Source organism: Adelges cooleyi, unplaced genomic scaffold, assembly GCF_023614345.1.
Source record: "Adelges cooleyi isolate 19-005CV unplaced genomic scaffold, UGA_ACOO_1.1 ACOO_flye_CR_arks_rails_tigmint_CR_PRNA_1, whole genome shotgun sequence".
Taxonomy (NCBI): domain Eukaryota; kingdom Metazoa; phylum Arthropoda; class Insecta; order Hemiptera; family Adelgidae; genus Adelges; species Adelges cooleyi.
Window position 1 is genome coordinate 3,646,915 of NW_026095751.1, and position 63,414 is coordinate 3,710,328.

At 30.8% G+C, this 63,414-nt stretch overlaps 3 protein-coding genes across 4 annotated transcripts; 2 read left to right on the forward strand and 1 right to left on the reverse strand.

The window, feature by feature from the left end:
* The first annotated feature begins 17,447 nt into the window (after nt 1-17,447).
* On the forward strand, nt 17,448-20,630 carry LOC126835730 (uncharacterized). The gene is made up of 7 exons (XM_050568500.1): nt 17,448-17,472; nt 17,561-17,587; nt 17,750-17,800; nt 17,975-18,007; nt 19,138-19,212; nt 19,410-19,490; nt 20,383-20,630. The coding sequence occupies exons 1-7, from the start codon at nt 17,457-17,459 to the stop codon at nt 20,628-20,630; spliced, it is 531 nt and encodes a 176-aa protein (XP_050424457.1). The 5' UTR covers nt 17,448-17,456.
* Nucleotides 20,631-22,876: 2,246 nt separating this feature from the next.
* Nucleotides 22,877-29,940, forward strand: LOC126835735 (uncharacterized). The gene is made up of 12 exons (XM_050568515.1): nt 22,877-23,041; nt 23,736-23,807; nt 23,881-23,910; nt 24,000-24,029; nt 24,404-24,457; nt 24,844-24,873; nt 24,963-24,989; nt 25,140-25,190; nt 25,522-25,554; nt 26,067-26,150; nt 28,537-28,617; nt 29,666-29,940. The coding sequence occupies exons 2-12, from the start codon at nt 23,741-23,743 to the stop codon at nt 29,938-29,940; spliced, it is 762 nt and encodes a 253-aa protein (XP_050424472.1). The 5' UTR covers nt 22,877-23,041; nt 23,736-23,740.
* Nucleotides 29,941-33,436: 3,496 nt separating this feature from the next.
* LOC126833826 (uncharacterized) lies at nt 33,437-43,118 on the reverse strand. 2 transcript variants are annotated; one of them, XM_050565396.1, is made up of 17 exons: nt 42,942-43,118; nt 42,001-42,067; nt 41,885-41,914; nt 41,767-41,793; nt 41,313-41,363; nt 41,106-41,135; nt 41,005-41,028; nt 40,544-40,594; nt 40,161-40,190; nt 40,051-40,077; nt 39,832-39,882; nt 39,565-39,594; nt 38,966-38,995; nt 38,667-38,705; nt 36,424-36,516; nt 35,604-35,660; nt 33,437-33,789 (listed from the first exon to the last, which is right to left on the reverse strand). In XM_050565396.1, exons 2-17 carry the CDS (start codon nt 42,059-42,061, stop codon nt 33,605-33,607), a joined length of 816 nt encoding a protein of 271 aa, XP_050421353.1. In that variant the 5' UTR covers nt 42,062-42,067; nt 42,942-43,118; the 3' UTR covers nt 33,437-33,604. The 2 variants fall into 2 exon arrangements, with proteins under 2 accessions (XP_050421353.1, XP_050421344.1); XM_050565387.1 differs by having other exon boundaries at nt 35,604-35,675.
* Nucleotides 43,119-63,414: the final 20,296 nt, after the last annotated feature.

Genomic DNA, 63,414 nt, shown 5'->3' on the forward strand with positions numbered 1-63,414 from the left:
ACGTACACCTTCTAACTAAGTAAGTAAATTGAATAACAAAAAATGTATTAATTATTCATACCATTATATCCAAAGAGAGATACCACTAACAAATTGTTTTAAAGTAGAAAGAAATCTGGGCAAATCTTTTGATTAGTAAATAATTAATTTCCAACAAAAAAAAATTGAGAATGATGAACTTGTTTTCGTCCAATGTTTTTAATACTTTAGAACTCTGCCAAAAATCCTAAGGCCCATAACTAGAATTGCAAAATTTTGCGTAACATATATTTCTATTGACGTTTTATTTGTTGTGTATACACATAGATGCCCCAAAAAAACATCTCTACATTTTACCGTTTCTATCGACACGTTAGGCTATTGACAAGTCGCATGATATTTATTTTCGAGCAGTCAGGTTCTAACGAGCCGGTTGAATTAGTCTTCGTTGTATGACCTCTATTAATTCTATCGTTAAAAGAAGTATTTTTAACAAAATACAAACAACAATTTTTTCACTCTTCCATATACTCGAAATAAGACGATGAAGGATTTTTAAAAAGTCTTTTCCTGCAATTTTGAGCAGTTCCGAGTTGATATTATTTTCCCTGGCGCTTTGTTATTTTTTAGGGATTTTACTATATGTTCAATTTCGTCCATACTGGGCTCGGGTAATTCTAGTTCGGCCGTTTGGTACACTAGTTTTTCATATGGACTATAACTGGTATTTTGTTCTGCGCTGTCGTTAAGTACATTGTCAAAGTACTCTTTGAAGTTTTCTACAATCATCTTGGGATCAGAAACTAGATTGCCGTTTCCATCTTTCATAATAGTCGTCCGTGCTTTAAATCCTTCCTTAACGGATTTGCACTTTTCAAAAAATAATTTCGGGTCTTTTGTATATTTCTATTTCTTCTAACTTCCTGTTCTCAGCGATTCTTTTCTGTAATTTTATTTGCTACATTACGTAATCGTATATAGTTTTGCACGTTATCATTGGTAGGGTCTTGTGTGATGATTGTTCTTGCTTCCTGGCATTTTTTAATCGCTTCTTGGCATTCATCGTTGAACCAGTAGTTTTTCCTTTTTGTTTTTCCTACCCTTAGGCTTTCCGCTGCTTTTGTTAGCGAGTCTTTGATTTTTTCACAAGTTGTGGTTGAGGTTTTTTCAGCTTCAAATTGTGTTGTATTATGTTTAGCGAATTCCATAGTTACTTTCCGTTTAAATGTTTAAATTCCAGCATCACTTTTGATCTTGTCTCTGTGTAATTTAGTATTTTTACTTTTTTGTTGGTGTCTTTCCATTTAGCTGAGAGCTTGAGGGAGAATTTCGCTACCACCAGATAGTGGTCCGAGTCTCCACCCGCACCTCTGTATGTTCTCACATCGCATTTGCAATGCTTGACTGATGACATTTATCTATAATGACATGATCAATCTGAGATTTTGTTCTTCCATCCGGGGCTGACCACGTATGCTTGTGTATGTTTTTCCTTGGGAAATATGTGCTACTTATGACTAGCTCTCTGGAGATTGCAAAATTAATAAATTTGCTTCCATTATCATTGGATGTATCATGCAGGCTTTCTTTTCCAATGATCGGTCTAAACATCAACTCTTTCCCTACTTGAGCATTAAAATCTCCAACTGTCACTTTGATACAATGTCTTGGTAAGGAGTCATTTTCATCTTTGTCCTCAGTTAGTGCGTAGCAGTTAATTAAAATTAAGTCAAATTTGCGTCCTGCTACATGGATGTAACATATACGCTCATTAACAGCTTCAAATTTTTTAATACAGGCCATAATTGTGTTATTTACTACGAATTCTACTCCTTTTTCGTGCCTATTAGATGTTGTGCCATTATAGATTACTGTTGCACTTTCTGCTTGCACATTTCCGTTTCCGAGCCAACGTATTTCTTGTAGAGCTACAATGTGTAGTTTATAGCTTATAATATTTTGCACACGACCGTCTCGCTTTTTTTTAAGTTAACTAGTTATTATATTCACTTTTATTTATAATAATTCGTGTAGACCTTTGACCTCTTTGTCCCCTCGTTGTTTTGATTCCATTATGCCTATACTCTACTGTACTAGTCCTCTCGGATAAAATCACTTTCAAATTAACGCTTTGATGCTTATTTGTAATAAAGCAATCAAGCCAATCAAGGGCCCAACGGCATCGCCGCGCCGCCGTCAGACCGGTTCGTAACAATAACAAAACTCATGTGGTCAATGCGACCAAACAAGCTCAAACAGATAATATTAGTCATAATACTGATAAAGTAGTTTTTAATGATGGTTCTGAATAGATAAGGCACAGTGATCAGATATGGCCACACGGTCCAAAAAGAAAATGGGTTATTTCCCGCTTCTGATTATTCAGACACGCCTAGTGTTGACCAAACAAACTCCGATTCCTTTGAAACTACTGTACCAATAAACACCACAGCACAAAAATCTCCTAGACCCGTTAGGATTTAAATACCTATTTAGCGTTTTACTCTTTGTGATTATTTATGTTAGTGTATTATTTTTGCATATTATAAAACATATGTGCTACACATAATTATTATTTTTGCATGAAATGTTGTTATTGTAATTTGATATTGTTTTTGTAATAATTTGTATTATCTGTCTATATAATATTATAAATGTAACTATGGTTAAGTATATTATTTTAAATATAAAAAAAAGGAAAGAGGTGTTACGTATCAGCAGTTAATATAAATATATGTAGTGGGGATTGTTCACCATACGCGAGTGCTATACCGGCACAAATTGTCGTTCGTGTAATTTGGGTTTCATAATGAACATCGGCGAATATTATTATTTACATTAATCTAATTGTGTTTTACTTTCATACTAAGGTATAACAACTTTTATCACGTAATCACCATAAAGTTATGACACCACACAACCTTCCATCTACTTAGCCATATCAAGCCAAATTTAACCCCTTTTATCTTAATTGACCTTATTCATTAAATGTATTCAATTACAGTATTTAAGAGTGTCTGTGGAGAGTGTTTAGTGAAACAAAAGTCTGGTAGTAAACCTGGTTAAGGAAGTTTGGTTGAGAGCAATGAAAAAAAAAAGCGTTAGGACAAGAACTGAAGGAGTACCAATGGAAGTGTAGAAAATTACTGGGAATGTTAGTATAGGCTGGTTAAAAGATTTTTTTAAAAAGCTAGTTGAAGGGAAAATAACAGAAAAATGGTAGAAGAGTTTTGTAGTATTTATATTTTAGGACAATATAATATATGTGTATATTTAAGGGGAACTACAACAATGTAGAAACTCTACAGTAAATTTATAAAATAAGAAGAATACAATTTACGATCCACGGTATAAAGATGTTGAAAATATTATAGTAAAGAGAATTAAAAGTAAGACATCAATATCTACTTCATAAGATCAAAGACAAATGGAAATTACATCCAAACAAATATTTTTAAACATGAAATAACAGCCAGATATAACTTTTTGGAAAATAATTGAATTTCTACCCAACTTGAGTGGGATATTCTTTCTATAAAAAACTATCGATGTACATCAAAACCTGAAAAAAATATCATCACATATTTTCCTAGAAGAAGCGGTCAATTTTTCTTTTGATTATAAATTGTTAACAGCATATGTGTTAGCATTGTATTTACAAAAAAAAAAAATTTACAAGTTTCAAAATGATTTGCTAGGTATATTACACGATAACTATACTTACCGTCTTTGAAGTTTTATTGTGGTACTTAAACAATTTATACGACAAAAAAACAACTGATCAGTTTGTTAAACTGTTTTTAAGTGCTTTTCTTGCGACTTGTCAATGGGCTTATAATAATGCAACAATATAATCTAAATATGTATATATTTTGCAATGTGCTTATTTTAATATAATAAAATGTTGTATTGACCAGTCAAATTTTGGTTTTATTAAATGTATATTATAATTAATAGCCAAATCAAATAATTGACCATACTACTCTAATGTCGGCGGTAAAACAATATTTTTATAAAAAAAAATTTTAAATGATTTCGTATCGATGTTAAAAACAAACGCGTTTAGAACTACTATTTGAGCAGCTATGGTATTAAAAAAAAACCGGCATAGCATAAAAATCGCGTAACCTAATATTTTAAAACGTACAGGCCTTTCAAACTATTCAAATAAACTAAAATACAAAAAAAAAAAAAGTGACGATGTAATGTCAATATATTTTTACTTTCGTGTTTAGGCCTGCTATACCTTTCTAACCACTAGTCCGATTTCATTGCACAGCAAGTCTATTAGTAAGTAATACTATAGAAATTCAAAAGTGGTAAGTACACTTATAAGAATTATAATGTCTATTTCGTTTTATAAATGTCTTATAAGTCCAGTTTTTTTTATAATATGTTTTGTTTTAAAAATAAATAACAATTCTGAAATATCAATCAGAAAATTTAGTAAGGTTAGGTTAAACCACATGATTGAAAAACTAAAAACTTATCAGCTACTCGACGGAGTTAATCACTAAGTGACGCCCGTGTCTAAAATAAAAGGTGTTTAACTGTATTATATTTTACAGTTAAAATGAAAATTCACTGCTTCATAATATCGTTTGCCGTTGTAAAAGTTTTGGCCTTCGGTTTGGGTAGTTATTTAATTTTTACATGTACCTATTCAAAATAGTTCACCGAATGACTAAATTAAATATTTTATGTTACCTTACAGACGAATATAAGAGGGCAGTTTTCTATGCAAGTTAGTGACATTGTTTCATAAAAAATAACCTTTATGTTATTAAATTTTACAATTATATATATGATTTAAATAATTTATTACAGACAGACACTTGGAGAAGGCTATTTCTAACGGTAAGATATACTTAATATGAACAAACCGATATAAAATTGTTTTGTTATGTTCAGCTGATTTTCAGACTTATAAATCGAAAATTATAGTTTCTAAAATCTATCTAGATTAAGAGTGCATGATGGATGTGTAATATTTGTAATCCAAACATACATTATTTTGAAAATCAAATAATTTATATTTTTACTCGAAACATCTGTTTCTGTAATTTACGTAGAGCATTACAAAGCTATTGTTATGAATCACTGCATGAGCCATGTTAGTGCTGACCCAGCACATGGTAAACGACACGGCCCGTGCAGACGGTACCAGTACATATTAATCAATTAATCAATCGTGTTTCCGGCGTCTATTAATTACAACGACCTATGTTTAATAATATTACGCACTAACCTAAACCTATATAATTATTGTAAGATTATCTTTCGGGTAAACATGTGTAATGTAGATATGTTTAATGAACAAACAAATCGATCTTAATACAATAAATATTGTGTCAGTCACATTATTTATATCACCGATACCTGAGGTCTCTAATACTATATTGAACACGACATCCATGGACAGACTGCCAATAACTCAATCCCAGGTAAGACTACTCAAAGAAACTGAGACCACCGGAATCAACCGCGGTCACAACAATTTAGTCAACGACTATAAAACCTAACATGGTGCTTAGTGTAGATCAATAGTTCTCACTTAAAGCCTAGTGTAATCTTTTTCTGATCTATATCTACGAGTATTAGAGTTTAAAATATTATTTGTTTTTTTCTAGATATTGGACTGAGAGAAGTGGTTTCAGACATTATTTTTGGATTGACATTGAAGACAACAATGGGTAGCTATAGCAATAAAATAAATTAAAAAAAAACAAATAAATAAGATATGGTTTGCTAGTAGAAAAACAAACTTGAAAATTACATTAAAAATGTAACAACGATTTAAAGTCGTTTCCGCCGTTGTCAAGAGCGCGTTATTTGTTAGCTTTTTGTGCTATTGCGCAAGTAATTTGTGTTCGTTTTTTGTGAAATTCACATATCTCGTTTTAAAATAAATGCATGTGAGGATTGGTGTCGAATTCGAGTCGATCCTCCCTAAACTTACTAAGTTAGAGAGATTTTAGTTTTAACTCCGCGGCAAATGGTCGCAGAGTCCTATTTCGCACGCTGACATTTTGGTTTTAAGTACCCCAACAGGTACGTCTCCACTCTAGGGACCTACCATCCCTATCATGGGCCCACCCCAATTTTGGCTCGAGAGGTCCTATACTCAGCACATGCCTTAGGGCAGCCAAAAGAGGTCCACCTACCAGATTTGGAAATTCTAACATTATTTTACGCTGGTAATCAGCAGTTATGTTTAGTGTATTTTGTGATATACAGCGAATACATTTGGATCGCGGCAACTCGTTTACAAGCAAGTAGTGGAAGTGCTGTACCCGCCACCGTCATGTCTGCTGAAGAGGAAATGGATACTACCGGATATTGTACCTCAAAGGGGCCGCGATAAGCTTTAGGCAACCTGCCACTAAAAAGGGTGCCGATGATGATGGAACATTGAGCCAGATTTTAAACATAGGCTGGTATAGGATTCCCTTCTCCACAGAAAAGGGCAGAAGAGTATCTCACAGATTACTTACAATGCCATGGTAGCTAAAACTAACGAGCTACATAACTAAATCTTCGAGCTACATCATAAAGGTTCGTCCAAAAAAAGGGCCGATGCATCCACAGGCAGCCCGGAATTAAAATATGGGCCGATTGTGAACGAGTTTTCAAAGGGTATTTGCGATAAACAAATATAGATTAAGACACTTAAATTTGAAATGGCACACTTGGAATCTACCCAAACTGCGCACCGGGCGATGGCCCTGAGAGAAGAAAAAGCAATAAAAATAAATCTAAAAATAGAAATCGCAGTGCCTCTCGAAAATCTAATAGGTCGAAATCTAGGACCGCTGCCCGTAACGAAAAGTTGGTAACCAATAGAGAAAAGCCCCCTCCGCCCCCGTATACTGTACAATCGACAGCCCGGATGTCCTTTTACGCGGTTTGGGTCCGATTATTCGCGTGGTTCAATAAGTAATATACTAACGGATTGTGAAGATAAAGACGGATAAAGTGGACTGTATAGGTGATAAGGATGATACTTACAATAAATTGAAAGCGAACGTGAAATTGTAACAAATAAAATATGTATTAAAACATAAAACATAAAAACGAACATAAAATTAGTAATCAATGGGGACAGGGGGGAATACTTATAAAACTTATGCCACACGGCGCAATAACCTAACAAAAAGAATTACTATATTTAAGTTAACATTAAAGTACTTATCGACTATCAGCATATTGGTATTGTATCTGATGTTCAAACCCAATGGCCACTAGGATGGCGGATATGTAGTTGATGAGATGTTCCACACGATGATGCCACCAGGATGATATATACACACACGCTAAAGTGAAGGCGAATCGCAAAGCGATTAAACTTTAGGCATGAGGGTGCAGGCGAGATATGCACTGGGGTGCAAGCGATTTATATGCACAAGAGTGCAGGCGAACTATAGACACAAGAGTGCAGGCGAATTGCAGGGCGATTTAAAACGATCCGGAAATGACCATGTGCTAAAATGGGACCATCAAGCAAGGCCAAGATGGCGTGATGTACATCGGCAAACGAGTATACGTCCGGTAGGTACAACGGTCAATGAAAACATGGGTTGCTGACAAGGACGAGCTGCATTACATCAGCGTCCGCTCCAGCCGGTGGTGGTGGCACAAGCAGTGTTGCCAGTTCACCACATGATATTAAAAAAGGGGCGCATGTGTGCATAACTGGATCGAACATATACCATCTGTGTAAGCGACCCACTCCGCAAAAGCGCAGTAAAGGACATGCTTTGGACGGAGATGATAAAAAATCGCGGAAGGTAGAACTGAATCTCATTGAGACTAAGCTGGGCAAGTTAAATCCGACGTATCTGGTACTAGAGATCTACTTCGGGACATCGCTAAGAGCAATTCCTTATTGCTCAAAGAAGAAGCAGCGAGGTGGCCAAGAATTAGGGTATGGAACGTTGATTCAAGCTTTTTAACTGATTCAATCCCGGAGAGAATTGTAGTGCAAAATTCGGAACCGGGCCTTTCTACGGAGAGGGCAAACGCCCTCCTTAAACCTGTTTTTTAATAAGGACCTCGTGAGGCCTCGACGTGCAGCTGGGATATAGAAATTCATCCAGAGCATTTTGATCATTTTGTGTCAAGAAAAGATTTTTACTTGGGCCTCTAAATTGATGTATTACAAGGACGTTATGAAAGAAGTCCACTGCAATTTGTCTTAGAGGAACGCTTAACATAGGCTTCACCATTAAATTTTAAGAAGGCAGGATAAGGACTGTAGGCCACGCCAAAGTTGCGACTGATCTCTCATAAACCCAGCACTTGGCTGATATCAAGAGCAAAAACCAGGATCTCTTTACCAGACTCAGAGTGACATACAGTGGCAAATGGGGCACTTGCAGGAGCAATGTGACGCTCCTCTATAACTGTGTATTCCAGCCCAGAATCCTATACGGGATATCTGATACCCTGCTGCCGAGTCCAGTCTAAAGGCATGATACCAATCCGAAAGTAAGGTATTACGAGGACGTGATCCTGCTGACAAGGACAGGGTTCTACAGGAACTATGGTTCGCTCTCTGTGACGGATGGAAAGTGAGATGGGACATCTGGGCAACTGGTAGATGGACATATAGACTTTTCCACAACTTTGCCCAAAGATTATCTGTTCCTCTCTACCTAAGGCATTTTGTCATACAATTCTCACTGGTCACGGAGACTTCAAGGTCAAACTCCATTCACTGGGGCTTGCAGACGATCCGGGTTGCATATGTGGTGCACCCGATAAAACTGCGGAGTATATCCTGCCGTATGTACTTGTCTCCTCCCGGCAAATCTACCGTGCCTTTGCACGATTTTCCAAGGAAACCCTTGAAAATTGAAGAACCAAATGAAGATGATAAGGTGTGGAACACCAGGAAAGGAGACGAGCCTCTACTCTGGCCCAACTTTTGTCGTCGTGGAACAGGATCTACGATCGACAGGGCTGCGAAAGGCACGAGGGCCTCGTTGAGTCACTCATCGATCGTGGCGCGAGGCTCTGGTAGCCGGGCTACTCGCCGTGACTTACCAGTTGATAGGGAATCAGAATACTTCCAAGGAGCCTGCCTGCCTACCGTAAAAGGCGACTAATAGGCTGATTTACATAGAATCACTTCATCTTGTGTCCAACTTTCCTCGGCCCAAAACTAGTGCCCACCGCTACTAGTCAGTCCGTGGTCGAAGGCGATCCCTCTGGGGTGAATAACAAAAAGCCAGGGAACACCTGTTACAAAGATTTTTTTTTTTGCAAATTTATCAGCGTTTAAATCAAATATTTTACTATAAAAACCTAAATGGAATATTTCTGATATACAAAACTGATTTTACCTCTTACAACCTTATCCAATCATTATACCCGTATTTTATACTAGTCGTCAAATCTTAAATTTAGACATTATTTTTAGTATCGTTCAATCGGTGTAATAGGTATATAGGTATATCGATGTATACAGGTTGTCCCAAAAAGACCTGACCAATAAAAAAAATTATGTTCTAGTGAATACATTTTTATTCAATTAATTTATACTCAATTGCGATATAAACATCACGTTTTTTGGCACTTAACTGTTTATTTTTTAAATTACTGTTATTATTATTTTTTTTTTCAATTCAAAATTTTATTGAGAATTTTGACTTGAAGTAAAACAGTTATAAGTAATTAAAACTGCGGTGTTTATAGCAAAAATTAGTGTAAATTAACGTAAAAAAATATATATATGCAAAATATAGAGCAAAAGTTATTTCATTATCAGGTCTTAGTGGGACACCCTGTATAATTGAACCATTCACATTTGTTTAGCTTAATATTATTTATACTTTTTCTACTCATTTTAGCAGAAATTTCTTTGTTGTTGTCTGTGCCGGGTAATATGATTTTTATTGTTTTTTGGTCGAGTTTCTCAGTGGCTTAATAATTTTTAATTATATATAATTTTCGTTTTAATTTCAGAGTTAGCAAACCATTCATACTTACTCGGTAACCATGTTTATATATTGCATATTTGTAATATTTTAATAAATTAATCAGTGTCGTTTATACAATTATAATAGAAATAAAGATTATTCATAAACTTATATATTAAATTCTATCATAAGAAAATATGTACATTAAAATGTATTTAATTTTTTAATTTTAGGAGACAAATGTAATCAAGATTTATTGCGAACTCTAATAATCCATTATACATGTAATTATAAATTAGAACAGTTTCTAAAATTAATAATTGCTCAATTCTAAACAATAAGTTTTACAATATTTTGCATTGAAATATTGGTCCAAGGAATCTTAGTTTGAGAATGACTAATATAGATAAAATATAAAAACTGATTTTTTTTTAATTTATGATAAATTGATTTCTTATATTTTTGTTATAGCTCAGCCTGTGCCAACTGCAGGTGTTAGCGAAAGTAAAAACGCATTTATTTAATATTCGTAAATAGACCTTATTGCTTAATTTATTAGTCGAAATTTATGTTAAAAGAGTAAATTGACATTTTTCGATTGATTTCTGAAATAAAACTCATTTTCTCAAATAACATTATTTAAATAGTCGATCAGTATGGCGGCTATCGAGTTGAAAATTTGGCAAAAGCTTTCTTAGGTCACGTGCCTTCGAATAGTTGATAAGAAATTTAATTTCGTGGAGGGGGTAATTTTTTACATAGAAACTCGGCTATGCCCATTGCAATTATTTTATGAGTAAATTAACGTAGAGCGTTAAAATAATCATCCGATATAGTAAAAAAGTTATGAGATACCTGCCAATTGTTACTTCATTGCATATTAGTTACCTAGAAATGTAATTTTCCCTTCTTTTGGGGTTTTCAGATTTTTTAGATAATCATATTATGTGTATTTATAATATGAGCTATGAGCACATTATTCATCTAGCTTTTGCCTAATTTTCAACATTAATGCCCTAAAAATTCAAAGAAAGGAGTTATAATAAAAAATAAATTTCTCTACTATTAATTACATTGTCGCCATTACAATTGTCTTATAGATGTTTGGAGTTCTACCTATAAAAACTCGCGTCGAATAGTCTGTTTGAAATTAATTTTATCACTTTCAGTTAAACTTATAAATATTGTCGAATTTAGACCTCACCGCCCCAATAATCTTCGTCCCACTATGCCTCGACTCCTTTGTGCTGTTTTTTTTTAGTTACCAAATAATTTTTGCAGCGTTTGAAGATCAGGTATTTTCATATTTTGCACTTGATAAAACGTCGATGACTAGAGAAGAGAGAGCAAGCTTCCTCCGCGCAGGTAAATATTAATAAATGCATGTAATAATCAAGCAATATTTTAATGAAAAAAAAAAAAATATCACAGATGTATTCTTATCACAGTAGTAAAATAAATAAGTTGTATGTAATTAGAAAATGCGCATAACAGTATTTTTACCTTAACAAACAATTAGTGGTAACATTATTTATTTTTATTAACACCTTCCTGTCCTTAAATAGCTTTTGACTTTTTTTGTCTGTCTATTTAGGTAATACATTTTCAAATTTAGGTTTCTTTTCTTTTTTTGGGTTTTCCAGATATTTTAAATAATTGTTTATTGTTCGATTTTTGGTTTTATGTTGAATATTAATAATAAATATATATAAATACAAGTATAAAAGTTATTATAAATCGATGTATTTCATTTGGATCGTTAAAATATCAAAACTTAAATCAAAAACTTTGATTAAACATTTTCTTTTTTATGATGAAATTTCGAATTTTTTTATATTTTTGGCTTAATAAATTACGTTTTATGGGCTATTTATGCTCTACAATCTGAACGCTTTGTTATGAACCACATATCAAAATTGGTTAAGTGGTTTAAGAGATATTGTGTTAAAATGGTTTTCAAAAACTTTTGTAGTCAAATATTTTCACGCTTTTACCTTTGATAAATTCCAAGCAAATACGTTAGTCTAAATCATTAGACAACAGGAACCTGCTAAACTGTTTTAATACTTAAGCAGTTAATGACGATTCATGGAAAACAACGACGACAAATGATTTTAGACAGACGATCAACGTCGTCTACATCCTTTAATGAAAATACCATTTTAATAACATTATTGTTATTTTAACGATTTTATCGAAAGTTGTACTTCTATCATTACGGACTCGTATCGAAGCATTCATTTACAAGTGTATTTATCACTCTTTGTTATAATAATTCATATAGACCTATTAGCTCACAGCTCCAATAAACTCCACCTCCCCCGACCTCACTAGGCTGGCTTTTTTGTTCTTATATTTTGTTCATTATTTTTTGCAGAAAATTTATTGCCACTTCTTGGACGCAATAGAAGATATATTATGAAAATTGTTACAATACAATTACTCTCTGCAGTATTACGTAAATGTTTATATACACTTATAATGGTTTTATTCATAATTAAAATTATACCATTTCATATACTATTAAAATTAAGAATTTATGAACATTTATTTTTATAATTATCATAATTCGTAATGACAGTAATACGAGAAGTATTCAATTTCAATTCATAAACAATACATAATGTTATAGAATCATTTTAATTACAGTAGTATTCAAATTAATTTTTTTGTAAGTATAGAACTCTCATAACACTCATATTATGCCAAGACTTTTATCCTAACATATAGTTAATATTTGTTTAATTTGTTTTATACAACGCATTATCTGTTGTTTCTTGCACATCGAAGATTAGTAGTAAGAATTATCAATTTAAATTTAGCAAATTTTTGAAGTGAAATGATTTTGTTTTTAAGGTTGGGAAGCACCAGAATACGACAGTTTGGACAAGATATGTAGTTTAACAGGTTTATACAGAAGTATAAGATACCCAGCTAGAATTACAATATTTGCTCAGGTTAACGATAAAAATACTTGTGAAATCGGGGATGGAAACACAACCCCTATCAAATACAAATTCATCGACAACGATTATTATGAAGTATATAATGAACTCTATAAAGAAGTTGCTATACCAAAAGCATTACTTCTTGACGAGGTGCTCGAATGGGCAGCAGAAGAATATGTATAATAATGTCTAATATAGAATACACTAAATTAAATATTGACAATTTGGATATAAGTGCGATTGTGCTTATATCCAAATGTCAATTAATTGTCAATGTGTTTTAAAATAAACAGTTTTGAACTCGATTATAAACATATTTGTTGCTTATTGATTGACTTACCTATAATGGTGTTTATAACTTTTTAGTGTAAACATATTCCATTCAAAATGCCAGAGCTAATATAATAATGTTCGCCTTAAAAAGGATTTGAGTAAAAAAAAAAAAAAAAATGTATTAAATATTCATTAAATTTAAACCTAACAAAAAGAAATGCCTAAGCACTGTCGTACACGATATGGGCTACAAAAATGTTCATTGGTTTTTGTACCGTCGCTCCGCTCAACAATTAGATCAGCGCCTAAGTAATATAACATTAGATAGAGTAAAGTAATTTGTTTTTCTTTATGCGCAATCATAATCTGACGGCGAACGAAGTGTAAAGATATGAATGTATTTTGTAACTTAAGTACATAATCTTATTATCCAAATGAAACATGTTTTTTTTATACTAGCTACCCGTGCTCTCAAAGTTATTTGCATAGTAGGCACGGGGAGGTCACAGGTTTACAGGAATTATAACAACTGAAAGTGATAAAATCACTTTCGAATAAATGCTTTGATATGAATCAGTTGTTAGTATTTTCAAACCAGTAAAGTCCAAACCAAGCACAATATAATCCAGCAAAGTTACAAAGTATTAAATTGAGGTGCTGTATTTACAAATCAGCTTCAAAGCGTTCATTTATAAGTGATTTTATGACAAGGTGTACAGGAATTATTATTAATAAAAGTGATGAAATTACTTTCAAATAAACGCTTTGATGATAATTTGTAAGCACTGCACCTCACTTAAGTTCTTTCTTAATATGCTGGGTTATGCTGTGCTTGGTTTGGACTTAACTTAACTTTGAAAAATACTAACTACTGATTCACATCGAATCGTTTATTCGAAAGTAATTTTATCACTTTCAGTTGTAATAATTCCTGTAAACCTGTGACCACCCCGTCCCTACTGTGCCCCGACCACACCATGTCCCGTCCCCACTGTACTGGCTTTTTTTGTATTTTAAATGATATTTATTAATATGTACTAGTAATCAGAATTCATAATATCTAGTTTCGAAAAAGTATTTTGCATGCTAAGTGCTGATTAACTGAAGTGTAAGTCTAGCTATCTGTCAGATCAGAAACGTTCTACTACTAATAAAGCGAGTGTGCTACTTTCTTGAAGTATAATTTTTTTTTTTTTTTTATAATTTCAAATTTATATAATATGTTGAAAATCAAGTATCTGGTGTTGCTTACTTCACGGGCTTAGTAAGCAAGGGTCAAAAACAGAAAGAAATGTTTAGAAGTCAGTCAGCTAAATGGTGAACAAAATTGACAGATGTATAAAAAAAATAATCATTAGTGAAACCTTTTTAATTCTGATTATTTATAATAATTATAAGTATGCGTTATCAACAAATCAATTCCTGTTTTTAGGCTACCTCAACACTTGTTAAATTGTAAACGTACCATTATAATAATTATTGTTAGTTATCCAATATAATATACTCGTATATTATCATACAGAGAATAAATATCATCGAGTGATATCATAATTTTTAATTTACAGTCACTTGTAATATAAAAATACTGAGAATATTGAACAACAAAATTAATCAAACGTTTCCATTTCCATCAGGCGTATAAAAAAAAACGCAGGAAAGAGTGGAAACATAATTAAAAAATAATATTTTTCTTATACGAATGAAACAACGGAAACTGTTATCAGTATGTACGGATGACGGCGCCGTCACTTCTTCACGCTTAAATATAATAGATATCAAACACCGTACAACTGTTATAATATTTCACTAGATTGTGCAATATATCCTACCACCATTATCCACTCACCGCTTCAAATACAAAAAAAAAAAAAAGATTTATAAAATAAAAAAAAGAAGCAGGGAGTTGCTCGTTGTCATAGCGACACAACATACTGCTACAAAAATAGAACTAATTAATAAAAGATGATATAAAAATAAAGAATTATAACAATGAAAATGTTCAGAATATAAGTGCGTACATTGGAGTACTATCTTGGCATAGGTTAACACTAATAGGTGATATGGATGATCTTAGAGCGATTCCACCTTTTATCTTGAATGGCACAACGTAGACAACCATCGACAAGGAAAGCATTGACGTGTATCCCCCCGCATTTCTAATGTAAATCCCCGTTGTAAATCTGTGCATTGTATGTTAAATCCAAGCACATTATAAAGTAGGGAAGTATTAAAGTGAGGTGCATCTACAAATTTGCACCAGGGAGTTTAGTAAAAAGTGATTTTATCATTTTTAGTTGTAATAATTCCTGTAAATCTGTGACCTTCCCGTCACCACTATGCCCCAACCCAACTGTACTGGTTTTTTAGTGTTTTATGTTTTTACAATTAAAAATATGTGAGTTCGTCGTATTGTAAAAAGTAGTAAAATAGTACTCGAGGTAGCAAACTACCGTCTACCAATGAGCACTCAATTATTTTATATTGATTATACATCACTTTGGGCTGTTTGCAAAAAAAAAAACGCTGAACATAAGTAGGTAAAATCAATTTTAGAAATTAGCGTCAAGTATAGAGTAATACATAATATGAATAAAGAAATGCAAATAAAAATAAATTTTTTTCCTATTTTAAAAAAAAAAAACACTAATCACTGTTTTTTTCAACAAAGTACACTTTTTTTGTGATGTTCAATGGTTTGTACATGTATTGCGAATGACCGAGCAATACGCCACACCACCACTGCGTCGGTTTCGGTTTTAATATGTTATGAAACATTATAAACAAGTAAAACATACAAAATAGGTACGGGTTCTTACCGCAAAAATGGCATACAAAAAAAAAACATTTTAAATTCTATAATGTAAGCATATGTTGCACAAATTTTTACAAAACCAATAACTGAGTAGTAAATAGTTTAGATTGTGTTTTTAGAGTATTATGAATATTTGTGTGAGTCATAATGAAAAACGGCTAATGTTGCTTGTGTTAATAAATCCACATAAGCAACTACTGCAGTAATTTTATTGTTCCGGTCGCCAAATAAGCCCATCGACAAGTCTTATTATTAGTTGTCTTAATAGTTAAATTATTCCAAAAAGTCAGTAAGTCACGCTGTCAAACTTCAAATCTCGTAAGTACAATTCGAATTTATTTTTATTAGGTTTTTCTATTTTTCAATATTGTATTATGTTCGTGTGTAGGTCTCCTACACCTTTTACTGATTTCATTGTATAGCGAGTCCATAAGTAAGTTATACTATCAAAATTTCAAGGTTGTAAGCACACTTTTAGTCAGAGATGGGGGAATTTCAAACAAATAATTAGGATAAAAATTGGGTTCTCTATTTCATATCATACCTTACAAGTCCAGTTTCTTTGTAATAGGTTTTATTGTAAATACATTTTAAAATAAATACCAATCTTGAAAAAATTAATCAAAAAAGTGTAGTAAGGTATAGTTGATCCAGAAACAAAAACAGATTAACAGTAAAATAAAAGGCGTTTAATCTTATTTTTTTTCACAGTTAAAATGAAACTTCACTGCTTATTAATATCGACTGCCATTGTACAAGTTTTGGCCTCCTCAATTATAGGTAATTATTTAATTTTTACACATTTCTATACAATGAAGTTCATAAAAAAAAATTCAATTATTCATTTTTATTTACAGAAGAATATAAAATGACAGTTTTCCATGCAAGTCAGTAACATTTTTTCATAAAAAATAACTTTTAGGCTATTAAATTTCAATATTTGTATACGAATGATTTCAGACATACACTTGGAGCGGGCTTCTACTAACAGTAAGATATACTTAATATGAACTCTCACCGATATAAAACTGTTTTGTTATGTTACTTGTTTTTTCTAGATATTGGATTGTTGCATGTAATTAAGAATATTGTTATTGGAAATTCAACAATGGGTAGTCTTAGTATTAAAATAAATTAAAAAAAATAAAATATGCGTAACTAGAAAACAACATAATTAAATGATAAAAATTGTGTTTATTTATGCACATTTGTTAGTGTTTTAAATCAAATATTTTACTATAAAAACTAAGTGGAATATTACTTACAGACAAAACTGATTTTACCTTTTTAAAACTAATCCAATCTTAGTACTAGTATTTTATACAACTCTGCACATTATTACTTTTAAACATATTTGTCTATAATGTTCACTTAATGTAATAGGTAAACAATAAAACCATTTATATTTTTTCAAACCATGCATATAATTATTCTACTTAAATCTCCTTCTTCTATTTTTTAAAAGTTATTCTAATGAACAAAACCTAATATCATCAATTGATCATTTTAGAAGAAATTGCTTTCATGTTGGCTGTACCAGGTAATCATTTTTAAAACTTATATTGAACAAAGTTTCTAAAAGCTGTTTCATAATTGTTCAATTTATAATATTTTTGTTTTAATTTAAGAATTAGCTACCCCTGGATACTTAGAAGGTAACCGTGTGTCTATATTCCATATTGTATTGCTTAAATAGTTTAATCAGAATGGTGTTTATATTTATAATACAAAATATATTATTCATAAAGTTATAGTACAATATATTTCTATCATAAGAAAATATTTACATTATACTTATATATTTTTTTTAATTTTAGGAGACAAATGGGACCAGGTTTTTTTACAAACAGAAATAATTCGTTCCACATGTAATTATAAAATTGTTTATCAATTTTCTCGAACAATTTTCAAAGTTTTTAATTACTAACTTGACAACAATTTTAATAATTCAATTACAATTCAAGAGTGTTATACTAAAAATATAAAAAAAAACGAATTTTTATTTATTGTTTGATTTATTTATTTCTTATATTTTGTTACAGATCAGCCTGTACCAACTATAGATGACAACGAAGGTGAGAACACATTTATTCATTGGTTCTAAATAGATCTTAAAAAATAATTTATTATGCGAAATTTATATAAGTTAACTGACATTTATTTTTCGATTTATTTTTGAAATAAAAAACAGTTTAGTAGTGAAAAGAAATGATCATTAAAAACATTTATCATTTGAATAATCGAATAATGTTATTCGAAAAAATTATTTCAAATTATTTGTTTGTATTTTTATACATATTATAGTTTTTTTTTAAATTATATTATTTATAATTGAAAATTTTGAATCAATAGTTTTCAATTTATTAAAAATTAAATTTAGATGGGAGTAACGGTGGAGTGTACAGATTATCTACATGAATTACTAAATCACACTTCATTTTCCATACTAAATTTTAAACTTTAATGAGATTAAAACTGTTTACTTAAAACTAGTTATCGGTCTGTCAAAAGTTTCAACAAATTATTTAAATATAAAAAGTTAATGAAATGTATACATTACCATTTAAGTTTCATAAGCTGATAAAGCGCTAGAAAATACTAAAAAAAGGTAAAAAAAAATGAGTACATATTATCAAATGTTCTAATATAACATAATTATGTTTTCAAAAAAAAAAAACATAACAAAATTAGAATTATTTTGAGAGTAATCTAGTGTACAGTGTTAAAATAATAATCCGGTTTACTTAAATTGTCATCAGATACCTACTCATTGTTTATTCATTCAAACTTGTACTTGGTTACCTGGAAAACTATTATATTGCAAATGTGATTTTTCCTTTTTTTGGAGTTTTCCATATTTATAAATTAATTTTTTAATTATTTTATATTGTCAGCTATATCTCACACTGTAGACCTATTTTTGCCTCGTTTTTACACTCATGTCATAAAACTACGCCCAAAAGAGTAAAAATTAAAAAAAAATTTTCCCTACCATAAAACACATAGTTGTCATTACAATTCTTTTATCAATATTTGTACTTTTACAAACTCGTATCGAAAGGTGTCTGTTCGAAAGTATTTTATCACTTTCAGCTATAATTAATACTGTCGAATTATGACTTCAACGACCCAATAACCTCCGTCTCCATTGTATTGCCCATTTTGTTTTGCTTTTTTTTTTTTTGTTAACAACTTAATATTGCAGGTTTTGAAGATCTTGTATCGTCTCATTATAACATTGATAAGACAGTTGAAAATATCGTTAGCCTCGCAGACTATGGTAAATATTAATATATGCGTGTAATGGTTCTCTTTATATTTGTAATTATATTTGAATGTTAATTTATCACACTCAATTAAAATAAACCTACCCTCACCGCCCTAAAAAATTGAGTCTCCTCTTTGCCCCAACAAACTGGGCTGGCTTTTTTGATCTTTTATTTTATCGACGAAAATGTAATTCATTAATTTTTGCAGGTTTTATAATGGGAATTCTCGGAAGTGACAGAAGATTTATTTTAAAAGATGCTACAAAAGATTTAATCTTTGCATTATATTGTAAGTATTTATAATTGCTTTGTAATACACAAATTTATACTATTAAGTATATAAATTTATAAATTTTGTAACACTATACAGTTTGTATGTATAGTAAAATAGTAATAGGAATGGAAGTTCGGTATTTGAATAAAACAACCCAAGTAAATAAACTGATTAACACACGACTATCGATAAACACATATAATTATTACAATAATAGATTACAATATTATTACATAGAGTATAATAACAGTGTGATATACTACATAGTATTCAATTACAATTCATAAGTAATACATAATAATTAATATCATAGGACCATTTTTATTACAGTACCACACAAATTAAGTTTTTTGTGAGCATAGAACTCTCATAACACAAAGGATACATATTATGCCAAGACACGCCTTATCCTAACATACAGTTATTGGTAACATTATGATAACACCTTTTTTTGTCAATTTATTTCCCAAAGCCCTTTTATGTCCATCACTTAGGCGATGAGTTTTTACTTAATTTATTACAAAAGATAATTTAAGAAAAACCGTTCACAACATTATAACAATAATATAACCAACATAATTTCTAAACAATTAAACTAGTATTAATGGTTCTAAATTTCGAATAAAAACAATTCTGAAACAGACTACTGTTCCTTTTTTTATATACATTTTATTTAATGAATTACAGGTTATAAATTACAAGGTGTTAGATCATGTTCGCTCATTTCAAAATGATTGACTGAGAGTAACATGGCTGTACAATACATTTTCCTGTGTATTTCAAATGCATTGCTATAAATTGTTTCATACACATGTATTAGCTGTTATGTCATGAATAATAAATACTATAAGTAATTGGGTATCTAATTGTAATAAAGTTTTGAAAAGATATTTTTTATTTTTTTAAGATGGAGCTGTACCAGAAATTGACACTTTTGCCAAGTTTTGCCGTATATTAGGTTTATTCAAAAATATAAATTTCCCAACTTCAATTATATTAACTGCCGATGTGGACGATAATGATACTTGCACTATAACAGACTCAAAAGGAGGAATTAGCAAATACAGATTGGTCGATGACATACTTTGTGAAGTACAAGTCGATCAAGTTGATAATGTAATAGAATCATTTACTTTTCAGTTCATCAATTGGTAAGATCAGAATGCTAGACCAACAGTCGAAGTTAAAACACAATAAATAATGTATAATATTAATTGCGTTAAAAAATTAAACAACTTGGATATTACTACAGTTTCTATTTTATTTCAGTTATATTTTATTACTGCACTAAAATCCAAATAACTTGAATGTGTGTTATAATAAATGGTTTTGTTCTCTATTATAATCAAATTTCATATTTTTTGATTGACCTACCTATATTAAATATGAATCTAAACACTTTTTAACTAAACTAAAAAATGGCCAAACACAATCGAAAAATGATGAAATTACAAAAACATTTAATTGGTTTCTGCACCATTGGTTAACCTAATAATTAGGCAAGTACCTAAGTATGGTATTTATCATCTTGAACTTGATGTCATAATAAAATATATCAATGACGCCTTCAGTTTTACTACTAATGGTAGTCTTTTAGTAATTTTTTTAGTTTTATCGTAAACATACCAAAAAGTTATAAAATCACACACGAGTTGAAACTATTTTTTTATTGGAGCACATTATTCAGTAAGTATAATTAAGGCTTCCTCGGTGAGTGCTTAGACACACCAACTAAGATATACAAATGAGAACTCTTCTGTAAATTTTTAATAAAATATATCAAAACTTACTTAATTTACTTATATATGTATACTAGTACTTTTGACAAGGAATCTTGTAGGGATATACATTTATTCCAAGTAGGGAATTTCATTCTGAAAATAATAGATACTCTAGACCATGTGGGCAGTTACAACCAACATGACATTCTACACCTGGGAAAAAATAAAATGTTGGTATAAATATAATTGTTATTGCAAAACGTTTCCTTGACTCCTATGAAGTATTTTATACCATAAGGAAAAACAACATTTATTATTATTGTGGGTACACAATACACCCACTTACACGAATTATTAATTGTTATTAATCCGATATAGTTTTGTCTTTAGTAGATACTTATAATATTAATTGCTTATATTTTTCTTTGACACGAGGAAAATAAGTTTGCGGCCTTTCTTTAAAACTTTATTTTAATGAGATGAGCGTGTAAAAATGTAATAGAAAGAGTAGCTCCAAAATGTTGTTGCAATTAGTTCACTAAATAAAATGAGTAAAATAACCACGGTGTAAATAATTTGTGTAACATTTTTATAGACACCATTTAAAAAAAAATAAGGTAAAATTTATAAAATATTTTGTTAAACCTATGATTTGGCGCCTAGAGAATATGAGGACTTGACGGCTTTGGGTCCTAATGTGGAGTTGTTTTTAGGTTTTATAAGAAATAAATAGGCTAGAGCGTGACAGCTATTTGTAATAATAATATTATGACAAGTAGGAGTCTGAGTATTTAATGAAATAACAAAAATCTATTGATTTTTATACTGTAACTAATGAAAAATAGAATAATGTACATTTTAATATTATAGAATATTGCATATTTTTGGAAAATGGCTTGGATTTAAAATAACAGGATATCACAAGTCGGTTGCATATTGGTTGGACGATACATGAGGAAAACTTATGTGCTAAGTGTTAGTAAACCCCAATTTTGACATGTGCTGTTATCATTATAACAGACCTCTGCACTTGTATCCACAAACGCGGATTATTTATTAGATTCGTTTCGTGAAATAGATAATTAATTACTTTTTAAATACAATTTGAATCATTAAATCATAATACATTTAAGATATTAGATTTTATTCCCGTGACACTTTTGGCACTACGAATGTGTACAATATTTAGTCAATGTGTTATTATGTCTTCGTTATTGGTAAACTCTTGGGTAGTTAAAATATATTTATTTTAAAAACTACAACAAAAATCGATTTTAAGACTTGATTAACCATTATTAATTAATAATTCGATCGGGAATAATAAACAGGCGGACAAAACTGTGGACTAAATGCTCTAAATCTTAACCAATGATAAATAAAATAAATTTTTTATAGTTTTTCACTTATAATTAAATTATTATTAACTTAATTAATTATTGCTTATGGCGTATGCTAAACAAATAGTAAACCATAGTTTACATTTTTTTATTATTATGAAGAAAAATTATTTTTATAAACCATAAATTATGTAGGTACAATATTTTATCGATAAAATGGCACAGGTGCACAAGAAAATTATTAAAATTGTGTAATGCAAACATTATTTTAAAAGCGATTGTAATAATTAATAACACAAAATAAAAATGATTAAATTTCGCTACAGACTAATGCAAATATGTTTTTACAAGAAAATGTGTTTGAATATCTCAAGATAAATTAAAATTTTACCAGGTTTTGGCCACGTTATAGATCTATTGCGAAGCGCAAGAAGAACACTTCAACGTAGATACTTATCTAACTAATATTATAATTCATACTTGTCTTATAAAATCCAACATAAATATTGTAAGTACATACACTTTTTCTTTGGTTTTTCTATTTTTTTCCATTTTTATCTAGGCCTTCAATATCATATTAGCTACTGGGCCACTTTTATTACTTATTAAATATTACATAAATTGTATATAAATAATAATCCGTGAGATGACAAGTTAAATAATGTTAATACGTTTCTTTCAAAACCTTTTAAAGTTTCTCTTCCTTCTAGGGGAACAGATTAATGATAGAAAACTTATGTAAAATTAATCAGCTATATATAGCGGTAGTCATAGGTATAAATTACGATTAGAGAAGTAATGTGCAAGCGAGTTCTCTATGGTAATGTGAATAAATCACGATATAAATTTCAATGGTTGAGAGCGTCTTATTTAGTTTTACACAGCAGGCAAGGAAACCTAGTTGCGCCACTGCTGAGTGCCCCAACTATTATTTTCTTGAAGCTACCATTTTCATTTGCATTCTCCTATCCTATCGTTTGTACCTTTACAACAACTATTTTCGGAGTTCTGGTTATCATTCAAGGGAAAAGGAGTTCAGTAATTAGTAATGTACGATGGATATGAAATAAAACATGATAAACAGTAAAAAATAAAAACACATGAATAGTAAATAAAAAACTATTAGGCTACACAACGAAGCTAATGACTAACTGACGTCTGTGTCTAAAATAAAAAGCGTTTAACTGTATTATTTTTCACAGTCAAAATGATGAAACTCCACTGCTTATTAATATCGACTGCCATCGTACAAGTTTTGGCCTCTCTGAGTTTCAGTAACTATTTAATTTATACACGTACGTACACAAAGTAGTTCATCAAAATGTAATAATTGATTTTTTGCTACAGGAGATTATAAGCGGGCAGTTTTTAACGCAAGTCAGTAAAATTGTTTTTTTTTTTTAAATAACCTTTATGTTATTAAATTTTACAATTTTTATACATATGATTTATTTTATGTATTACAGACAGACACTTGGAGCGGGCTATTACTAACAGTAAGATATACTTAATATGAACACACCGATATCAAATTGTTTTGCCATGTTCGTCTGAATTATAAATCAAAAACTATAATTTCTCAAATCTGTCAACATTAAGTATATACGAGGGATATAATATTAGTATTTCAAATATACGTTATTTATTAAAACCAAATTATTTTTATTTTTACTCGAAACATCAGTTTCTACAATTTACGTAGAGCATTACACGGCTATAGGCGGTGACTATTTAACCTATCATGTTGCTTAGTGTAGATCAATAGAACTCACTTAAAGCATAGCGTAATCTTATTCTGATCTATATCTATGAGTATTACAGTTTAATAGAAACTTTAATTATAGCTCAAACTATTATTTGTTTTTTCTAGATATTGGGTTGATGCAAGTAGTTACAAACATTGTTCTTGGAGATTCAACAATAGGTATTTAAAGTAATAAAATAATTTTGAAAAAACAAGGTATGGATTGCTAATAGAAAACATATATGAAAGTGTTATAAAAATTGTAACAACGGTTTATCTTTTTGCGAATTTATTAGTGTTTTAAATCAAATATTTTACTATAAAACCTAAATGGAATATTTCAAGCAAACAAAACTTATTTTACCAACCGTAATACTCGTATGTTATACTACTCGCCACTTTTAATTTAGACATTATTTACTCGATGTAATAGGTATACAATAAAATCATTTACAAATCTCTTGAATAAATAATACATATGTTTGTTATACTATAATCTTCATCTTCTAGTTTTTTATAGCTCTTCTATTAACATAAAATCTAATATCATCAATTTAAAATTTCAGAAGAAATTGTTTTATTGTTGGCTGTACCGGGTAATAATTTTTTTAAATATTTTTTGGACGATGTTCCTCATAGCTGTTTGATAAAAATTAAATATATAGTATTTTCGTTTCAATTTCAGAATTAGCTACACCTAGATTCTTAGACGGTAATCATGCTCATATATTCCATATGTTTATTGCTTAAATTGTCTAATCAGAGTAGTAAATACATTTATAATACATATTAAGATCATTCATATATCTTGATTTACATCATAAGAAAATGAGTACATTATATTTGTTGTTTTTAAATTTAGGAGACAAATGTGACCAGACTTTTTTACAAGCAAAAATAGCCCATTTCACATGTAATTATAAACTTTATCAATTTTCAAAATTAAATTTTACTCAGTTTTGAATTGGCATTGTCAATAATTTACATATTCCACTTGAAGTGCGAAGATGGTAAACAAGGCGGGGTCTAAGGGGCCGATAATCTCCCTGGTTAGACCCAGAGTGCGGGATTTTATTAAAGACTTGATGATCATTTGAAATATTGTTTAAATTGTTTTGCTATATTTTCCATTTAAATATTGGTCCAAGGAATCTTCGTTTTAGATTGGCTGTTATAGATAAAATGTAAAAAAAAATGATTTTTATTTGATGTATGATAATTTAATTTCTACATTTTTGTTACAGTTCAGCCTGTGCCAATTATAGATAACGAAGCAAGTAATAACGCATTCATTTAATATTCGTAAATATACCTTAGAGCTTAAATTAATATTCGAAATTTATGTTAAAAGTGTTAATTGACATTTTTCAATTGATTTCCGTAGTTAAAAAAACAGACAGGTGTTTCCCTTTTTTGGGGATTTTCTAGATTTTTAAAAACATTTTTTAAGTATTTTATATTGTCAGCTATAGCTCACACTATAGTTCTACGTTTTCATTCAACACTAATGTCATAAAACTACGCCCAAAGGAGTAAAAATAAAAATAAAACATTTTCCCTACCTTAAAGAACATAATTGTTATCATTACAATAATTCTTTTATCGATAATTGTACTTCTACTAATACAAACTCGGACCAAAGCGTTTATTTGAAAGTAGTTTTATCACTTAGCCTAAAATAAATAGTGTCGAATTATGACCTCAACGCCCCATTAAACTCAGTCTCCACTAAGCCCAGACTTCTTTGTTTTGTTTTTCTTTTTAGTTACCAAATAGTTTTTTTTTACAGATTTTGGCGATATGGTATTGGCATATCTTGGAGTTAATAAAAGATCGTTGATTGGAGAACCTAGAAAATTGTTCCTCCGTGCAAGTAAATATTAATATATGCGTATAATGGTTTTCTTCTTATTTGCAGTTATGCCATTTTATTATGTACTATTTAAATGAAAAATGTATAATAAGTTTTTTTAATAACTACCGAATAAACTGTACGCGAGACTATAGAGTAGACCCATAAAAAGTATAATTAAAACTAGAGATTGCAGAATATCGAATACTTACGGTCTGGCACTAAGAACCGTTAAGTTTTAAGTTTAGACCTTCACTCCAAGAGGTTAAGCGATTGAGATTTACTTGTACTTACAGTCAGATATAGAAACAATACACTTCATCAGTCTCGTGTCGTTTGCAAAGACGAGTAATTTGGAATGCAATAACACAGAAGGCACACTATTAACCAATATAGAAAAAAGAAGAGGTGACAAAATAGCGCCATAAATAACACCAGACGACGGTGTTGAGACTACTGCTTTAGTAGCGAGGTACATCATTAATGGGAACCATTGTAAGAGTATCATTATTCAATCGATTATTCCGGGGAAAATTATGAAAAATTTAAAACAGGATTAAAACGATAAAACAGACACGATTAAAACCAGTCTCGACTCTATAAATTTAATTACGTTTAATTACATTTCTTAGATAAGAGATTAGAGGAAAATCGCGGAAGTTAGTAAGATATAAAGAAGTATTAAGATTTGCAAATAAGATAATCTAATGTCAAATGTATTAGAGATAATATTATTACATAGAAAGAATCCACGAAAGCCAAAAACTTTGGGAATAAAAGGGAAACGTATGCTAGTAGTCAAAGATTAAGATAAACCAGAATCATCATTAAACCAGGATGTTTCCGGAGTTAAAATCACCACAACATAAGAAAGACAATTTGTATACTGCACAAAGAATTAACGGACTCGGCATAAGAATGATACTTCATATCAAGAGGACTATTAAAAGAGAGGCAAACACCATTTACATATATTAAATGTAATTTAGTCCAGATCAAATTAAACAAGAACGTGTTGGACATTATTGACATTTGAACTCTTCACGAAAGGCACGCAATAGTACACATTCCCTATGAGTTTTTCCGAATTAGTTTAAGTTCAAGTATAACAATAGGGGTATTTTTCCTTGTAGAATTAAAAGCCAAAAGAACACCATTAACCTCTCTTTTATTATTGAAGATTTATTTCCATAGGTCAAACGATTGATTAATATGTCGAATTACTTTGCAATCGCTGACAGCAAAATAGACGACTTTAATAGTCTAGAGGCTAAATTATTATTCTTGTCGTATGAGATCCTAGAAATTACATCATATAAAGTTGATTTAGGAATACCGCGGATAATTAGGTTTGACCAGTCCAGTTCTCGATCAGGAAATTTATGTAAAGCTGTGATACAGCAGCAGAAGAAGATTAAGTCAAAATTGGATCACGGGAATCAAGATTGACTAATCTATCTTTTAAAGACATACGTTCACTCCGTAATCTAACATTCTCCTTTTGTACGCTATTGATTTGACATAGTAATGAAGTAAGTCTGTTATTAACCTTATCAAATTGTCAAAATTGTGATTGACTCAAATTGTTACATTGGTCAGTCGTTTTATATTGCTCTTTGGACAAGGACGACATTGCACGCATTAGATAAACCAAAGAGGTTGAAGAAGGATCATAGGAACTTTTAACAAAACAAGAAAATCCCCGAACGTGTTTTCATAGGTGAACGCCTAAATGAATTAACAGAACTTACATTAATTTATGAGAAAAAAAACGCAAAAGAGAGCAAAGTATACCTCTGAGAAAAATCACAAAATTATTGTATATTTATTATTTGGTATTTTATCCAAATTTTCATGGTATATACTGTATTTTTTAGAAGTACTATAAACGTTGGCACACCAAAAAAATATCAAAAACTCATACCCCAAGGAGGGGTGGACATTTTTCTTTATTTCAATTGTTTTAGGTCTGAAAATAAGACAGAAGTTTTCTTGTTGATGTTTAAACAACATCTGTAGTAAAAACTTTTCACACTTTTACCGTTGGTAAAGTTCAAGTAGATACGTGAGTGTAAATCTATAGTCAACAGGTATCTGTTAAATAGTTTATTACCTGTGAAGTTCATTGCGATTCATGGAAAACAATGACGACAAATGATTGTAGACAGACCATCAACGTCGTACACATCCCTTAATGGAAATGTAATTTTAGGAAAATTATTGTCATTAAAATAATTTTATCGAAATTTGTACTCCTATCATTACTTTCTCGCGTCGAAATTTTGATTTGATAATTAATTCATCATTTTCAGTTATAACAAATAACTAAATATACCCCGACACCACTGAACTGGTATTTTTATTCTTATATTTTGTTATTAACATTGTATTTCGTTAATTATTGCAGGTAATTTATTGCCATATCTTGGAACCGCTAGAAGATGTACTATGAAACTTGTTACAATACAATTGTTCACTGCAATATTTCGTAAATATTAATATAGAATAATAATGATTTTTTTTCTATAATTATGTCTCTTTGATTACTATTATAATGATGAATTTATATTTCTTTTTCAATAACATTATTTTAATATTAATAAAAAATAGTAATAATGATAAAAATATTCAATTACAATATTATATATAATACATAATATCATAGATTCATTTAAATTACGGTAGTAATGCACGATACTATTTTTTTTTTAATGTATTTCAATAAATGAAGAGTGTTACAGAGTGTTTGATTATATTCCCTCATTTATAAATTTTTGACTAAAAAACATGGCTGTATAATACGATAACCTGTATATTCTAAGTACATCTCACTAATTGATTTTATACATATATATATAGGGTGATTCTTTTATCATGAACCAGACAATATCTCACTAGGTTTAATTGATAATTGAACTTTTTTTTTCATATTGTTTTTATACAATGTGATTTCAGTTTTTCATAATTTTGTTTTTGTTATTACCCCCCTCCCAAGTTAGATTTTTTGATAGCAACTTTTGAAACTTAAACGGTAACGTATATCTTTTATTACCTTTTTAAATAGAGAATAATGTATTACAAATTTTGACTGGTCGATAACCAGTTTTAGATAACTATTTTTGAAGTTATAATAGTTTAAAAGGTAGGATGAGAGGGTAAGTGTGGTTCGCGCAGATAACAATAATACTACACTCCACTTCCCCTCTCATGTTAACTTTTAAAATCTTATAACTTCAAAAATAGTTATCCGGAACTGGTTATCGACCAGTCAAAATTTGTAATACATTATTCTCTATTTAAAAATGTAATAAAAGATATACGTTACCGTTTAAGTTTCAAAAGTTGCTATCAAAAATTCTAAGTTGGAAGGAGGGAAAAACAAAAAAAAATTCAATTATTAATTAAGTGAGATATTGACTGGTTCGTGATAAAAGAATCACCCTGTATTAGCTGTTGTTTATTGTACATTAATGTCTAGTAGTAATTAGTAATCTAAGTTTAGCAAATTTATTAAGTGATATTTTTTTGTTTTTAAGGTGGAGAAGCTCCAGATTACGACAATTTTGGCAAGATATGTTCTCTAATATGTTTATACAGAAGTATAAGACACCCAGTTAGAATTATAAGACATGCCAATGTTGACGATAATGGTGTTTGTAATATCAGAGATAGAACCAGAGTGATTAAACAATACAAATTCGTCAACAATGATTATTATGAAGTACGTACAAACGCTGATCAAGATATTACACTAAAAGCATTACTTCGCGACCAGGTGACTGAATGGGCAGCAGAGGGAATTGTTCCATAAGGTGTAATATTTAATACATAAAATTAATTGACAATTTGGTTATAACTGCGTTTGTACTTATATTTAAATACTCAGTTAATTGTCACTGTATTTTAAAATAAACAGATTTGTTCTAGATTATAAACACATTTGGGACTTATTGATTCATTTGTCTATATTGATGTTTGATAGTTTTCAACGTAAACAGATTTGATTCAGAGCGCCAGAGCTAATATTAAGTACGCCTTAAAAAAGACTTAAATCAAAACAAAAACCACAATCAAAAAATTATTCTGAATTATTTTTTTGTTATTAATTTCTATAGAGAATAAAAAATGTTTTCAGAAAGCTGAGATTATTTTTTGATAAAAAATTGATTTATATTTTTTTTTTATGGCCGAAGATAAAATTAAAATATGATAAAAAGAAGTGTCAAGAAAATAACTAAAACAACTATTTACGACCACGGCCACTTACTATGTTACTAAGCTATTCTTAGGGTCGTAGAAAAATTAATACAAAAAAAAATACAGAATAAATACAAAATAATCGTTATGACTTGTATGTTTAAAAATTAATTTTAGACTAACATTATTTGTAACTTTTATGGTCCGAATCCGATATAATGTAATTATTCAAGCTCTAATAGTATTAAAATGTACAGGATGCTTCGTAATAATGCCGTCTAAAACTCAAGCAAGCGAATGGTTTTGTTTATAATAACTATACAGAATCTGTGCATATTGGTTTGCATATTATTTGTATGTAGTATAACGGTATTTTACAAATTTTACTTACAGTTGTTATATTTAATACTATAGGTTATAAGAAACGTGTAAACATGAAAAAATATTTAATAACAATTGGTTTTTATCTCGCTATTTAGTTTATTTGTATCAACCTTTAGTTACAAATTACTCAGGGGCTTAAGGGTAATAAAGTGTTAGTGTTAAAAAGGACATCAGTCGAAATTGTGGATCAAATGCCATGTATTTTATTTATCACTAAGCAAAGTACATTCCTTTTAGTGTTTTACTTATAAATTGCATTCATAATTCCGTATTATAACGTGTGCTAAAAAAATAGTAAACCATAGTTACTATAATTTACAAGCGATTGTAAGAAATATAATTAAAGAAAAAAAGTTCAAATTTTTCTACAGTCTAATGCAAATATGTTATCACATGACTATTTGTACACCTAAAAAAAAAACTGATTTTACAGTTTTGGTCGACATACACCATTATTGACAAGTTACAAGGACAACATTTTAACACAGATAGTTACACGATTTGATAGAATTCATACTTGTATTATAAATTCTATATTTGTATGTATTTGGGAAAAAAATACTATCTAACAAAAATATTGTAAGTACACTTTTCATTATTTTTTTAACTTTTTTATTTTTGTATCTAGACCGGCAGAAACATATGAACACAAGGCTACTTTTATTAGTTATTTACAAAAATGTTATAACAAAGGTATGTCATTGAGTCAAAAATTTAAAAATGTTAGCCCGGTCCCGATCAAGAAGAATGACTTGAACATTAAAACCATATTTTTCTACCCAATACAACGACATGCTATAACTTCTCGACATATAGTCGAATAATTTTTAAAATTGTGTAGAATTTTATTTTGTTAAAACACTTGCAGATACACACTAATAAACTAAGAATAGGTGTTCGGGCATTATCTCGACCACAGCCACTCCACACCACCGTAGTGCCCATCAACACCCACTGCACCGTACTACTTTCACTAATAATTTTGTTGATACCGCGCCACCGTACCGTGCTGCATTTTGGCTAACGCTTTACCGTTTTTTTTTGTTGTTTCTTTTGGCCATTCTTAAACTGGACCGTTTATTAACACCGTATTTTATTAATATTGTTTTTACGTTGTTATTTCACCGTCGTCTGAAATCAACCGTCTGAATAGTAGTTTGTTATAATAATTAATTTCCGTGTTGGATTTTTTTAAAACCCTCTATACAGTCCTTCAAAATACCGAACATTATTTGGTCCTTCAGAACCTAGGATCTGCAAATCTTAAGTGATTGAGACTAGTAAAGAGCAGTTATAATTAATATAAGTTAGAGACACAATTATGTTTCTTCTCGGTTATGTACAGCTTTTTTTAATATTATAAAGTGATTGTCTCAATTTTGTTTGTTCAGCATTGAAAGAAAATTATTTATCGAGTTAAATTATACAAATTTATTAAGTGATTCTAAATAATTGGTTTGTTCATCGCTGCTTGTGAGTTATAATTATTTTAATTGTTACCGTTTATTTTTTAATAATAAGTACTGCGCCGTTCGGTTTTTTTATTAAGTTGTACTTTGGATCGTGAAGAGTTGTATTGGTTTTAAAAGTTTGAGTTTATTATTCACCGGCTGTACTTACTCCGTCCCGCGAAGGCAACGTGCATCCGCACTTTCCTTTCGATAATACACGCCAATTCTATAGATTATATAAATTATTATTGTTATAGTAAAATATTGTTTGCCTTGAGAATACCCTGATTTTCAAAATAAAAATAAATAGAAAAAGAGTGTTTTTCCGACTCGTTATAAACTTTATTACAAGAACCATTGAAGCTCATAAGTAATTTAATGTTAACGGACGAAAACTATGAGTTGGCTTTATTACAATTTACCGCGCGATATTCCAACCGTCGGGTGATAGCCGAAAGTTATCTAGATCAACTATTTAGTGCGCCAAAAGCATTATTTGGGGACGGCGGTTCCATCAGGAGATTACTGAATGTGGTGATCATATCAACTGGAGCATTACAAAATCTATCCTATGCTGTCGATCAATAGGACCCAATCATTTTACATTTGTTACAAAAAAAAGTTGGATCAACAGCTTAGGTCGCAATGGGAGTTGTTAGTGGATCCAACGGTATCAGAGTTCTTCCTTTAAGTTATCACAGAGAGGTGTGTCACGCTTTTAGGGTTAAAGGGCGAAAAATGCTCAGATACTGTGCAGGCGTTGTCTGGAACTGAAGTTTCGGCGGTGAGAGGCAGAGTGAATGTGGAGATACGTCCAGTCGACCAACAGTATCCTACGTTCAGTGTGGAAGTTTTGGTTTTAACACATATTACGAGCTCAGTCCTTAGAGAGCTGGCCAGTAGGTAAGACCTTATTTGTTTATAGTTATTTTTTGTCTAAATAATAGTTAAATAGGATAATATAATAAAATAGTAGTATAATAAGTAATTTCCGTGTTGAATTTGTTAAAATCCTCTATAAAGTCCTTCAAAATACTGAACACTCTCAAAGGAATCATGGTCACTTTTTAGTTAAATTGTATGGGCAAGAATATTTTAATATATTTTTAAATTTAGTTTTATTTATGTCGCTCGTGTATATTTGATAACCAATACCAGCTCCAATACTTTATATAATCTATACTCTAATTCGAACGTCCCAAAAATCGAATATTGTAAAAAATAACAAGTGTGTTTATAATTGTAAGCGATGATGTTTATTATAAAATGCATCGATATAATTATAAATTTGGATAAAAGTGTAGTTTTACAAAAATATTTTAAAATAATTACAATAGTACTGTTTAGTTTTTAATAAGTTACTCTTTTTATTCCCGGTCTAACTTATCATAACTGAAATGCAACTGTGTATTTTTTAACATAAACTTGATTGATCTTTTCATCCTAAGTATCAACTCCATAGCTAGTATATGATTTAACACTTCTGTCTACAGCAGTTAGCCGACAACTATAATCTTCCTTGCAAAACTTAGCGTTTATTATATATGATCTTGGGTTTTCTATACTTTTGACCATTCCTTTTAAGCGACACATCCTTAAATAGTAGCTGAACTCTGAATCTCGCGAATCTTAAACATAAAAAAATATTTTTTTTTAAATTGTGTAAAATTTAGCTACTACTTTTCTCATTGGACAAAGCACAGCTGCTAAATAATAAATAAATAAATATTATGTATTATGTTAGTTTCGTATATAACACTTATATTATTTTGTTTTTAAATGTGTGTTGCTGTGGTATGTGTGGTGGTTAGGTAAGGTACACAGTTACAAAAATATAATATTATAATAAACTCAACCAAATGCGTTCTGGGAGCTTAACAGGTTTAAATTCTTGGCCACTTGATTTCCGCAGAGGGAATTTAGTCCGAACCCAGAAAAAATTAAAGCGATAAAAAATTATCCAAGACCGACGACGGTCGAACAGCTACGGCGTTTTTTAGCTATGATGAATTTTTATAGACGCTTTATCGCTGGCGCTTCACAAACTCAAGCACCTCTTAATGAATATTTAGAAAATGAAAAAAAAATGACAAACGTGTGATGAACTGGTCTCCAGTAGCACAGTAGCAATTAGTGTTTTTGAAAAATGCAAAACCGATTTATCCGAAAATACCCTTCTTTCATTACCGAAAGAAAGCAGCGAAATATCGTTAATGGTCGACGTGTCTGGCACGGCAATTTTCAACCCCTTAAATTATAACAATTTAGCAACATCTCGGAATTCCCTCAATGAACTTCCTACATTATTAAAAACAGAAAATACATCGTTAAAACTCGCACATATTATTGTACCAACTACTAACGTAAAAATATTTTGCAATACATCCACGACAAATTAAAGGCCCTATTTAACAAAGCCGTTTAGAAACAAGTATTCAATAATTGACACGGTCTATACTTTTCGTTTGGCCATCGTTAAAAAAAGACTGTACTGAATGGACAAAAAAACGTGTATTGCATGCCAAAAATCAAAAGTACAACGCCATACAATGAGCCCGATAGGCACCTTCCCTTTGCCAAGTGTACGTTTCTCTCATTTGAATATTGACTTGATCAGGGCTCTCGTTATGTCTGAAGGCAATACATACTGCTTAACAGTAGTAGGCCGTTTTTCCCGTTGGCCGGATGCCTTTCCAATACCCGACATTAAAACGAAAACTGTCATTCGAGCACTATTCGCTGGAAGGATTGCACATCACGGCACCCCAGACTATTTTATCACCGATCAAGGCAGAGAATTCGAGTCTACAGCATTTAACAATTTTGCTGCAGCATTATGCGCTAAACGGATTTGTACGATGGCTTACCATCCGGCGGCAAATGGATTGGTCGAATGTCTACACCGGCTCTTAAAAGCAGCGATTAGGGCACACGAAAAGAACGTTGGGTAGAAGTCCTCCCTTTAATCCTGTTAGGTTTTCGGGCAAGCATCAAAGAAGACTTGGGTGTAACCCCAGCAGAGATGGTCTATGGACCATTCTATTACTTGTTACTTGTCCTCGTTGCGCACATAGCTACAGTATGTATATGTGTAAATGAATTATTATAGAAAAATAAAAGATTTTACAAATAAATTATTTTTATTTATTTGTATTGTGTCATCCAACGTAAGACACTCAACAACTTAATATTCCAATTCTGTATTAGTTACGATGCGGAGCTGAGAGGCTATTGATTTTACTAAGATGTAATGTGATCTTTAATTTAGATCATGCCAATATTTCTAAGGACACCTATTTAGAGAAATCTTGAACGGTTGTTGAATCTATTTTATTTTTTGTTTTGGAGTTACTATTGGTAAAATATTATATTTTCAAGTAAAAATCCCGGTATGCACAGTTGAAATACTGTAGGTGTCAATTTTTATTATCAATAATATTACCGTCGTAATTATCGAAATCATTCAGCAGCTCTTCTAGTTTTTCATTTGCAAACATACCTATACAAATAATGTCTATAGAGTAAAAACAAAGTAGTAAACAAAAAACCTCTCATAAGGGACACATGTTAAAAACGATATATGTATATATATATATGTGATACACACTTTACTAAGTATTGTATCGTGTTGTTAAGTATATAACTAGTTTTTAACTGCGAAGTACCATTAACACAAGTAAAATTAGTCAAATATGATCATTATATAATGAAAAAGAGTTCAGTACATTAGGAAGTGGAGACGGGGAGGTAACAGGTCTACAACAATAATTAATATAAATGAAAGTGGCATAACCATTATTTTTAAATAAATGCATCGATAATTGTCTGTGGACACTGGATCTCACTTAAATACCTGCCTCCCTACTGTGCTGGTTTATACTGAGTTTGGTTTGTACTGTACTGGTTTGTATTGATCTTGGTTTGAATTTACTATCCATAGATTCGCATCGAATGTTTTTAAAAATGGTTCGGGCGAATATTGAATGTCTTGATTAGGTTAACCGATGACAAATAAATTTTAAAATACCTTTCAAATGGTATATTTTGACTTTAACTTTTGTGTCTCAAAGCATTTATGAAAACCGATTAACTCATCAACAACACAGTCAAAAAACACACAAGTAATAACACTTTTTGAGATGTTTTTCCTACTGCTCAAATAAAAAAAAAACTAATATCTAATAATACAAAATTTTTTTAAATTTGATGTCGGTCAAAGTGATTTGTTCGACCCATTTTTTAGTAACGGTCAAAATATTTACCTTCATTTTTAGTTGCATAGTCAAATAATGATCGAACAGCTTTTCCAGTTTCAGATCTTCTCTCAGTTCCAAGTTCGGACAACTCATTAAAATCTGCAAAAATCAATAAAAAATTGTATTGATAATAAATATATATATATATAAATAAAAAATTATAATAGCATGTGATAAAGTTTTTAAAAAAATTATAATAATTTAAATTTTTGGAAAACCTGACATCGAAAAAAAAAACCCTTCTATATTTAAAAAACCGAGAACTTAATTATCATTATTAAAGAACGTTTAACTTAAGAATAACACATAACCATTGAAGTCTAACTTAGTCGATGAGAGGTAAATTAGTAAATTAAGGCGTGATAAGTTTGGTATTGTGAGAGCTTTATGAAGGAAGTTTTAGCTTGGTTGCGGTGCTGAAAGGTTATTGGTTTTAAAACTATGTGGTATTTTGTGTGCACTGTAACTTGTTTAATACTGGACAATTGAGTAGCAACTCTATAAGCCACAAATTTTATCTAGCTGATACTTTGGGAGGGGAGGGTAAAAATTAAAAAAATTCACTCCTTAACCCTTAAAATATGGAAAAACAAAAAAAAACGATACGAGTTTTTAATTATTAACTTTTACTAGCTTTAATTTCGAGAAAAAGGGTACAAATATTTTTCTGGTTGAATAAACGATTTTTGATTTTTCAACTTGTTCTGCGGCACGGATACTGGAAACATACATTTATTCTTTACAATTATTATTTAGACACAGATAATGTCACTGTATGAACTTAGTTCTTCCCAGACACTTAAAATAATATAACTAGGTCAATGTGAGAGATGGTGTTTTTGTTTTGGATGTATTTCTTGTTGGTGCATCGGTGTGTGACTAACGGGTAACTGTTTAAACAAGCACACAAAACACGTCAAAATATATGTTTTCTTCTCATTTCAACAAATAATATAACTTAAAACGTGATTTCAATGAGTTTCCGTATAGGGAAGTATACATATAATTATTTAGAATAGTAATAACATGGATAAAACCATATCATTTTTTCGAAAGGTTTTGAATGAACATACAAAAAATAAATAGTAAAATTAATAACGACCGGATGTGGTAGATTCTTTGATACCAATAATTGCAGCATTATGGATAAAAATAAAATGTACAACAAAAACAATTGGTTTTTTCGTTCTTCGTTCTTACCGAATTTCCCGTGACCTAGTAAATAGTATTTTAGTATTCTGTGTTTTTTAGCCTTAATTTTTGGACCTTTTAGTCGAACATCGGTCAAGAGTTAGAACTCATATGTATTCATAACATATTGAACAGATAAAAAATTAGGAGCTCTAGAGTTTGTAGTTTGTCAACGTTTATCGATAGTACTATAATTGAAGAATATTCCATACAAATTTATAATTCATTCGACTATTTTTTTTAAAAATGATTATGTTCTGCATTTTTAAATTGAATAATATGTACATTTTTGGGTGTTATTTATGAATTTTGAAGAATATGAAATGAGTAAGAAAAGGGCTAAAAAACAATATTGAATGAAAATTCGTTCGGACATTTGGAATTAATAGTGTCAACCTTATCCATTGCTCAAGCATCTAGTTAAAATTTAAAAAAAAATCAATTTAGTGATGAAAGAGCATAAAAAAAAAACTTAACAACAATATATTATATCAATTATTGCTAGTGACTAAAAATATTTAACCAGAATTTAAAATGCTATCTATCTCAAAAAAAAATGTGAAAAGGAAGTTGTCCGATAAAGTAACTTTACAAGTTCTAGCAATTATTTTTTTAATTTTAGCACACTTTGTTATGTTGATGTATTTACGTACACCTTTAGCATGATAATATTATAATTTATTTTTTTACGATGACAAAAAAATAATAGCATAAATCGATATTATTAAAATAAACGCTTTTTAATAATATTTTTTTTTACTTTTAGAAAAGAATACAACAAGTAGATAAGAACGAGAAAATTATGTTGTAAAATATCAATGATAATTAAAAAAAAAAATACAAGTTAGTTCAAAATGTTTTAAACAAATCTTTTAAGAAACAAGAAAAATGTTCAAAAAAATTCGAAAAAATTACAAGTAATATTATTTGAAAAATAATCTACTTAAATATTTATATATTTTTATCTTTGATCTTGAGATAAAATGGTATTAGTAATTGTATTTACAGTTGTGTGTTTTTTAATGTATAAAGATAGTTTATAAAATTAGAAATCATACCTGAATAACTCATCACTTGCTCTTGAGTATAAGGAGGTACTGAAAAAATTTCAAAATAATTTCATTATATTGTTTATTTATACTGAATCTGTTTGACACGGGTTAATATTCAGAAACAGCTATGAAATTTTGAGAATATTTTTTTTCATCATAAAAAACCAAAAAAATATGTGAAATAAAAAACTCGTAAGCAAGTCTAAAATAACGGCCACCCTAATATATATGTATATAGCTATCTAATATATATGATATATTATATACATATGTTAACTAAGACAATTACATAAATGCTTGATTACTTTGGTTTTCAATATCAGGCTCAGGAACAGCTGTAATACAAATATATAAAATAATTGTATAGTGAATAAAAATAAGTTGTTATAATTGCTCTTTAATGAACATAAAATATAGATAAGTATCCTGAATGGTTTGAATTATGTTTCGAAAAATCATCAAAACTTTAAGCATAAAAAATATAACTTTATGACATTTAATTAACTAATATTAAATTTTAACATATTTGTTTAGAACAAAATAATTATTATTTATGACAAATTTTTTTACAGATTTGCATCTGAGTTATTGTATTATTTTTAGGTAAACAATTCCTGAAGGTTATTAACTCCCCAACTTCTATATATTTCGCCCCTCATTAGGTTTTAAAGGGTTTTTATTAAAATTATGTAATAACCCTACTTAGAACGGTGAAATACAAATATACTATTTACGAAAATATTTTATAATAATTTGCGATTATAAAGTATCAAATGTATAATATTTGTCAAACAATGACTAAAAGCCATTACAAATAAATGTGGCACACAAATTTTGACAATTATACAAGGCATTTCTAAATTGCAGAGGAATGAAAAAGTAAAATAATTGAATAAAGCATTACTTTGGTTTTGAACATTAGGCACAGGAAGAGCTGTAACAAAAATATAAAATATTGAATTATTTTAGGTACAGTTACCATAAAACAGTTCTTATAATTCATGTAAACTAGCGATTAATGTTTTAAACTATCTCATAAGCGATCATCATTTTTTAGCAAAAAACATAAATGGATTTATGACTATGTCTCGAAATTGTATCATTTTTGTTTCCAACAAATAATTACAATTTTTTTAATTAATTGCATACAAATTTTAAGTTAGATATTTACATATGGCGTTGATTATTTCTCTTTGCATATCAGTCTGGTGTTTTATGCATTCTAAAATGTATAAAAAAAAATGTAATACACATATATTTTTAAAATAGAAATCAACATGTATGTAACATACATGTTAACAAGTATGTATAAATGTATAGCTGTTAACATATATACATACATAAAATCTCTTTAAAGTATCATAAATATAAAGTTTATAAATGTAATTACGCCACAGGTTTCCAGTGTTTGCATATTCTGAAACAAATATATTTCATACTTGATCATTATCAAAAAAACTACGAGAAGCTACTTCTATAAATGATTAGCAATATTATTACCCGGAACAAACAGCATAAAAGCAATTTTTTCTGAAATGACAATAACATAAATTGATAAATTATAAAAATATATATGTATATTTTTTTATTCTATTATAGATGCAATAAGTAGTTAAAGTTAGAAAAATCAAAAGTATTATTAATTCAGGACAAATTTGCAATGTGCATGGTTCCAGTAGAAAGATCTATAATAATTACTTAAGGTTTTAAAATGGTGACATTAGTATTGTTCTATAAAATAATTCTATTTAAATTTAAAGTAAAATTTAGGAAATACATGACTGACAAATTAGCAATGAGATACAAAATTATTCCAATTTTTGTATCACTTTCAAATAATGTTTTTCCACATTTTTTGTATACTATTATACGGTTATGATTACCCATTGACGCATTTCCACAAAGAATATTTGTAATAACAGTTTTCAACCCATCTAGGAAAAAATAAAATATAATGTTTTGAGGCATAAATATGTATTATTTAAAAATATATAAATCTTCACAATAAGAGTACACCGTGCAGGACTTCTACTTTAAGTATTTATATGAAATACTTGATTTTTATAAAAAGATGTATTTACATAGTGCTTAAAAGACTGGCTTTACACATTGCGTCTCCTCTTACAGATTATAAAAAAAATTATTTTATAATTTATAAATAATTTTAAATCAAGCAACGATAATAAAACAGCTTCATATCAGTATATTAACTGTGTATATTCATTACTTCTATGGGCACATTATTCTCAAAATTATCATACATATTTTGTAAGTCCGTTGTAAATTATTTCACAATAACGTTTGCTATTTTTTTATGTATATGTTAACTTGAAATAAATCTTACCTCCTGCAAGCTTAATGTGTTTATCTATAATAAGTTAATGTATAAAAATTGTAAAAATTAAAAACTGACGTATTTATTTTGTATGAAAAAATATTACTGACTTGTAATGTCCACTTCTCTTATGTAGTCCGCTGTAAAAAAATTGTGTTAAATATTATAAATTTGTTTATAATAAAATTTAGAGTATGTATCACTAATGAATTAGCATTGAGGTAAATAGTTATTTCGATTTTAATATCATTTTCACGAATTGTTTTTTACTAGCCATCTTTATCTCTACTTTTTTTAAATTTTATATCTATATTTACCCATTGATGGATTTCCATAAACAATACTTGTTATAACAGTCTGAAATTTATCTAGAAAAAACATTGAAATGGTTTGAGGTATAGAAATGTATTATTTAAATATAAAATCATAAAAAATGTATAGATCTTTACAACAAGGATAAACTACTACTATTTAAGCGTTGACCATGAAACAACACTAAACTTAGGTTAAACCACCACTGCCTATAGCTAAGCGTGCTCTAAGTAAATTACTGAAGCTGCTATTTTAAGTATATATTTAAGTGATTTGATTTTCGGTAATAAAGTATATTATACACGGTTCTTGAGCACTGACACTATACGATGCGCACGCACATAAACTATACAGTATACACATTATAGAAATTATTAGTTTTAATTAATTAATCAGGCCAAGGTGACTACCCGTACATAATTTTATAGCAACGCATTGTTAATTTTAAGCATAACTTACCTGCTACAGCTTGCTCAATGTGTTTATCTGTAATACACAATTGAATACATTTGTATGTACAAAAATAGTAAAAATTAAATAGTCTAAAGCTGTTTGTGTGAAAAAATGTTTTACTGACTTCTAAAAATAGACGTCTTTATGGAGTCCACTGAAAAATAAACGTTAATCTTGAATTTCTTAGAACTTTAATTACCTTGAGTAGCTACTAGGTACATGTAAATAAGATATAATTACCTATATTAACTGCCAAAATATTTACAAATGTATACGATATTAAAACACAGTAAATTTGCATTTTTATCTGAAATATATAGTAATAAGCCTTTAATCGTTTTGTATTAAACATAATGGCTAAATAGCTATATTAGCTACGATGTGTGGATGGGAAGGTTTTAGTTTTATATAATAACTTAACTATTGGCCGGTTGTCGTTATAGAGCAAGTCAATACTAGGTGATCAATTTAATGTAAGAAATTGATTTTCCCTTACGATAATAGCAATTATGTCGTTTTTCTACTTGGAGACACTAGTTAATTTTATTTAAAAATATTAGACAATATTCGAGCTTTTACCATTTTAATTTATTTCCAGTGCTCTATGAGCTTAAAATTTAAAACGTTAATTAAATATATACTATAATAATGGTTTAGTACTTTAATAATATAAATAAATATGTTTTCAAAAAGGAAACCGCAATAATTCAATTTTTTTTTCGTAATAACGAGAGTCTTACAAAAATTTATCACCTGTAGATGAGATATCATACCTGAAATATACTTTAAAAGGCAAATAATAAAAAATGTAAGTCTTCATATTATTATCGAGAAAAACATTTTAAAAACGTATTCAAGTAGTCAAAATACTTATAATACGGTAGTTGATATTCTTCAGTTATAATATCATCGGTATACAATGCAAAAAATGATGACATTCATTGTGGGACTACAATATATAAACATTTTTTCTGCTGATTCAAAATCAGTGATAAGAGACCCCCTAAAGATAGTAAATACATTAAGCCCAATAAAGTAGCTCTTAGGTTCGGTTCTAAGCTATAGACGTGCTAAATGATAAATTGGCGTACAATTTTTTTAGTATAGTATTTATGAAATTGGCCGAGTGGTAAAATTTACCCTATGTCTGTATAAAATATATGTACTAAATGTGTACTTACAACATTCGAAGATGGATGAAGATAAATTTGATCGACTTGTCAAACTAGCTGTAACAAAGTGATTTTCTTGCGACTTGCCCGTGGGATTCTATGCCGACCGAAAAATATGTAAAATGCCAATATATTTTGCAGTATGCAAATATATTGTAGTGTTTATGGATTTTGTGATCACGTCTACACTACTGCGTACCAAAATTAAATAACAAAACATAAAAACAAGGTGTATCATACCTCCTACGTTGAGTAAATAAACACAATGAAAAATATCAAGTCGCGTTTTTATGATGCATTTGCGCTTATACTATTAAAAGACTGAGTGTCACGAGACACGTGATTTAAGTTTAAAAAATCTGATCATTTTTTTTTCTGTATAGTACAAAAAGAGCGACGTTATTCTATATCGAATACTTTAACTGTTTTTAAATTTGTTCTGTAGTATGAAAGCCCAGTCGCTCAGTGGTCGAGACGGGGTACCAATACTAAAACGGCCGGTTCAATCATTAACACAGATCTAATATATTTTTTCCAAATGGCTTGCTTGCGGATTTTAATTCTGTAAATTTGTTGTACAAAAGCCTTTAGTTCACGACCACGTTACTGTCGTATACAGTATTAACTCGATACGCACAACGTGATACCTTTTAAAGATGTTATACTAGGATCCTTTAAAGTTGATCAAAGCCAATGCCCAGCCGTTTAAACCTTCCGGAACTATACTTCAGCCAGACGACTAACCCACACTAAGTAGTAATCGACCAGACGCCTAATACGGGTTTAATCGTAATTAGGGACTATATTCAATTATACCTAGTGCAAGATTAATGACTATTTCCGTAAAAGGTTGTCCTAGCACACGTTATTTAAAAGGTAAACTTTAACACTTAAAAATGAGACACTTAAGGTAACGTTAATAAATAAATACGCAAGTCGAAAATATACTTTAAAAATAAAGTATAATGGCACAAAACAACAGTCGATACAATAAGTTCTCCGCCTAGTTAATGCTAAGCGGAGAGACCTTCCCCGGGCCAAGCCCAAGAGAGTCCTCCTGACATCATAATTTGTACGGCTTTAAATAATAGAAATAAATATAATTCTCGCTGTATAAACATTTTAACTGTTTGCCATTTGGCCTAGATACATTGCTTAGTTTCATAATTGTATTATAATAATAATAATAATAAAACTATTTTCCCTCGCTCCTACTACATTACCTAATGACTAATAATTATGATATCGAAATGGAATTTTCACAGAACAGTTGTAATTTGAGTGTTCTTTTTTATAATATACTTAAAAAAAAAATGTTCAAAATTTTAAGTAGATAAAAATTAAAAACAAATTTCAAATTATATGAATTTCATTAATTACGTATGCCGGCTCAAGGTCAAAATTTAAAAAAATTCATAATTTATTTGAACTTTTCTGTTTGCAATGTATAAGTATCTTCAAAGTTTGGTGTAGCTCTAAAAAAAGAAAAGTGTAAAATTCAAGTTCTTACAACTCTAGTGAAAAAAAGTCTCTATTACCAAACTTTTACCATACAGAAATATGATGTAAAAAAAATTAGGAATTAAAATAGAGTAATTAGATGTGTCAGAATAAAAACATTTTTTTTTTTTGAAATTTTGACCTTGAGTATGCATAAAAATCTGATGAAATTTATACATTTTTGAATTCCTCTTTCAATTTTGAACTACTTTAAATTAAAAAAAAAAATTTTTTAAGCATAATATGAAAAAGATCAATTAAATTACAATTGTTCAGCGAAAATTCCATTTCGATATCATAATTAGTCATTAAGTAAACTGGTATTGAACTTACGGCGTTTTTACAAGCATTCAAAGTTAAAAAAAATATTGACTAGATAGTGTGCAAAATGACCGAAACTTGCTAGAAATAAAATATAATGGCGAAGAAATGGAAACATACACATATGTGTATATTATAAATAGAAACAATTGGTGTTTGTGATATGAGGCTCATATGACGAAAAGGCAACAAAAAGTGACTGAAAGTAAAACGGTAAAAACAGTTTATTATACAATATATTAACTTAATTAGCTTGTTAACCTACAACTAATCTTTAATAAGCTATCACTATCCTTTATGGTCTAAATTATTATAACAGAAAAGACTATTTTTTATTATTGACTTAACCTAAATATCATCCCAATCAGTAGTATATGATTTAACACTTTTGTCTACAGCAGTTAGCCAACAGTTTTGATCTTCCTTGCGATACTCAGCTTCTATTATATATAAACTTGGGTTTTCAATACTTTCGACTAATCCTGTTAATCGACACATCCGTGAATAGCAGCAGAATGGTGACGTTACTGAATCTTAAACATGTAAAAAGTTTGTTTTAATTTTTTTAATTAGTTTACTTATTATCTTTTTTTCTAATGTGCAATGAAAAATAACACAGTATACAGAGGGTCCACTGTCGGTACTGTATAGCCATGTTAAAAAATAAAAGTTTATAGATATTGATAGTTTGTATCAACTTATGCATGATGATCCAGGTAAGACTCTATATCTCGTAAAATAATTGTAATTCTGTTTTTTTTGATAACTGATAACATTTTTGTAAACGTTATTTTACAACATTATAAAAATTGTAATTATTAAATAATTAGCTTTTTTAGTATTTTGTATTGCTTTATCAACTTTTGGAACTTAAATGAGAAGGTATTATAAAAGACAACACATTTCAACCGGTTGCAAATAAATACATGAATGTGATTGCTGGAATACAATTTTTCGAGGTACGGGTTAAGACGGGATGGATAATTTTTTTAATTTATTTGATGTTGGTCGAAATAGTTTGTCTGATCTATTTTCCAGAATGGGTTTACAATGGGTGAAAAGGAAAAACGAATACAAGTATATTAGAATATTTACCTTTATTTTGTATAGCATAGTCCAACAAAGATCGAATAGCTTTTTCAGTAATAGATCTTCTATCATTTCCAAGATCTTTTAAATTATCAAAATCTACAAAAGTTAAAATACTCAATTGTGTTGATAATTATAAATTTAAGATAAAAAAACAAAACATAACAATTGTTCATGACATAATTATGTTTATTTTGAAGAAAAAAATTGTAATAATATAAATTTCTTATACAACCTGCAATCGAAAAAAAAAACTTTCCATACTTGGAACTTAATGAACTAATTAGTATTATTTAAGTGTTTATAATTTAAGAATAACCATTGAAATTGACCTGAATTTAAGAGAAGCGAAAGGGTTTATTAAGAAGTGACAATTTTTTTATTAGGGATTAATCAATGATAATATTTTTTTTCTATTTGCTTATCAATTTTTCATTAGGATTAAAAATGGTAGATAAAAAACCGATAACAGTGTTGTAAAATATAAGTAATAAAAAAAAATGCTTAAAAATTATCTAAATATATTCGACTAAATTACAAATTATATTTTTAAACCGTTCAATTATAATTAAATATTAATACATTTTTAGCTTTTATCTGGGGCTAAAATGGTATCGACAATTGTATTTACAGCTGTGTGTTTTTTAATTTATTTAGGAAGCTTATAAATCTTACCTAAATAACTCACCACTTGCCCTTTAGAATACAGAGGAACTGAAAAAATGTAAAAATGAATTTCATTATATACTGTTAATTCGAATATTGGCAACGGCAGCACCAAAAATTGTTGCAATGTTTTTATCGATATTTGATATTTCTAACGTTCATAAATATTCATCAAAGCGTTTATTTGAAAGTTATGTATCACTTTTCAGTATAGTAATTCATTAAAAGATTAAGACCTTCCTGACCCCTAAAAGCTCCGTTTCCATAATTTTTTTTTTTTTATTAATGCAATTTACGACCATCAAATAAATGTGTGATTACTTTGGTTTTCAATATCTGGTACAGGAAGAGCTGCCACAAAAATATGTCAAATAGTTAATAATATATTATATAGTGAATAAAAATAAGTTTTCATAGTTGATCCGTTGAACAGTCACTCTACAGTAGCTGGCATTACTTAGGCCAATTATAAATGGTTTTAGCTATGTCTCGAACGATCATCAACGCTATGTAATAACCCTAATAAAAAAAAACGAGGACATTTCAAAATACTGTTCTCGCAAATGAATAAAATAAAAGATATTTGTCTGCCAATGGCCAAATTAGAAATAAATATTGCACACGAATTCCGACTATTGGGTACAGGTTATGGCTAAATTTGCGGTTTTAAACATTTTTAATAAAATTACGATTTTTTTAAGTAGGTTGTTATTTTTTAAGCCAGTTGAAGTAATACTGTTCAACTTCCACAAATTCTATCGATGATCTAATAGTTAAACAACTATCGATAAAAGCATTATTACTTGGGTTTTCAACATCTGGCACAGGAAGAGCTGTAACATAAATATACAGTTATATAAAATTTAAAAAATGTACATTTAATATAAACCAGTTCTTATAATTTATTTCTAACAATCACTTAGATCACTTTTTAGACAAATTATTATTGTTTTTTTTTTTTTTTAAACAACCATCAAAACTCTATTTAATAAATATACATGACTGAAAAAATTCATGACTCTAAATTAAATTTATCGTTTTTCCTTAAAACATTAATTTTGAAAAAATGATCACAAGTTAAATTTTATGTTTACTTATAACATTGGATATTTCTTTTTGCATATCAGTCTGGTCTTTAATGCATTCTACAGTTTAAAAAAAAATAATTACTGTACATCTCTTCTTATAAAATCAATCAATTTTTAAGTGTAAAATATGAAATTTATAAAAGTAATTACGCGTTAGGTTTTTAGTGTTTGCACTTTCTGAAATCAATACAAAAATAATTTATATTTAACGGTTATCAAAAATACATGCGGAACTACTTCGATAAATTATTAGGAATATATTGTTACCCGGTACAACCAACATAAAAGCTATTTTTTCTGAAATGACAATAACATAAATTAATGAATTACTATTATTGTATAGTTTTTTTATTTTTCTATAAATAGAAGACGGAGTGAAAGGTAGAATAATCAAAAGTATTATTAATCTATTACAATACATAACACGAAGACTAATGAAAGTAGATATGGCGAGTATAATAAAATATAATGATTGGATAAAGTTTAAACAGATATATCATCAGTGTTGTTAAATATTCCATTTAAATTTAAAAAAAATATATACATATATATATATACACTACTGACAAATTAGCATTAAGATTGATCTTTATTCCAATCACTTTCAAATATTATTTTCTACTTGCAAGTATTAGCTCTACTTATTTTTTATTATTTGTATGATTACCCATCGGTGATTTTCCACAAATAATGTTTTTTATTATAGTCTGCAATGCATCTAGAATAAACAAATTGTGGTTTTTAGGTATGAAAAAATATATGCTATATGAAAATGAAATCATAAAAATTGTATACATCTTTAGGACAATGGTGCACTTCGATTTAAGCGTTAATTATTAAACGTATCACAAATCATCCTGTAAGGTGTTTCAGTCACTGTCTGTAGCTAAGATGTGTGCTCTAAATAAATTAAAGATACTATTGAGTTTTTATATCAATTATTTTATTTTCATAAAAAAAATTATATACACAGTGCTAGAACACTATATCTACGTTGCACGTGCTGTATATCTTTACAAATGATAGAAATTACAAGTTTTACTTTATTATCGGGCAGAGGTGACTATAATATATTATATTAGTATATTTAAAATAATAATAATAATATTATGTTTATATTACTTTCAAATTCATCACTACAGTCAGAAGAAGAATCTTCTGACTGTATGCATTCTTCCATGTCTAAGTTCCCGGGTTGTATAAATTCTTTAAAAAAATATGTATGTTAATTGTGTATGGATTATGTTAATTTTTTTTTAGATCTTACCTGATGCAAGCTCGATGAGTTTGTCTGAAATAAATTATTGAATATTTATTTGCATACAAAAATAGTAAAACTTAAAAACTTGTTAACAAGTTATTTTGTACGAAAAAAAATATAACTGACTTGTAACAACAACCTCTTTGATATAGTCCACTGTAAAATAAACGTTTATATTGAAATATTTTAGATCCTTAAATTACCTTGAGTAGTTACTAGGTACGTGTTAATATGAAATATTTACCTATATTAACCGCCAAAACATTCACAAAGGCAAATGGTATTAAAACACAGTAAATTTTCATTTTTATCTACAAATAATAATAAATTTGAAATATTTTTGTATTGAATACATTGGATAGTCAGTTATGGTCCTCGATGCGAAACTGAGAAGTTATTAATCTAACAATAATAACTAAACCACTTGATCGATATCTTTATAGAGCAAATCTATACAGGGTGATTGATTTATTCGAATTTTTATTTTTTCCAGAAATCTATCAACTTTTCAAGTTTCAACGATATCGTAAAATTTTCCGAAAATTATCCTTAATACAAAAATAAGTCAAAGAATATCCACATTTTATGCAGATACATCAATACATGGATATGTCCTCCAATCTCTAATACCTTTTATCGAATCCACTATCCCTATTAATTCACCTCCATAATCCATAGTGACGTCAGCACTGTGACACTTAACATGTCGCTCAAAACGTGAGAAATTTTCTGATCCCCAGCCATATCAATAATTAAATGTAAGGAATATTATTTCAATTTTAATAGTTAAATAGCTTCTGACCGAAAAAAAAAATACAAAAACCTTAAAGTTGTTTATTTTTTTATTGTTTAATAAAAATTAAAAATGTTTCACATTCAAGTGTTCTTTTCAAATCTGAGCACCCTGTATTATTGATGAAATTGGCTACCTGTAAATCTTGGTAACTTAGGATATTATGGGTGATTTGGGGCATTGGGTAAAATAATATTATATATTTTTAATATATTATATATATATTATTTCACTTATATGCCCCAAGTTATCCAAAATGTCCCGTGTCACCCTGTTTTACGCAATAATATAAAATTTAAAAATTACAAAAACTTTGTAAAAATGTACTTACAATGTTTGAACGGATATTGTTGAACTAACTGTTTCAAAATGATTGTCATGTAACTAAGCCCATCGGCAAGGTGATGCCGACCGTAAAGGTAAAAATCTAATTTTATTTTGCAGCATGCAAATAATATATTGTAGTATACGATTGCAAATAGCATATCAACATTTTTTTTTTTTTAATTTGAAATTTAACGTAAGACGTTAAGACAAAGTATATCATACCTTCTAGACCGAGTAAACAGGCAAAATTAAAAATAACACAATTTGTTTTTATGATTTATTATAATATAAATTTCAACCGATTTCTGCGTTCGATCTGATATTTGGTGAACCTCTAAATATGTAATATTGGTTAAAGAACGGCGCAAAAGCTTTGTTAAATTGATATTTAACTTTTAAACAAAACGGTAATACTGCGGTTAGGTATCTCACTTGGTACCGAGATTAGTGCAAATCGAATTTATATGAAATACATTAATTATTGTTGTATTTTCCAATAACAAAACTTAAATGACTAGATTTAATACTTTAATCGGCTGCGGTGAAAAATTAGTTAATATTGAAAGATTTACTCGATGTTAATTGATGTACTCGAGTATTACCTCTATGTATCCCAAAAATTGTATTTTACCCCACATTAGAATTTCAAAAATATATTACATATTTGTATATATTATTACGGAAATCAATGATACATTTTGCTGAAGAAACTGTTTTACAATATTATGCTGATGACATAGTTCTTTTGGGGAATACGCGAGAGGAAGTAACTCACTCACTCACTAAACTATTAGAAGCCAGCAAAACATGTTTATGTTTTAACAACATATAAATTAGCCAATTGCTCTCTTTTAATTAGCAGTCCTTCGATCAACCGGATGTAAACCTGACCGCTAAATATATAGCTACACTGAATACTCATACATTCCTCGTCGTTGTCACTCTTCAACATTGCTCGCCTAACAGCTGTAGTCCACCATAACGGTTGTTACAAAATAAATACTAACGGCTATACCAACGGCTATATGGTAATTTTTTTATTTTACTCAAAAAATTTACTTTCAGAGGAACCGTAATTTCAATACTAGGTACATTGTGTACGAAAACCGCGATACAAAATTTATTTTTTCAATAACCACGACTTGGTAAATAGTAAATGAGTTCATATGCGGTGTCGTCGATGTAATAGTCAATGCTGGTTTTCGCATTAGTACATAGATAGACCAAACCTACAACTTTTTTTTTTTTATAAAAGTTTACTACTGTACAGGGTGATTTTTTTATCATGACCCACTCAATATTACATAGGGTCAATGCAATGTAATTTCCTATGTTCTATTTTTAACAAAACAGTGTTAGGCTTAACATTTGGTTAGGCAACTTAACACTTGGTTAACAAAAACAGCCATTGTTCGAATAACGGTTATGAAATAGGTTAAAATCTTAATAAAAATAAAAAATAAATAAAATATGTTGTAAAATGATTTAATTTTAATTTTCATCCATCTAGTCGTTAGCTATGACTTTGTAAAGATATTATATTTTCTCTTAAATATTGCTATATTTCTTTGGTTTCCCAGGTGAGTATATAGATAACCAAACACAATATAATGTTTTGTGATAATCTGGTTGACTAGCGATTCATATCTACAGATAACCGACTTTTCAAACACACCGTCATGACAGATGAGTCGATACACCTATAATATAATCAGCTTTATTTGCTATATTTTAACAAAAAACCGTGATAAAAGTAGGTTGATAACAGCTGCTATGATGATAATACATAATATTATTGTCTTTAATCTAATTATCATATTTATCTACTATCTATGTTCTACATTCAACAAGTAACAGTACAGATTAATATACCATCATGAAAATTATAATTTTTATAGTTTTTATAGGTAGTAAACAGTAGCTTTAAAACATGGCTTACAATCTCATAAGTGCATACATTTGAATGGACAAGCGTCGCGAAGCGTCACTATTTATTGTTTAGTTATGTTCAATTTATTCAAAAAAATGTTCTGTGCTCAAATAATAATTGTTTTAAACAATTAACACTAAATAAGGAATTTAATTTGCTTACTATTTGAACTCTACGGTAAATATTTAAAATGTTGCCTAGTTTACATTTTTAATTAACTTTTTTATAAAAACAACTTTATTTATAAAATAATGCAATAAAGTGGACTGTCTTTAAATGATTAAGTTGTCTTACGACTAGATGTTTGTAACCACTACAGTCCTCTCAGCCATAGGGGAAGCCATAAGGGGGTTGAGACTTAGCACCCCAAAATTGTATGCTTCATATTGCACAATATTTTTTTTTATAGAATTATAGTGTGCTTTCACTCGTTGGTAAACCTATGTCGACCAGGCACCTTTTGTTTCTCAATTTCACTGAATTATCCTAATTATAATGTCAATTACAAAGTTTTAATTAAAAAATTGTACATTTATCCCTAATATATCTATTTGTAAAATCTTTATTTGAAAAAACTGACTACATAACTTTTAGTTTCCAATCCCGCGAATTCTACAGATCCACATCAAAGCGTTTATTTAAATGTGATTTTTATTATTTTGAGTTATAATAACTTCTGTAGACTTGTGACCTCACCATCCACGGTGTAATCTGTCACCGACCTTAATGTACTGGCTATTAAAAAATTAGCATTAACACAGAAATTATAATTTCGTAAACGAAAAAACATTAATCGTTTCATTAAAATATGACCTGTCATTTATTTTTAAAACTAAAATAACATAATAATAAAAGTGTAAATTAACGAATCAAACTAATTAAATTTTTGGGATACATAGAAATTACAGTGTTTTACATTTTACATTTAAAGTAAAACAAATACAATTTTCTCGAAAAATATGCGATTAATTCAAAAACATTGTCTTAATCTACTAATAAGAATAGTACTTTAGAAAAAATATTAACATTTTATTGTCGAATTATATGTTTACCTTTTTTTTTTATAATTGTTTGTTTCCAGTTCAGCTAAAAGTTCAAAATGTTCAGACACCTGAAGACCCACTATCGAGTTGTATAAACCAAAGTCAACAGGCTGATTCAAGCGCTGGATTTGACAGATGTAAATCAAAGTGACTGCAACTATTTGTTTAACCGAACTGATGTTTTCTAAATGAACGTAGCAATATTTTTCAGCCATTTGATCAATCGTCCACTCGTTGCCGAAACCGTAATTGTCCTTTATCGGTTTGGAAAACGGAGTTAAAACGCTATAATCCGAGGTCATCTCTTCTATTAAACCGAATACCCTACTGATTATACAATCAAACGGAGATAGTCTTAAATAACTAAAAGAAAACGTACTTAATATTCGTATAACTTTTCGTAAATGCCGATCGCCCGGCTGTCCGACGAAAGAAGCGAAATCTTTTAGACAATTAATCATTCTTTTGTTGTAGTCACCATAATGTCGAACCAGAAATGACATTTGTTTTGAATAGGACGCTAAACTCTGTTTCATTTCCATCAGATAGACAGTGACGATTCTCAAGATGATCGCCTTGAGAGTAGTTATGACATGGTTTTGCAGTGTAATAAACGAGTTAATGTATTGGTTCAGTGGTACGTTGACAATACCAGTGTTCTGGTAAAGATTGCCGAAATGGTTCACTATAGGAACGCTGTCGACTTGAACGCCAAAAGTCTTTATTAAATCGTCAACGGCGTCCATGTTTTCCATCAGATGCGATAACCGCAACTGGTCCAGTCCGATGCCCAACGCTTCTTTACTCGTGTAATCAATAACAGTACTATGTCGCTGTTTCGAAAATCTTTCCTTATTGGACTCCAGTGACGTGTTTTGTCTTTGCATGACTTCCTTTATCTTGTCCACAAAGTTGATGTCTTGGACTTTACAATTTTCCGGGTCGTACACCTTACAGCCGTACGACTTGGTGAACTCTTCGAGCACTTTTTCCAAGGCGTCGTTCGAGGCTAACAGTATATGTTTATTGCTGACGACACCGGTGTCTCCCAACCGGAACGACTCGTCAATCTGAGTGTTGTAAAAATATAACAACCAACTGATCTCCAAAAACCACCAACGTTGGTTCACAAGCCCGTAGTTGACTATGTAAGCGGCTTCTTCGGTAAATGTTAGCTTTTCCAGTGTTGGCCAGTCACAAACTTTTGTCAGGTACACGTGTACCAGTGCACTGAACACGAAACCGCAATCTACTTCTTCGTCGAAAGTCAAAATATAATTGCTTACGAATTTTGAATGCTTTGTCCATATCTTACTTGGAGTTAGGTGTCGTCTTGAAATGTAACCTCGGTTGGGCATCTTCAACTGAGCCATTAGAAATTTCGACCGGGTTTTTTTGCTCACGTGTGTGTTTTTCACACTCTGACAACATATTATTATTGTTAAAACAAGAGAAATCATAAAAACCTTCATTTTGAGTATTTGGTAACCACGTTTTGATACTACTAAAATATGCTATATGTCGATTATATTCGCACTATATATTTTTTTGTAAAATGTAATCGCAGCGCTCTGGATGTTGTTTTTCTGCTTCTCGACTTGCAATAACACAATCGTTCGTTTAAGTTTGTACACTCATAAGCCTATGGAAGCATGAAAAGTATGATGATACAAAATACAAGCAGTTGTATCTTGATTAAACTACGCGTTTAACACCATAGTTATTTATTTAGTCGGTACAAAGGAAAACGCCGTTTAGTGTGAGTACTTCAGCAACTCACAATTTGTACAAATAAAATGACATTTTACATGTTTTTGCGGTACGGTACTTTGAACTTTATGAAAATTTAAAATTTATCAAGTTAACATTTTGTAGTTATAGTCTGGGGAATCTTTGGTATCAGCAACTGTTACAAAAAAAAACCGCTCAACGCTTGTATCAGGTCATTATTAGTATTTGTGTGTTGTATGATATTTTTAAGTAGCATAAACTTAATAATTTCTCTAAATCTAGTAAAACAAAAAACGTGTACCTATTGGTTGGGTCTAAAATAGGCTTTAGCTTCCCACTATCCATGCGGGTCAAAATGTCAATAATTATCTAATAAAAAAATTAAAAAATGAAGACCTCATATTTTCGGTGCCAACTATTAATCGTATATGCCTTTTTTTTTTGGTTAGTTAAAGACTACAACGAAGAGGAGATTGATTCGCATATCAACCGAGGTTGTTCGGTGCAAAGCATTAAAGTACGCCAAGAACCCACTACAGCCATCACCTCATAATAAAGCGTTAAAACAAGTTAATTTTTACCCAAAGTATGATGAAGTCCCGTTAATAAGCGTACGGTGGCATTGTTTGTGTGAAGCGATAATAATTGTTTTTGCAATGGTAAAGTTTAACAAGTTATAGCCAAATAGTTAGCGACCGACCCGGGATAGACTTGGTGGACTTGAGGTTTTTCCACTGTATGTACGCGTTACTTTGATTCCGTTAAACATGACATAAAAACATCCATGTACATACAGGACGTTGTACAGGACGTACCCGTGTGTAATACTTGGAGTGCGTCAGCTAGCGCATTTCCATGTTACATTGCTATTGTCGTCGTCGTTAGTGGCTTTAATATTGATTGTTGTTGGTAAATAAATAAGAACATCATACTCATGCCTATTGCACATCCAGTATTAAACAAGCCCCTAAGGTCCACAGAGCGTATTTCAACAGCACCTTGTGAATGCCCGACAACGCGTTGGCGCCGTTGGACGCAGCCGGTTCGATTTCCACCTGATAGTCGGGATGATGATGGTTTAAGTTTTGAAAATTAGGACAGGCGCAAAAGGGATAATCGTCCGAATCGTCCGGAATGGTCACGGGCCAGCATCCGCGGTCGCACGAGTAGGCGGCTTTCTTGGTCTGGGTAAATGGAATGAAAAAAAAAAATACAACCGAAAATAGAAATCCCTAACATATTTTTTATTTAAATTTTTAGTCTTCCAACTCGCAGTGGCGACGCCCAACCGGCCAAGGATTGCCCGTTCGCCTCGGGTTGAAAGCGCACCTTGAACCGTGAAAAGTGAACCGTTTTCTCCGACGCCCACAACACCGTGTACTGCTTGGTCAGTCTTGCTTCTCCTATAGGGATTTCTATTTTCGGTTGTATTTTTTTTTTTTATTCCATTTTCTCAGACCGAGAAACTCGATGACTCGTGCAACTGCGGATGATGGCCCGTGACCTTGCCGGACGATTATCCCTTGTGCGCCTGTCCTAATTTTCAAAACTTAAACCATCATCATCCCGACTATCAGGTGGAAAACGAACCGGCTGCGTCCAACGGCGCCAACGCGTTGTCGGGATTTCACAAGGTGCTGTTGAAATACGCTCTTTGGACCTTAGGAGCGTGTTTAATATTGGGTGTGCTATGGGCGTGACCATGATGTTCTTATTTATTTACTAACAACAATCAATATTAAAGCCACTAACGACGACGACAATAGCAATATAATATGGAAATGCGCTAGCTGACGGACTCCAAGTATTACATACGGGTACGTCCTGTACAACGTCCTGTATGTACATGGATGTTTTTATGTCATGTTTAACGGAACCAAAATAACGCGTACATACAGTGGAAAAACCTCAAGTACACCAAGTCTATCCCGGGTCGGTCGCTAACTATTTGGCTATAACTTGTTTAACTTTACCATTGCAAAAACAATTATTATCGCTTCACACAAACAATGCCACCGTACGCTTATTAACGGGACTTCATCATACTTTGGGTAAAAATTAACTTGTTTTAACGCTTTATTTTGAGGTGATGGCTGTAGTCGGTTCTTGGTGTACTTTAATGCTTTGCACCGAACAACCTCGGTTGATATGCGAATCAATCTCCTCTTCATTATAGTCTTTTTTTTTTTTATTGTCCAAAGGCTTCGCCTTGTTGCTTCAACCAATCTTCTCTTTTATCTGCTAGTCTCTTCATTTCCTTATAATTTCCTAGAGCTATTAGCTTCTTCATATTCCCCAGATTTGTTTCTCTGGGTTCATGATTAGTACTTTTTATATTACTAGGAGAGCGTATCATGGTTGTGTGTTGGGAATGGTATGCAGCGGTTTCCCCTTACCTTATGCATCGCAGTAGCACCTCTTATTTCTATGAGGTTCTATTCAAGTATAGACAAATCTATACTTGATACAAACAACGCTGCTGCCCATTGTTTGGTCCACTTTGGTCGCCTTTTACGACTGGCATGGACTACCGCAGGTGTATTCTAACCCCCACCCGCAGGGGAATAGTCTATAACTAGATTATAGTCTGTAACTAACCAAAAAAAAAAGGCATATACGATTAATAAATGGCACCGAAAATATGCGGTATATTATTTTATCTTTTAAAATTTTGTTTTCCTCAGTTAAAATCGAAATAGTTTTTAATAAGTCATCAAATTTTTTGTAGTGATTATTTTTTACCTCGAGTATTTTTTAAATCATGTAATGTTATTTTGAGGTGTTCAATAGTGGTTTGTGAGGAAATAGTTTTAATAGTTAACTAATAAAAAAAATACTGCTATTTTTTTTTTTAATATAAATGTCTTAAATTACAAAAGCTAGTGTGTTGTGATGGTCCTATGGTCTTTACCATCACTTTTAACTATGTGTTAGTTAAGTGTTGAGGAAAACAGCACAATGTAAACAGACAATGGCACTTGTGGATTTGGATATCGTGAGAAACTTTGTATAACGACCTTCTCGACTGTTGAGCATTATTTAAATAATTTTCTATTTATTTAAAATAGTATTTAATGGGAAAAACACTTATTCAGACGACTATTAATTGTTCCAGTGAATCCGGAATTATATTATTGAATTAGTAATTTTTGTGATTTGTTTGAATATTTTTATTGTTCTTTTGGTCGAATATTTGATAGTTATCTACATATATTTCCCATCCATTGTTTGGCGTAAATTTTGTAGTTTTAGTCTGGGGAATCTTTGGTATCAGCAACTGTTACAAAAAAAAACCGCTCAACGCTTGTATCAGGTCATTATTAGTATTTGTGTGTTGTATGATATTTTTAAGTAGCATAAACTTAATAATTTCTCTAAATCTAGTAAAACAAAAAACGTGTACCTATTGGTTGGGTCTAAAATAGGCTTTAGCTTCCCACTATCCATGCGGGTCAAAATGTCAATAATTATCTAATAAAAAAATTAAAAAATGAAGACCTCATATTTTCGGTGCCAACTATTAATCGTATATGCCTTTTTTTTTTGGTTAGTTAAAGACTACAACGAAGAGGAGATTGATTCGCATATCAACCGAGGTTGTTCGGTGCAAAGCATTAAAGTACGCCAAGAACCCACTACAGCCATCACCTCATAATAAAGCGTTAAAACAAGTTAATTTTTACCCAAAGTATGATGAAGTCCCGTTAATAAGCGTACGGTGGCATTGTTTGTGTGAAGCGATAATAATTGTTTTTGCAATGGTAAAGTTTAACAAGTTATAGCCAAATAGTTAGCGACCGACCCGGGATAGACTTGGTGGACTTGAGGTTTTTCCACTGTATGTACGCGTTACTTTGATTCCGTTAAACATGACATAAAAACATCCATGTACATACAGGACGTTGTACAGGACGTACCCGTGTGTAATACTTGGAGTGCGTCAGCTAGCGCATTTCCATGTTACATTGCTATTGTCGTCGTCGTTAGTGGCTTTAATATTGATTGTTGTTGGTAAATAAATAAGAACATCATACTCATGCCTATTGCACATCCAGTATTAAACAAGCCCCTAAGGTCCACAGAGCGTATTTCAACAGCACCTTGTGAATGCCCGACAACGCGTTGGCGCCGTTGGACGCAGCCGGTTCGATTTCCACCTGATAGTCGGGATGATGATGGTTTAAGTTTTGAAAATTAGGACAGGCGCAAAAGGGATAATCGTCCGAATCGTCCGGAATGGTCACGGGCCAGCATCCGCGGTCGCACGAGTAGGCGGCTTTCTTGGTCTGGGTAAATGGAATGAAAAAAAAAAATACAACCGAAAATAGAAATCCCTAACATATTTTTTATTTAAATTTTTAGTCTTCCAACTCGCAGTGGCGACGCCCAACCGGCCAAGGATTGCCCGTTCGCCTCGGGTTGAAAGCGCACCTTGAACCGTGAAAAGTGAACCGTTTTCTCCGACGCCCACAACACCGTGTACTGCTTGGTCAGTCTTGCTTCTCCTATAGGGATTTCTATTTTCGGTTGTATTTTTTTTTTTTATTCCATTTTCTCAGACCGAGAAACTCGATGACTCGTGCAACTGCGGATGATGGCCCGTGACCTTGCCGGACGATTATCCCTTGTGCGCCTGTCCTAATTTTCAAAACTTAAACCATCATCATCCCGACTATCAGGTGGAAAACGAACCGGCTGCGTCCAACGGCGCCAACGCGTTGTCGGGATTTCACAAGGTGCTGTTGAAATACGCTCTTTGGACCTTAGGAGCGTGTTTAATATTGGGTGTGCTATGGGCGTGACCATGATGTTCTTATTTATTTACTAACAACAATCAATATTAAAGCCACTAACGACGACGACAATAGCAATATAATATGGAAATGCGCTAGCTGACGGACTCCAAGTATTACATACGGGTACGTCCTGTACAACGTCCTGTATGTACATGGATGTTTTTATGTCATGTTTAACGGAACCAAAATAACGCGTACATACAGTGGAAAAACCTCAAGTACACCAAGTCTATCCCGGGTCGGTCGCTAACTATTTGGCTATAACTTGTTTAACTTTACCATTGCAAAAACAATTATTATCGCTTCACACAAACAATGCCACCGTACGCTTATTAACGGGACTTCATCATACTTTGGGTAAAAATTAACTTGTTTTAACGCTTTATTTTGAGGTGATGGCTGTAGTCGGTTCTTGGTGTACTTTAATGCTTTGCACCGAACAACCTCGGTTGATATGCGAATCAATCTCCTCTTCATTATAGTCTTTTTTTTTTTTATTGTCCAAAGGCTTCGCCTTGTTGCTTCAACCAATCTTCTCTTTTATCTGCTAGTCTCTTCATTTCCTTATAATTTCCTAGAGCTATTAGCTTCTTCATATTCCCCAGATTTGTTTCTCTGGGTTCATGATTAGTACTTTTTATATTACTAGGAGAGCGTATCATGGTTGTGTGTTGGGAATGGTATGCAGCGGTTTCCCCTTACCTTATGCATCGCAGTAGCACCTCTTATTTCTATGAGGTTCTATTCAAGTATAGACAAATCTATACTTGATACAAACAACGCTGCTGCCCATTGTTTGGTCCACTTTGGTCGCCTTTTACGACTGGCATGGACTACCGCAGGTGTATTCTAACCCCCACCCGCAGGGGAATAGTCTATAACTAGATTATAGTCTGTAACTAACCAAAAAAAAAAGGCATATACGATTAATAAATGGCACCGAAAATATGCGGTATATTATTTTATCTTTTAAAATTTTGTTTTCCTCAGTTAAAATCGAAATAGTTTTTAATAAGTCATCAAATTTTTTGTAGTGATTATTTTTTACCTCGAGTATTTTTTAAATCATGTAATGTTATTTTGAGGTGTTCAATAGTGGTTTGTGAGGAAATAGTTTTAATAGTTAACTAATAAAAAAAATACTGCTATTTTTTTTTTTAATATAAATGTCTTAAATTACAAAAGCTAGTGTGTTGTGATGGTCCTATGGTCTTTACCATCACTTTTAACTATGTGTTAGTTAAGTGTTGAGGAAAACAGCACAATGTAAACAGACAATGGCACTTGTGGATTTGGATATCGTGAGAAACTTTGTATAACGACCTTCTCGACTGTTGAGCATTATTTAAATAATTTTCTATTTATTTAAAATAGTATTTAATGGGAAAAACACTTATTCAGACGACTATTAATTGTTCCAGTGAATCCGGAATTATATTATTGAATTAGTAATTTTTGTGATTTGTTTGAATATTTTTATTGTTCTTTTGGTCGAATATTTGATAGTTATCTACATATATTTCCCATCCATTGTTTGGCGTAAATTTTGTAGTTTTAGTCTGGGGAATCTTTGGTATCAGCAACTGTTACAAAAAAAAACCGCTCAACGCTTGTATCAGGTCATTATTAGTATTTGTGTGTTGTATGATATTTTTAAGTAGCATAAACTTAATAATTTCTCTAAATCTAGTAAAACAAAAAACGTGTACCTATTGGTTGGGTCTAAAATAGGCTTTAGCTTCCCACTATCCATGCGGGTCAAAATGTCAATAATTATCTAATAAAAAAATTAAAAAATGAAGACCTCATATTTTCGGTGCCAACTATTAATCGTATATGCCTTTTTTTTTTGGTTAGTTAAAGACTACAACGAAGAGGAGATTGATTCGCATATCAACCGAGGTTGTTCGGTGCAAAGCATTAAAGTACGCCAAGAACCCACTACAGCCATCACCTCATAATAAAGCGTTAAAACAAGTTAATTTTTACCCAAAGTATGATGAAGTCCCGTTAATAAGCGTACGGTGGCATTGTTTGTGTGAAGCGATAATAATTGTTTTTGCAATGGTAAAGTTTAACAAGTTATAGCCAAATAGTTAGCGACCGACCCGGGATAGACTTGGTGGACTTGAGGTTTTTCCACTGTATGTACGCGTTACTTTGATTCCGTTAAACATGACATAAAAACATCCATGTACATACAGGACGTTGTACAGGACGTACCCGTGTGTAATACTTGGAGTGCGTCAGCTAGCGCATTTCCATGTTACATTGCTATTGTCGTCGTCGTTAGTGGCTTTAATATTGATTGTTGTTGGTAAATAAATAAGAACATCATACTCATGCCTATTGCACATCCAGTATTAAACAAGCCCCTAAGGTCCACAGAGCGTATTTCAACAGCACCTTGTGAATGCCCGACAACGCGTTGGCGCCGTTGGACGCAGCCGGTTCGATTTCCACCTGATAGTCGGGATGATGATGGTTTAAGTTTTGAAAATTAGGACAGGCGCAAAAGGGATAATCGTCCGAATCGTCCGGAATGGTCACGGGCCAGCATCCGCGGTCGCACGAGTAGGCGGCTTTCTTGGTCTGGGTAAATGGAATGAAAAAAAAAAATACAACCGAAAATAGAAATCCCTAACATATTTTTTATTTAAATTTTTAGTCTTCCAACTCGCAGTGGCGACGCCCAACCGGCCAAGGATTGCCCGTTCGCCTCGGGTTGAAAGCGCACCTTGAACCGTGAAAAGTGAACCGTTTTCTCCGACGCCCACAACACCGTGTACTGCTTGGTCAGTCTTGCTTCTCCTATAGGGATTTCTATTTTCGGTTGTATTTTTTTTTTTTATTCCATTTTCTCAGACCGAGAAACTCGATGACTCGTGCAACTGCGGATGATGGCCCGTGACCTTGCCGGACGATTATCCCTTGTGCGCCTGTCCTAATTTTCAAAACTTAAACCATCATCATCCCGACTATCAGGTGGAAAACGAACCGGCTGCGTCCAACGGCGCCAACGCGTTGTCGGGATTTCACAAGGTGCTGTTGAAATACGCTCTTTGGACCTTAGGAGCGTGTTTAATATTGGGTGTGCTATGGGCGTGACCATGATGTTCTTATTTATTTACTAACAACAATCAATATTAAAGCCACTAACGACGACGACAATAGCAATATAATATGGAAATGCGCTAGCTGACGGACTCCAAGTATTACATACGGGTACGTCCTGTACAACGTCCTGTATGTACATGGATGTTTTTATGTCATGTTTAACGGAACCAAAATAACGCGTACATACAGTGGAAAAACCTCAAGTACACCAAGTCTATCCCGGGTCGGTCGCTAACTATTTGGCTATAACTTGTTTAACTTTACCATTGCAAAAACAATTATTATCGCTTCACACAAACAATGCCACCGTACGCTTATTAACGGGACTTCATCATACTTTGGGTAAAAATTAACTTGTTTTAACGCTTTATTTTGAGGTGATGGCTGTAGTCGGTTCTTGGTGTACTTTAATGCTTTGCACCGAACAACCTCGGTTGATATGCGAATCAATCTCCTCTTCATTATAGTCTTTTTTTTTTTTATTGTCCAAAGGCTTCGCCTTGTTGCTTCAACCAATCTTCTCTTTTATCTGCTAGTCTCTTCATTTCCTTATAATTTCCTAGAGCTATTAGCTTCTTCATATTCCCCAGATTTGTTTCTCTGGGTTCATGATTAGTACTTTTTATATTACTAGGAGAGCGTATCATGGTTGTGTGTTGGGAATGGTATGCAGCGGTTTCCCCTTACCTTATGCATCGCAGTAGCACCTCTTATTTCTATGAGGTTCTATTCAAGTATAGACAAATCTATACTTGATACAAACAACGCTGCTGCCCATTGTTTGGTCCACTTTGGTCGCCTTTTACGACTGGCATGGACT

What these genes read in the sequence shown, in the direction of transcription:
- LOC126835730 (XM_050568500.1), top strand. An exon ending in TACCCCTGGATACTTAGAAG is followed by an intron (nt 17,588 to 17,749) that starts GTAACCGTGTGT and finishes TTTTAATTTTAG; the next exon opens with GAGACAAATGGGACCAGGTT. An exon ending in TTTAATCTTTGCATTATATT is followed by an intron (nt 19,491 to 20,382) that starts GTAAGTATTTAT and finishes TATTTTTTTAAG; the next exon opens with ATGGAGCTGTACCAGAAATT.
- LOC126835735 (XM_050568515.1), top strand. Translation starts at nt 23,741, where the DNA reads ATGATGAAACTCCACTGCTTATTAATATCGACTGCCATCGTACAAGTT. An exon ending in GGAGCGGGCTATTACTAACA is followed by an intron (nt 24,030 to 24,403) that starts GTAAGATATACT and finishes TGTTTTTTCTAG; the next exon opens with ATATTGGGTTGATGCAAGTA. An exon ending in AAAATTGTTCCTCCGTGCAA is followed by an intron (nt 26,151 to 28,536) that starts GTAAATATTAAT and finishes TAATTATTGCAG; the next exon opens with GTAATTTATTGCCATATCTT.
- LOC126833826 (XM_050565387.1), bottom strand. Translation starts at nt 42,061, where the DNA reads ATGCAAATTTACTGTGTTTTAATATCGTATACATTTGTAAATATTTTG. An exon ending in CATTGAGCAAGCTGTAGCAG is followed by an intron (nt 41,364 to 41,766) that starts GTAAGTTATGCT and finishes TGTTTTTTCTAG; the next exon opens with ATAAATTTCAGACTGTTATA. An exon ending in TTATGGAAATCCATCAATGG is followed by an intron (nt 41,136 to 41,312) that starts GTAAATATAGAT and finishes ATTTTTTTACAG; the next exon opens with CGGACTACATAAGAGAAGTG.